The 71,606-nt window shown below is 39.3% G+C and overlaps 6 protein-coding genes and 1 long non-coding RNA gene across 10 annotated transcripts in view; 4 read left to right on the top strand and 3 right to left on the bottom strand.

Annotated features, from left to right (window-relative positions):
• Positions 1-1,222: 1,222 nt before the first annotated feature.
• Positions 1,223-9,047, bottom strand: LOC135473086 (transcription factor AP-4-like). 2 transcript variants are annotated; one of them, XM_064752897.1, is made up of 6 exons: positions 8,837-9,047; positions 6,777-6,936; positions 2,938-3,100; positions 2,469-2,704; positions 2,008-2,279; positions 1,223-1,976 (listed from the first exon to the last, which is right to left on the bottom strand). In XM_064752897.1, the coding sequence occupies exons 1-6, from the start codon at positions 8,923-8,925 to the stop codon at positions 1,784-1,786; spliced, it is 1,113 nt and encodes a 370-aa protein (XP_064608967.1). In that variant the 5' UTR covers positions 8,926-9,047; the 3' UTR covers positions 1,223-1,783. The 2 variants fall into 2 exon arrangements, with proteins under 2 accessions (XP_064608967.1, XP_064608966.1); XM_064752896.1 differs by having other exon boundaries at positions 1,223-2,279; positions 8,837-9,046.
• Positions 9,048-22,263: 13,216 nt separating this feature from the next.
• Positions 22,264-28,052, top strand: LOC135473414 (zinc finger protein 37-like). Its single transcript, XM_064753263.1, is given in 7 exon segments — positions 22,264-22,305; positions 22,689-22,829; positions 24,033-24,871; positions 25,625-25,875; positions 26,603-26,670; positions 26,673-26,720; positions 27,331-28,052. Coding segments are annotated over 6 exon segments (2,052 nt in total). The 5' UTR covers positions 22,264-22,305; positions 22,689-22,705.
• A 4,016-nt stretch (positions 28,053-32,068) lies between these two features.
• On the bottom strand, positions 32,069-35,647 carry LOC135473825 (mitochondrial import inner membrane translocase subunit tim16-B-like). 2 transcript variants are annotated; one of them, XM_064753733.1, is made up of 5 exons: positions 35,560-35,647; positions 33,829-34,002; positions 33,076-33,195; positions 32,554-32,671; positions 32,069-32,513 (listed from the first exon to the last, which is right to left on the bottom strand). In XM_064753733.1, exons 1-4 carry the CDS (start codon positions 35,560-35,562, stop codon positions 32,588-32,590), a joined length of 381 nt encoding a protein of 126 aa, XP_064609803.1. In that variant the 5' UTR covers positions 35,563-35,647; the 3' UTR covers positions 32,069-32,513; positions 32,554-32,587. The 2 variants fall into 2 exon arrangements, with proteins under 2 accessions (XP_064609803.1, XP_064609802.1); XM_064753732.1 differs by having other exon boundaries at positions 32,069-32,671.
• A 49-nt stretch (positions 35,648-35,696) lies between these two features.
• Positions 35,697-42,556, top strand: LOC135473121 (leucine-rich repeat-containing protein 59-like). Its single transcript, XM_064752951.1, has 7 exons — positions 35,697-35,845; positions 37,147-37,206; positions 37,742-38,005; positions 38,812-38,884; positions 39,973-40,119; positions 40,952-41,002; positions 41,373-42,556. Exons 1-7 carry the CDS (start codon positions 35,756-35,758, stop codon positions 41,576-41,578), a joined length of 891 nt encoding a protein of 296 aa, XP_064609021.1. The 5' UTR covers positions 35,697-35,755; the 3' UTR covers positions 41,579-42,556.
• A 3,222-nt stretch (positions 42,557-45,778) lies between these two features.
• On the bottom strand, positions 45,779-54,789 carry LOC135473010 (transmembrane protein 272-like). 2 transcript variants are annotated; one of them, XM_064752779.1, is made up of 7 exons: positions 54,649-54,789; positions 53,011-53,110; positions 51,242-51,323; positions 49,747-49,857; positions 48,988-49,047; positions 47,887-48,099; positions 45,779-46,576 (listed from the first exon to the last, which is right to left on the bottom strand). In XM_064752779.1, the coding sequence occupies exons 2-7, from the start codon at positions 53,059-53,061 to the stop codon at positions 46,389-46,391; spliced, it is 705 nt and encodes a 234-aa protein (XP_064608849.1). In that variant the 5' UTR covers positions 53,062-53,110; positions 54,649-54,789; the 3' UTR covers positions 45,779-46,388. The 2 variants fall into 2 exon arrangements, with proteins under 2 accessions (XP_064608849.1, XP_064608850.1); XM_064752780.1 differs by lacking the exon at positions 54,649-54,789 and adding an exon at positions 53,801-53,988.
• A 2,193-nt stretch (positions 54,790-56,982) lies between these two features.
• LOC135473413 (sodium/glucose cotransporter 4-like) lies at positions 56,983-69,559 on the top strand. Its single transcript, XM_064753262.1, has 6 exons — positions 56,983-57,066; positions 58,101-58,172; positions 60,361-60,465; positions 66,626-66,761; positions 67,074-67,181; positions 69,228-69,559. The coding sequence occupies exons 1-6, from the start codon at positions 56,983-56,985 to the stop codon at positions 69,557-69,559; spliced, it is 837 nt and encodes a 278-aa protein (XP_064609332.1).
• Positions 69,560-70,484: 925 nt separating this feature from the next.
• The window catches only part of LOC135472152 (uncharacterized), a 1,733-nt gene continuing 611 nt past the window's right edge, over positions 70,485-71,606 (top strand). The window contains exons 1-2 of the long non-coding RNA XR_010444506.1: positions 70,485-70,653; positions 71,148-71,259. This is a non-coding gene — a long non-coding RNA (uncharacterized LOC135472152). The remainder of the gene's footprint in view (positions 70,654-71,147; positions 71,260-71,606) is intronic.

Raw genomic sequence — 71,606 nt, 5'->3', positions numbered from 1 at the left:
TGTCCAGCTCAGGGCTTCGATTTGGTCAGCTTTAAAGCCAACTGCAAACCAGACAATTAAACCGGTATCAATATGTTTTTGGAACACCAAAATCTGATTAACCAAAATTCTACAATGATTCTGAACACCTTTCAGATGTGCTAATCAAATACATGGTACCACTTACATACTGTGCCCCGCCCCCTTCTCAGAAAGTGGCGTGGCAGGGTGATGGGATGACAGAGTGAGAGGAGCTTGTATCGAGTAAGTTAACTGAGCTGATAGACAAGAAACTCCTTTTCCTTGATATGACCTCTACTTTCTAAAGTTAAAGTACACATAAATATTTCCACTTGTACTTGCTCTGAGACTGGGGTTAAAATTGAAAAGAAAAAAAAAATACCACATTGAGAAAAGAAAAAAATTATTCATAAACATAGACTCCATTCAAAAATTAACAATTTTACGGAACAAACTTAACAGTTTTCTTAGAAAGATGATTTAACATACATATTACAAAAGAATGCTGTAGAACAGTGCTAAGCTTGCCATATGGCATGACAAAGATACAACACAGCACCCTAGTAATGAACAAGTCAACATGGTACATACTGGATAGATACTGAATGTAGACATCATAAGACCACTCCAAATAAGCTGTCGGACCTGCAGGACAAGTGTCTACAGGTAATATCTGGTTACGAACCAGAGTGGGGGAGGGGAGGGACAACACCCAATCCATCCGTACACATTGCATTGTGGTGTGCATCGTTTCTCTTTATGTACAGGACTTGACAAACTTAAATGTATATATATATATATATATATATATATATATATATATATATATATATACTTAAGCTCAAAATGATATACATTCAATGATTGCCAGCACATGGCTGTGACAGGACAGTTGGTGAAAACTGTGTGTAGGTCTATGTACACTAGAATAACCGTGTGAACCGTATATTAACAAACAGGAGCTGAAGCCCAGCAAGGATACCAGGGAAATCCTAAACATCCCCAAAACAAAGACCCACCCACTCAGTGCCTAGTCATCATTAACTGTATATATCTTACATTATATAAACCTCAGACTGAAATTGCAGAATTTTTATACACAACACAATAACATCTCAATCTTCAAAAACCCTGTTCGATAAATGAATTAACAGTTAAGTTTTTAAACTTAACACATTCGTAGACAATGTATAGAGAAGAATGGAATATGCTGTATGGCCAGGTTGCTTGAAATAGTTTGGACCTATGCTATGGACAGCACTACTTGAAATGTATGGTCAGATAGACACAGCAATGCTTGAAATGGTACGATTGTTTAGAGACACAGCACTGCTTATGAATTGGTATGACCAATTAGACACAGCACTGCTTGTGAAATGGTATGACCAATTAGACACAGCACTGCTTGTGAAATGTTATGACCATATAGACACAGCAATGCTTAAAATGGTAGGACCACAGACAACAATGCTTGAAATTGTATGGCCATACTGACACAACAATGTTTAAAATGGTATTACCACAGACACTGCAACGCTTGAAATGATATTAACATAGAGTCACAGCATTGCTTGAAATGGTATTACCATACAGACACAGCAATGGACTGGATTGAACCAGACTTGCTGGCATTTCCTGCACTTCAGCTGCGTGTGCTGTTGAATGTAATGATGGCAGCACTGACTGGCGGTGAACTATGTACAGATGATGTGTTTATGCACCACTCAGTGCTTGGTTAATGGGTATGTACAATGTGAGGTGGTAAAGCGCTAAAGGCTATTCACTAAGACTTATGTACTATCACCCCGGGTCGATGGTAGAATGGGGGCAGGGGACGGTGTAGTAAATGAACGGCCACTGGGTACTTCTCTACGTATGTGTGAGTCTGGGGCAGAGAGGCCTGGAGCTGATGCTGAGGGTGTGGGGCTGGGGGTGAAGGAGTGAGGGGACAGGAGGTGGGGATGTGGTGGTAGTGGGTCCCCTGGGGGGTGATGGGAGGGCTGGGATAAGTTCACTGGGGAGTCTCGACCCGAACTCTCTGATTTAGTGTCCTCGGGATCACTCAGGCTGCTTGTCTCTCGCTCACTCTCTTCACTATGGGCAATGTGTTTCACTTCAAGCTGCTGTTTTTCCTCGAACACAACGCGGTCGCCTTCCAAGTGACGAATCGCCTCCACAATTGTCTCCAAGTTTCGCCGTGACATTGAATGAGAAAATGTTGTTTGTGACATCTGCTTTTCCTGCTCTTCTAGCCGGATTTTTTCCTCGATCATAGCACGCTGAAAGCAAAAAAACAAAACAAAAAAAACAATTACCTTCAGAATCTATCACTATCAAAATGAACACTTATCTTAAAATACATCCCATCATATTTTGCATTTATAGTATTTTAAAACATATCCACAGACTGATTTTCATATGTAAATATTTACAAATTCTTCTTTCTCTGGATTAAAGAATAAACACACCTCCTTCTCTTGCTGAAGTTTCATCTGCATCTGTACTTGACTAGCGATCTGCCGTAAGCGATCTGGATACAACTGTGCCTCTAGAGCGCGATTCTGCTCCTCGAGAATCATCCGCATGCGCCTCTCGTGCTCCAGCTGACTTCGTAGCTCACTTATCTCCCTTCTCAGTTCATCAGCCACGGAGTCGTCGCCATACTCTGATGTGACACTCAGGCTGATACCCTCGTCAGACGATTCTACAAAACGAAATAGTCAAACCATGTAATATGATTCTCCAGCACAGAGAAAATCCGTTTCGTCCTTAGTGTAGACCTGTCCATTAACTCCATATGTCAGCAGAGGTCAATACCCTTACATTATCGCCACATTTTCGTAAAACCACAGCTGGGTGAAATAACTGATCATTAGGTATAACTGCACACATAAAGCTGTATTGATTTGACATTTACAGAGACCTGAGGCTGCTCACCAGTGTCACGTTTCTTTCGTTTAGGTGGGGGCGAGTCCTGTACATCTCGCTCCTGACTTAGATCTTCCAGCATGCATTTTAGCTTGTTATTCTGGCTCTGTAGCCTCATTTTTTCCTCTTCCAGGTTACTGATGTAATCGGTGGTATGGGTCAGAATGGCAGCCTGCAAAACACAACACAGACCACAATTTGTCAATGAACTCTATATGTGGAACATAAAAAATCATACATAAAAAATGAGGAGAACTGTGCCACATAGGCTAATACAATTATCAACTCTGGCATATTGTAGGAGTTACCTCCGGTGAAATGTGACAGCATAGTGTCCGCACCACTTTCAGACGGGCTGAAAGAACTTGTCACAGTACTAAATTTGCTTATAACAGACTACACAAAGTGAAACTCTTTCCATGACAGTGAGAGAGGACAACACTTGCATGAAGAATGCATATCTGTCAAAAATTACAGTAATATTATTTATATTCAACCACCAATTCGTCATTGACCAACTCAGATACTGAAACCATAGTCTGTCATGAACACTGGAATAATTCATTCAATTTTAATCATGCCTACAGAAAGAATTTTATATTTCTCAGATTTAGGACAGATGATTTACGATAAGTGAGGATTAAAGGCTTGTCCTGGCTAAGCTGGCAACTACAACCTGTTGAGTATTCAGCAACCCAAACAAATCGTAAAAAATTTATTCATTGGCTAACTGTTGCATGGCTCACTGAGCAAAAGAGGAGCGTCATTTCCAGCTTGACACAGTATAACACTGGCAAAACGAGCCCAGCTCAGGCTGCATACCACCAACTAGCCCCAGGCTTTTCAACAGCCACCTATGAATGGTCCTCATCGTAGCTATTTTCTATGAATGAATACTGGCAATGTATTGGCTGAGCCAGGCAAGTCCCTTGGCCTTTTCCCACACAAGTTCATGAAGAGAATGAGCAGGGGGGGAGAGGCAATGTTAGGAATGTTTGGCTAGTAGGCCCTCAAACAATGGCTGGCAGTGGCCAAGCCGGTTTGGCTTGCCACCTCTTAGCTCTAAGTGCTTCCTCTACACTACACAGGTATGGGATATTGAGCTGGCATTCTACTCGTGGATCAAAGCACCCAGCAAAATGGAAAGTATAAAAAAAAAAAAAAAAGAAGAAAATGTTCTCAGCTGGAATGACAAGAAGAATATTGATAGCCCTTCTTAATGAAGAAATAAATGTCTAAAACTGCAGTGAATTGTACAGCCATACAGGCCAATCTGACACAAAGCTGAATCCTTCATTCAACTGTACAAGATAGATGTTAGCCTGTTCAACTATTTTTTTCTCTTTCTTTCTATCATAGTTTCAAATTTAACACTGACGCATCAACTGCTACTTTTTTTATTGTTATATTTTCTGACTCCAGGTGACATGAATGCAGATCTTCAAGCAAGCTGTACACAAGTCAAATTGTTATTCACGGAAATTTAGCCCATTCACTCGGGGCAAAAGATGGTTTATCGGTGAATGTAAAAGCACTAGGCTGACCCACTGAAGTGGTAGAATAAAACCCCCAGACAGAGATACTTCAACCAGTGTCAGTACCTGTGACTGTGGCTGGCATAGTTCAGCCTGTGTACACAGGTAAAAACTGTTGACCTCACAAGCTTGGGCTCATATGACAAGCCCGCAGAGACAGATAACCTACACTGCACACCCCCTCCCCCTCTCCCCTCACCCGCCCGACGCCATGGTGACAGGGGATGGGCCAGGTAAACAGGTCACTTAGTTCAGCAAAACGCGTTCATTCATGCACACCCCCCAAAATCGTCTACCTGTGTACTTTTGTCCCCTCGGCCTTATCATCAGAATCATGAGCTACTGGTAGGTCATGTTACTCCAAAGTCACCACCCCTTCATTAACCCTTCTTCAGTCACTGTCTTACACTGAAAACACTTCTCTCAAGTTGTGTTGTAACCCAAAACTGTAATCTCACACAAGCACACAACTGGAGCATGCACTATCGAATTACGAGATTTGCCTCAAGCTCAATGTTGCAATTTAAAAAAAAAAGAAAGATTATGCATAGATAACTTTCCAAAAGTCTTTTAGACCATTAACCTCCATAAAAAGTGTGCCATTTCAAACACATACCAGTAAGTTGTCACCCTTCTATTTTATCGTATACATCAAATGCAGAATGTGATGGGAAAAAATCGTGAGGAAAAAGTAAAACTGTTGACCCTACACCTAATAAATTCTGGTTTTAACCACTGTGAAGTGAAGGGAGTATTTGTATTAAATGTAAACTAGCAATTTAAGGCACATAACTGCAGGGCAGTAGTGCAGGGATAAATCTGATGATGTTGAAGATATACCATAGTGGTCTGATTAATATATGTGCACAAAGGAGAACAAAAAATGCTAATTTTAAGCCCATACATCAAACTGAAGAGTATTTCAAAATTTGTAACTGGAGTTTTTTATTTTACAATTAAAGGATATCAAATGCCAATACTTGAACTATTTAATCAATAACTGATCTATGTGAAGTGGCGACAGGATGGCCCAGGTATTTTCATATTTTGTTGAATTTACATTCAAAAGATGAAAAACCAACATTTCAGTGTTGATGCTAGGGCCAGCTAAGAGTTTCTTTGCTTTTTTAACATCTACCACTATCTTCAGGAAATGAAAATCTATGTGTATCATTGCTCTTGATTGTAAGCCTAAGCCTACTGCGGATCATCTGATGCTGCCTGGAATGCCACGCCTCACAGACCCCCCCCCCCCCCCCACACACACACACACAAGCCCATCACCTGATGCTCTCTGATCAGCTGTTCAGAACCTGGTAGCCTCACAGGCAATCCCAGCTGTTCATATGACATGCTCACGCTTGTCACTGCTATGAATAGAGACTCAGTACTAAATACTAGTAACCCGTAGTACAGTAGGTCAATTCATTATCCCCATGAATTTTCACCTATTCAACTCCTCCATTAACCAGAGGTTAGGGTTTTTGTACTGGAATGTATGGTGCTGTAGTGACAGCAGCATTTACATAGACTCATGGCTAGCTCGAAAGGATTTACACATGTAACATCTGGATACAGAGGCTAGAACTGTTTTGAATATTCACATCAAAGGCAAAGAAAATTGCCTTAAGCCATGAAAGGGATAAAGAATAGATAAATGTTTGGCACAAGAGTATATATGTAAAAGCAAATCTATGTCCCATTTTACCCCTAGGGTATATATCAAAAGATTTTTGACTAAAACTGCACCGAGCTGATCTACCAATCCACCTTTAAAGTACAACAAATAATTTTACGTGTAAGGTTTACAGGTACATATAGCCTAATGTTGAGATCAGCAGCCATATTGCCCATTTAAGTAGTATGAAGTACAATGAAATATTTCAATAAAAATGTATGTTTTTTTCTTCTCTTTTTAAAACTTAAAGTCAGTCATGAAATACAAACAATAAGGCAGAAAAATATTTGAGCTATTTTCAACCTTGCAGAACAAAGATAACACGAGAAAATAAATGATGCAAATCTCTGGAATGTACTCGACATGCCGATAACAATAACTGTAATGAAAGTCTAAATGACTGCCTGTTTTGCACAATGTAACTCTCAGTCTTGGATGAATGAAGTTGTTAGTTTAATATTTCAACTACTCTGTTGCTGTATAACAAAGTTTCAATGTGGACAATTTATAATCCCTAAATGACAATATATAACACATGAAATTTAAACACAACATGAACTAGTGCTCCAAACTTTCGGGTTAACCCTCAATTTGACACAAAAAATACAAGTAGTAAATTCCAACAAGTTACACACCTTGCTGAGTTTTTCTCCTTCATGATGTGGAATAAGACTCTTTAATGACGTAAATCCAGCATTAATGCTTTGCATTCGACGTCGTTCATTACTGTTGGCAATTTCTCGTCGAACTTTTTTCTCTTGCTCCAGCTGTGCTTTGGGTGACATTGGTCTGGCCCTGCAAATTCAAAAACAAAACTAAGCTTTGCTACGACATTTTAAAATAAATATATGAACACTTTAAATTTCAGTTTTATATATTATATAATGACACTATTTCATTCCACTATTTCAACTGCATAACTGTGTACAGTTAATAACTGCAAGTGCGGATTGGATAATAAATATTAAATAAATTGGACAACCGGAGCAGCAAAAGAAAAACAAACCAAAACAAAACCATGTTAGGTTGACGATTTGAATGCTTGTTTTGATGCGGATGCGGAGGCTGAGCCGTGCATGCCTGCCCTGGATCAGCTGCTTGTCCCCCAGCCCTAGATGCCCGGCTGACGCGTGGGCGTCGGGCGGACGGTCGGTCAGGAATTTCTGCTCAGGCGTTTTCTGAGGGGCTCGGGTCGTACACTCACTGCCTAAGCTCTGCCAGCTACAACATGGTGACCGCCATCCTTGCTTACATATTCGCACAGCTGTGGGACTAGTACAGTATTTTATTTCAATATAGCACGACTTCCGTATGTTAGGCCTTGTTTCTGGCTAGACGGTCTATAAACTGAATGAAAATAATGGAAGTTGGGGAGGCGAGAAGAAAATCAATATTCAAATCGATCCTGGGCCGAGTGCAGCCGTCAATCTTGGCACAGTGCCAACTCTGCATGGTATCACAAATTGCGTCTCTTCAAAGTGTATTATGGTAACTCTTACAGTATTTTCCAATTTTTTATAACGTGTATAGAGTAAAAAGGTTTATAAAACATTCACATAAACAACAAAATGGTTGAATTAAACTGCCCTTTTCATAATACTAGCAATAAACGACGCAAAATATTCTCAGCTGACGCGCCACGATTTTTGGCTCAGTGCCAAACTCACGCACAGCGACTAGACTCATCTATCAGTATCATGTGAGTGTAGTATTTCACAACGCTTGATATTCTACCTTGAATTTTAAAGCACATGACCAACTGGAACAAGACTGTAGAACAAATGCCATTATTTTGTAAACAAACAGAAACCATACAGCCTGCAAAACTAATGAAATCTGCAGACATACTGCGAAAATGTGACTTTGTACTATTTACGATGAAGAAATCGAGATCGTTTGAATTCCGTTTCTTTTACCAGAATACTGAACATGTGTTCATTTAATTGCAAACATTTTTTTCCAAATCAAATACTGACGATAAGGTATTGTGTTGCAAAACAAGGCCCAGCTGGTTGATTTGCTGGAACGAATCACGCACCCAGCACTGTGCCACGGTCTATAAAAAGAGTGCACGCCTACGTGAACAGCTGACAATTTTACCGCATTCGGAGAAGAACATATGTTTCCGAAATAGGAATCAAACATTGCATTTCACAATAAAATTAACAGAAATAAATTCACATCAAGACAATATTAAAACCCGAGTTATGTCAAACCAATATTACGCGCAATTTATCTATTACGAAATACCAACGAAGAAATGCAACACTTAAAACACAATAACGTATGCCGTCTCTATTTGAAATCTGTCAGACCACTGATAAGTTGAAGCTCTGATTGTAATTCTACAGAAATAAAACAATCGGAGGGCGCTGTTTATAAAATTTCCGTGCCATCATGTCGAGCTGTGGCATATAGCGTCCTTTGTCTGATCAGACACTACGGGCATCGGCCATGTGGTCTGAGCCGAACCCAGACATCCGCCTGGCAGATTTTGTAAACGTCTAAAAACTACCTCAAATCAATCAAATACCTTAATCCAAATGCACAGTAGGAAACTAGGTGCTTAGATTTGTCAGAATACATTAAGAGAAAAGCGGAACTGCAAACAGACACCGAAAGATATGCAAAACAAGGTGCTCGTACTAGGCGTTTACGCTAATGTTTATGTTTACAACAAGTGCGTACTACTCACTTGCCAAGGACCACCGCAAATTCATCGTCTCTCATCCTTATTTCGTGAAGTAATCGTCGCTTTTCAGTCGTCCGCTGGTAAAGTGACATCCCACAAAATATAAGACACTTTGATAATCCGCTTTGGAGTGGTATTGTTTTGACTTTTTTTACGGTGGAAGCACCGCGTACACAGCAATCCAGGTCTGCTTCGGCAGAATGAGTAATATTTGGCGGGAAACAGCTGTGCTTCGCGTGAGAAGAAAATTACTGCGCCGCCTCACAACAGAAGCATTTTACATTCCAAGCGATATCTGGCAAAATACCTTTAAATCGTCAGACGCAAATATATCAGTTTAAACCTTGGACACATTGACTTTATTAAATTTGTGTCGGATATCAACTTTCATTCACGAAACATTGGGTGGTTATGTTTTATCGCGGAGGAATACAAACCCGCATTCACATGACGGTTACATGTTGGCAAGGCGCGGGAAAGGTGGAAAATAAACAAACCCTCAGCTGGTGGGCAGATTGCCACGTGGTAGCACTAGCCAGTTCGCATATTTAGATGGTATTTCAAGTAAAAGGGCACAGTTTGTGAAAACTTCAGGATGCTATCCGGATTGTAGGAAATACGGCATTTGTAACTGCTGTTTTATCGTGTATTTTTGTGGCTAGTAGAGGATATGAAGTAATTTTATCGCTGGTTATGTGCAGAACTGAATTCTCAATACCCGTTTAGAATGTCTGGAATGCAGACTTGTCTATGAGATGGCCATATACGTAGTAACTATTTATAGATTCATTAATCAGCTGATAGACTGCCATGTGCTGATTGGTCAGGAGGACCAGAACAGTTGTGGTGATAGTATTTGTGCGAGGCTGTAGATGAGTGCCCCTCGCCGTACTTGATGCACCCATGAATATTTCTTAACGATGTTTTATCTTTAGCACCACTGTTTCGCCGTTTGAACATAGGTTGCTTAGCATCACTTGTTGTTGTCTGTCGTGTTTTAAATGTAAGTAAAAGAGTGTTTGTACAGTATAAACATGCCATTTATAACACGTTTTGTTTTATCATGGGGGTATACCTCCATGGTTTTATGTGTACATTTTAGCGTAAACAAAACCATACTCGTTTGCCATAAAATAATTACACAATGACCGGTTAAATTGAAAAATAAAAAACCAAAAAAACCAAAAAAAAATACCCCAGCAATCTATTTCTCTAGTCAACGGAGATGTAAAGGAGCTTTTGTACATACTTACGTCTTGGTAGAGTTACGAGCACGCGGTTACAAAGTAAGGAGAATTCACTCTCGTATCAGAATATGCACATTTATAATCATCATGACCTGGTCGACCAGACATTGGGGTCATGTGACGCTTTACCGCCCATGTTGAATTCTATGACGTTTTATTTGGCAAGCAGGGGGTCTACGCATGCGCTCTACGGACAACTCCATGCTGGTTCTTTGGTCACAAAGATAGAGTTACTTCAAAATCATGAGGGAAAATCCGACGTCGACGACTGCAATGATTTTACGCTTGTACCACAGGTAAAGATCACAAAAGCAACGTATCTTAAGTTTGGTAATGTTGCACACAACTGCGTTGTTCGTTCAAACCAAGGCTTTAAACAGTTGCTGAACGTGCGTGAGTGAAAAGTAGGCATTGCCCAGTCAAGCTAAATCAAAGGATAAATATTTCCTGTACAGATCTAAGAATTTGGAAACTTTCAGTCTTATTTTTAATGCAGAAAAATTTGCAGTAGAGTACTTCGTTTATAGGAAGATATATTTGTTGTTCGTTGTTGGTTAGCTGCCTAGGTAACTGCGTGACTGTACTGTGGCTTGCATCCTGGTACCGTTTCTAAGGGGAGTAAGTCAGATGCGCTAGTGAACAAATATTATGCTGTGTCAGCACATACCCTGTACTTAGGGAGAATTAGACTTAGAACATCATGATATCCTAATCAACTAATAATATACAAAAGTAATACTGGTATATGCCCTATAGGTGATGGAGAACTACGGAAGTCTTACACTTCCTGACTGGTTAGAGCGTACGTGTCGGTGTTGGAAGTTGGGAGATGTGGGATCAAGTTGGGTTATATCAAAGACTTTGAAAATGACACTTGTTGCTGCATTGCACGGCACTTAGCACTGAGAGGTTAGAGCAAGGAAACAGGGCTGGTTGGCCCACTGTCAGTATTATGCGACCAGGTGGGGTCTCAAATGTCTGCTGTCTTTGGCATGATACTTTAAAGGCAGCAGAACTTTGGTGGCCCAACCTCAAGAAGAAATACTCCGTGTACATGCTCCTAATCGTCATATGACTGAAAAAGCATACGTACATGCATACATACATACAAATGTTATACAATACCAGTATATACTGCATAGGGGAGGGTAAACTATAAATGTTATGATACCCTACTATACAAACATTGTACAATTCCAGTATATACCGTACAGGGGAGGGTAAACTATAAATGTTATGATACCCTACTCTACAAACATTATACAATTCCAGTATGTACCGTATAGGGGAGAGTAAACTATAAATGTTATGATACCCTACTCTACAAACATTGTACAATTCCAGTATATACCGCATAGGGGAGGGTAAACTATAAATGTTATGATACCCTACTCTACAAACATTGTACAATTCCAGTATGTACCGTATAGGGGAGAGTAAACTATAAATGTTATGATACCCTACTCTACAAACATTGTACAATTCCAGTATGTACCGTATAGGGGAGAGTAAACTGGGAATGTTATGATACCCTACTCTACAAACATTGTACAATTCCAGTATGTACTGTATAGGGGAGAGTAAACTGGGAATGTTATGATACCCTACTCTACAAACATTGTACAATTCCAGTATATACTGTACAGGGGACAGTAAATAATAAACGTTATGATACCCTACTCTGCAAAGATTGTACAGTGCCAGTATATACCATACAGGAGACAGTAAATAATAAACGTTATGATACCCTACTCTGCAAAGATTGCACAATTCCAGTGTGCACCATAAAGAGAGGGTAAACTACGCAGTCTTACTCTACAAACATTATATCATTCCAGTATATACCGTACAGGGGAGGGTGAACTATAAACGTTACGATACCCTACTCTACAAACATTGTACAATTCCAGTATGTACCGTATAGGGGAGAGTAAACTATAAATGTTATGATACCCTACTCTACAAACATTGTACAATTCCAGTATATACCGCATAGGGGAGGGTAAACTATAAATGTTATGATACCCTACTCTACAAACATTGTACAATTCCAGTATGTACCGTATAGGGGAGAGTAAACTATAAATGTTATGATACCCTACTCTACAAACATTGTACAATTCCAGTATATACCGCATAGGGGAGGGTAAACTATAAATGTTATGATACCCTACTCTACAAACATTGTACAATTCCAGTATGTACTGTATAGGGGAGAGTAAACTGGGAATGTTATGATACCCTACTCTACAAACATTGTACAATTCCAGTATATACTGTACAGGGGACAGTAAATAATAAACGTTATGATACCCTACTCTGCAAAGATTGTACAGTGCCAGTATATACCATACAGGAGACAGTAAATAATAAACGTTATGATACCCTACTCTGCAAAGATTGCACAATTCCAGTGTGCACCATAAAGAGAGGGTAAACTACGCAGTCTTACTCTACAAACATTATATCATTCCAGTATATACCGTACAGGGGAGGGTGAACTATGAATGTTATGATACCCTACTCTACAAACATGATATCATTCCAGTATATGCCGCAAAGGGAAGGGTGAACTATGAACGTTATGATACCCTACTCTACAAACATTGTACAATTCCAGTATGCACCGTACAGGGGAGGATAAACAATAAACGTGACGATATTTTACTCTACAGACCTTATGCAAGGGAAGGGGAAAATACAAATGTTATGATACCCTACTCTATAAACATTGTACAAATCCAGTATATACTGTACAGGGAAGGGTAAACTGCGAACGTTTTGATACCCTACTTTACAAACATTGTACAATTCCAGTATATACCGTACAGGGGAGGGTGAACTATAAACGTTACGATACCCTACTCTACAAACATTGTCCAATTCCAGTATATACCGTACAGGGGAGGGTGAACTATGAAGGTTATAATACCCTACTTTGCAAAGATTGTACAATTCCAGTATGCACCATAAAGGGGAGGGTAAACTACGAAGTCTTACTCTACAAACCTTATATCATTCCAGTATATACCGTACAGGGGAGGTAAGCTGCGAACATTACGATACCCTACTCTACAAACGTTGTCCAATTCCAGTATATACCGCAAAGTGGAGGATGAACTATGAAGGTTATGATACCCTACTCTGCAAACATTGTACAATTCCAGTATATACCGTACAGGGGTCGGTGAACTATAAACATTACGATACCCTACTCTGCAAACATTATATCATTCCAGTATATACCACAAAGGGAAGGGTGAACTATGAACGTTATGATACCCTACTCTACAAACATTGTACAATTCCAGTAAGCACCATAAAGGGGAGGGTAAACTACGAACTCTTACTCTACAAACATGATATCATTCCAGTATATACCGCAAAGGGGAGGGTGAACTATGAACGTTGTGATACCCTACTCTGCAAAGATTGTACAATTCCAGTATGTACCATAAAGGGGAGGGTAAACTACGAACTCTTACTGTACAAACATGATATCATTCCAGTATATACCGCAAAGGGGAGGGTGAACTATAAACGTTATGATACCCTATTCTACAAACATTATACAATTCCAGTATATACCGTACAGGGGAGGGTAAACTGCGAACATTATGATACCCTACTGTACAAACATTGTACAATTCCAGTATGCACCATAAAGGGGAGGGTAAACTACGAACTCTTACTCTACAAACATTGTACAATTCCAGTATATACCGTACAGGGGAGGGTAAACTACGAACTCTTACTGTACAAACATGATATCATACCAGTATATACCGCAAAGGGGAGGGTGAACTATAAACGTTATGATACCCTATTCTACAAACATTATACAATTCCAGTATATACCGTACAGGGGAGGGTAAACTGCGAACATTATGATACCCTACTGTACAAACATTGTACAATTCTAGTATATACCGTATGGGGAGGGTAAACTACAAACGTTATGATACCCTACTCTACAAGCATTATACAATAGGGACCGCCAGCCCTGTACAAAGGGAAGCAAATCTAGTAACTGATAAAACAGCAGTGCCAGTATATACCGTACAGGGGAGGGTAAACTACAAACATTATGATACCCTACTCTCCAAACATTATACAGTTCTAGTATATATAGTACAGGGAAAGGGAAAATACAAATGTTATGTTTATAGATGTACATAGAATGTAATATTCTAACAATCAAATATGTAATACTACATTACTTCCTTTGCAATGTGGGGGGAGAGAGGGTTGGATAGGTATAGGGCATATAACTTATGTCAGTGTTGATGGAGTTGAGTGTCTGTGATGACTGGCAGTATTAAAAAATACAGAAATACATGTATATATCTATGCAGTATTTCTTTGCAATCGCTCATCTATTCAAAAGGACCAGCCAGTTGGTCGAGCATCTGCTTCAGGGGCGGTAGACCCAGGGTCAATCCTGGGTCAGATCACACCTATCGGTATATCGTATATTGGCTTGGGTAGGGTGGGTTACTTGCCTTTGTTTCAGTGAAGCAGCACTACATAAAAGATCGGTGGAAATCTGTCCTGCCACAAGAAGGCACATCACATGCACTCTAAGGACTCCTTCGTCGTCATATGACTGAAAAATTGTTAAGTACGATGTTAAACCCTAAGCACCCACTGACCCGATTCAGAAAGGGCTCTTGACACTGACCTTGACACAAGTAATTCATGTGGAGTGGACAAATCTCCCTGGTGCATCAGAACTGTGATTGGTACCGCAACATACCAAAGATAAATGTTTGCATCTATGGTGCGAAACATCCACTGTTATTTGTAATATACATCGTATATGTTGCCAGGACACATTGAGGTGCAGATCGCAACTATGCATTGGACAAAAAATTTGTGGGTTCTACCACTCTTATTGTTTGTGGGGCCTTGGTATCACTAAGCTGTCTGCAACACTTGTGGAGGTGCGTCAGAAGCAATTTGAAAGTGGTACAGCCATCGGTCGACTATCCCAGTACAAAAGGCCTTGGGATGTTAGGTGACTGGAAATACTCTGAAATCGTTTTACAGGGCTTTTATTCTTCACATAGATCCCTTTGTAGTTTTTATGTGCTTAACAGTGTGCTGCACACGTGTGTGTATATGGGCCTTCATTTTGTTAGTTGCCATTAAATTGGTTTTTTCATTTATTTTTGTACGTGTTTTTTTTTTTCGCTTTTCTTTTTTTGGATGGCCATACCAGTCGTATATACTGCTTCCTATGCCACTGATTGCGTGATTTGAACAGTCTGTCGTTCGTTGAAGGCGATTTATCCTTCAACCGGTGTGCATATCTCTACATCACGTGATAGAAAGTTCATTACAACCAGTTGTGACTAAATCTGGTTGTTAGACTGACCAATATAACACACTCTGGAGCTTGTTTAATTCTCGTTATGTGACATTAAGTGAATACTTCCTCTGATGTTGTTCATCTATTAGTGTGAATAACCACCAAGTACACAGTTGAATGAAACCCCACCCTCATGTATTAAATACAACCTGTGCTTTGTTAGCAAGATTCATAGTTTCATTTCTTAGGCCGGTTATAAAACATGAGAATTTAAATTGTTGTTTCTAGGTCTAGTGTAAAGTGTATGATATCCAAAGAACTTATCAGCTATTTTTAATTCAGTATTCTCAGTGTTGGGTGCCTCATCTGGTATCTTCGGCATTGGTGTTTGAGTGATATCACCAGAAGAATGGCTAACTCCAAACAAATAAACTAACAAGTTGCAAAAGAAAACTCCAGATATTTTAACTTTAGAATCTGGAAAGACTGAATTGTTTAAAGTGAAAATCCTGATCTCTTCAAGTTTGAATATCAGCTGTATTATAAACAAAATTCCGTGTCACAATTTGTGGCAGAGTATGTGCACAGTTTGACCATAATATTTAGCAATGAATGGGCAAAAAATATTTCTGAAATGAAGAGTTTCAGGGGATATGTTTCAATACTATCACAATCTAAATTCAAACGATATGACTATTACAAGTGTAAAACATGTCTTAGAATATTGAAAATCATATTATGTGCTGAATGCTGTTGGTTGCAAATCTGGCTTTGGTTGGTTGATGCTTACAGAGGTTGTCTATTATGCTTTTACTGTGGGTGGTAAAATTTCCCACTGTGTTGACAGCTACCCGGCTTCGAGGGGGTGACAGACATAAGCTTTAAACACTTGTTAATCAGGTCACTGATTATAAAGATATTACAAGTATTTAACACCCTACTGTGGTCACTCAACAGATGTTTCTGTAGTCCCTTTTCCACAGTGTCTGGACTTGAACATATCCTAAATAATTGATCTATAATTGTGCAAATTTGTCCTTCTTAACTTGTATACTGTAAATATTTTCAGCTTAAATTCACACACTTATTTTTAAATATTGAAACATAAAATATTAAAATGTGTTAAAATTGCTGATTTTACTATTTTTTTTTTTTTTTTTTAATTCAGTGTAATGTGTTGAATTGCCAGTGATATCATGAGTAGGTTTTGAATTTTCAAACTAGTGACAGGGAAAGAAAGATATTAGCACTTTAAACCAGCATGGTTTCAAGATTCATTTTTTTGTTCTAACTTTCATGATTTTTTCTCTATTTTACCAGGTCCCCCAAACCCCCAGTTCCATCGCCCATGGTAAAGCTGTGCTAATGTGATTACAACATGTATTCCAATGTAATACAGACACAAATGTGTCTCCCAGATTTACCTCTAAGTTGATGTTGCATACTTGATTTGATGTTGATGTTGTATAGTTACTTTAAGATTAAAGTTTACTGAAGGAAACACTCAGGAAGTCCAAATAAGAGAGGCATCTTAATTGGTATGGAATTTAAACCTATGATGCACAACTGTTTTTTATACAGCAGCAGTGCCCTACGAATGTACCAATTGGAGACTCCAGGACGAGCTACTCTGAAGGTCCAAATGACAAAAGAACACATCCGTTTGTTCTGTTATGTTGCAGTGCGTGTGTACTTCATATATGTTTTATTAGTGCACATACACTCACAGTGGGAGACTCAAAGATGAGGTACACAAGCGGTCCAAATGACAGTAGAAGGCATTGTTTTCTTCTGTGACGTTGCAGTGCGCATGTACTTCATATATGTTATACGTACACCGTAATAAAGGAAAGTACAAATGAGTTCACAGTTTTGGACTGTCTTGATGCAGGCACGAAGGAGTTTTACAAGTTCCCTATTTTGACGTAATAAAGGAAAGAACAAATGAGTTCATAGCTTTGGACTGTCTTGATACAGATGGAAAGGAGTTTTAGTAGTTCCCCATTGTGACATAATAAAGGAAAGTACAAATGAGTTCATAACTTTGGGCTGTCTTGATACAGATGGGAAGGAGTTTTACGAATTCCCCATTAGAGCAATGTTTTATTGCTACCTGGGAATCTTTTGCTTGTGTACAATGCCCACAGTAGGCTGTAATGGATTCTTTTGTTTGTCTACTAGTTTTTACTATCAAGATCAACGGTTCAAATAAAGTTCTGGCTACAGCTGTAAATCAGGAGGTGATTTGTTGTGGTCTGGGCTGTGCCTGGTTTCATAAACCATAGCGGACCACTGTTACATAAATGTACATGGTGTAAGTCAAATATTATATTATATAATATTCTTGAGCATTGTGTAAATGTTCCTACTAAAAACGGCTGCTCTCTAGGTGTGGGTAGTGCCCTCTGGTTGTGCAGCCCCTGGTTCTGTGGCCCTTGAAGATGGAGGTGGATGCCAATCCTAGACAGCTTTCATACCTGCGATGGGAACTCATCATTTAAATTCGCTTAGGCTGCTGGTAATAACTTCTGTAAATCTTCAACTTTTTCAACCACTATAGCACTTTTTTCAGTTGAATTTATGAAAATCAGGCTAAAATGATGTATTCGTGTCATTAAAGATGCAAGCTTCATAAAACGGCAAATTATTTCTCTACACCCCACAGTCCTCTCAGAATGTTTCAAAATATTGCTTCCAGAGTTGGTTGAAAAAGTTAGAGAATTAAAATACATCAGGTTAATATTTTAAATAGATCAGGCAATTTTGGTAGCAACCACCACATCCTGCCCCGCGCCTAACAAACTTTTGACTTAAAAATGCAGTCAAAAGAGCAACAGTTTCGATTTGAACCAAAAACCTTATTTGTCGTTAATAGACTGAATACAAAAGCCATGGCAATGCTTGGCATGTCATCCAATCAGTGTCGTGATGTTAATATTAAATGTGACCCACACATTAAATACATGTAATGGCACAAATTTGAGTTAGGCATTAAATGCATGTAATGGCACAAATTTGAGTTAGGCATTATATATATGTGATGGCACAAATGTGAGTTAAGCATTATATATATGTAATGGCACAAATTTGAGTTAGGCATTATATATATGTAATGGCACAAATTTGAGTTAGGCATTAAATACATGTAATGGCAAAATTTGAGTTAGGCATTAAATATATGTAATGGCACAAATTTGAGTTAGGCATTAAATATATGTAATGGCACAAATTTGAGTTAGGCATTAAATACATGTAATGGCAAAATTTGAGTTAGGCATTAAATATATGTAATGGCAAAATTTGAGTTAGGCATTAAATATATGTAATGGCACAAATTTGAGTTAGGCATTATATATATGTAATGGCACAAATTTGAGTTAGGCATTAAATACATGTAATGGCAAAATTTGAGTTAGGCATTAAATATATGTAATGGCACAAATTTGAGTTAGGCATTAAATATATGTAATGGCACAAATTTGAGTTAGGCATTAAATACATGTAATGGCACAAATTTGAGTTACTTGGCCTGGTGCCAGTGAATTGCAACATTATATATGCATGATAATTTACTTACTGTTGGCATTCATCAGCTGATAACATTATTCCAAACTTCACGCAGGAAATCTTAAGATGATCTGATGTTGTTCCGGTCTAAGGGAGATAACTGATCTAAATTTGTATTCCTGAGTTTATTTTACAGAAATATTTAAAAAAAACCCACACTGTTCCTAGCAATTTAACTGAACTGGCTTGAATTATCTTTCTTGACACACTGGAATTTGTGTGAATTAAGTTCAACTGTTTCACCACTGTAGAAAGGGTAAAGGAGAATAAGGCATTTCAGTGCAGATGTCCATGTTTGTAACAATGACATTTAACCAAATCAAAACTGATCTCACTTCGTGTTTAGGTCAAGCAGTGTTAAGTGTTGTTTAATTAAATACTTCAGTCAAATTCCGCTGGCTGTCAGCAGGTCTTTGAACCAGGGCAGTTGGTCATGTTGACATTGTTGCACCCAAGTACAATGTGTATGTTTGTGCTTATGTTAATATATTAAATATACAGTGTAGAACATTATGATAATAATACATTGTTGCAGGGATGTACTTAATTGACCCTATATAAATGATTTCTTTGACCGTCCTCCATCCTCTCCACCGAACACCCCTCGACAAAATTCATCAAACTGATCATGAAAGTGATGAAATTAAGTAGTTTTGTCTTGATTAACGCTACCTCACCCAGATGTAGTTCTTTGTGGTGAAGGTAAAGGCCTGTAAACTTTATGTAAGCACTGTCTACTGCTTTATATTGCCACCTTGGTCCAGAGAGCAGTGGAATCAGTGGCTTATGCCCTAGCAGTTGAATGACGAGCATCCAATCGAGCGCTTGACTGTTTAGAATTTTCAATGTGCTAAACTGACAGAACAGCTTATTTCTGGACAATTATAAAAAGCACAGGTACAAGTCTGATATTTTCTGAAAGACAATAATTTAAGCTATATTTGGCAAGCAGAGAAAATCTGATTGGATTAGCGAATATAGATCTTTGTGCCAAAATCTCCAGTAGCCTAGCTAGGCCTAGAGCCAGTTGAATTCTACAAATCAAGTTCCTGTGAATTGTGACAAGTATATAACCTACAAAAATGATTGCTGAAAAATTGGTCATAGTGTGTGCTGTTAAAGTACCCCAGCGCCTTAGCACTATTGCCGTCCTTTATGTAAGCACTTACACAAAATGATACAGCAGCTAAAGCAGCGATGCAAGGGTTAAAGTCGATATTTCTGGTATATACATGTAAATGTGCCAAATGTTGTACCTTTGGACATTACGCGAAAGCGTGCATGTCGTGTGTTGTTTAAGACAGGTTATTTATTTATTTATTTGTTTGGTGTTTTACGCCGTACTCAAGAATATTTCACTTATAAGATGGCGGCCAGCATTATGGTGGGAGGAAACCGGGCAGAGCCCAGGGTGTTTGAGACAGGTCAACGATTTTCAACATACATACAGTAAATCTATAGGCCTTTTTACACAGGCATTGTAGGTTTTACAGCTTCAGCAGTTTCTGACCTGCAAAATTGGTGAAATTGCGACTTTGATTTCAATTTACGACAAAATTATACATCACATGACCAAAATAAGACCGGGTTCGTAATCACGACGTCAAATTACGTCAGTTTAGATGTTAAGAATGTTCAAATTCAAATTTGTCGTTCTCACATGACGTCACATTGGATGTATTGGTTAAAACCTAATTTGCATTCACAATGCATCCTTTTTCTGTCCAAATAGCATCCAGGAAACGCTTGTTATATATGGTAAATTTCAAGTCAATCGGAGTTTTGAAGAAAATGGCGGTCAAATGTTTTCACTCTTTGTCTAAATGGACGCCAGATCACATGACTCAGGTCACTGAACATTTTACTCGTCAAAGTTCATCACAAAATCTTCTACATATTTTACGCATTTCTGTTCAGCATTTTTAGCTGTAGAAGATTGTTTTAAGGTTTTAGCTAAAAAAGAAGGTGTTTTAAGGCTTAGCACAAAATCCAATACAGCAGCCAAGTCATTAGACCAAATGTTTCCAGAAGGTAACAAGCACTGAAGTTTCAGGAATGTACCATTTGTTGTTTTCTCACAAAATTTGTACATCTGGAACAAGAATATACAATGCACTGCAACTTGCATTGCACATGAAGAAGATAGATGCCAGTAATGACTATCAAGTACATGTAAACCAGCAATCTAGTGAAGGATTCATGTCATCGATATGTAGATGAACATCTAACCAAAACCTTGGGGTGACCAGACCATGGTGTAGAGGTCAAGGTACTTGCCCTTCAATCTCTAGGACACAACAGATGCAGGTTCAAACCCATCCTGAGACAGGGAATTTGTATATTCCCCTGCTTTCACTATTTGTGGGCTCTGGTGACAATGAGGAGTTGAGGCCCTTATTTTAAACGTTTGCCAGTATAAGGTTTGCCGTAGACATTTTGTTCTTCACCCATGTCAGGCCCGAATCCCTATGTCAAGCATGCAAGAGAAAGTTTTGTCACTACATGTAATTTACCATTTTGGTGGTTTGGTGGTTTTGCCTTCACTCATATAACTGACTGCCATCATATAGGTGAAAAGTTTCTATGTTGTTAAGAAATAGTCAAAAAAGGAAATAAAAACACCTTGGTTATAATGACACTTTGGTAGGTTATTATGTAAGTGTATGTTTCATTTTTGCTATTCATTTGCTGAATAGTGAAGGCATGTGGATATGTTTAAAATGCACAAAAACTACACACTGGCCACCAAGGTATACATGTACCTGTGCCAGTGTAATAAATTTGCATTTGCGGATAGATTGACTTCATATAAGCTTTAGCACTTAATTACCAGGCTTGTGGGTGACAGAATTCTGCATATCGTGTATCCCTGTACAGTTATGGCTTATATTCTGGTAGTACCATGGGTAAATGTGGGATCGTGTTACCTTCATGTATATAATATAAAGGTGAGAAGGGCAAATTATTGGCAGGGGGTAAAGTATTAACACATCTGATCAGGGGTCAGGGCAGAACTGAAGGTGGAGTCCCAAGGCCTTACTTTGTAGTGTTTTAACTTAGCCAGAGGTCTGTAGGCCTGTACCAGAGTAAGCAGGGGAGAATCGGGTACATGGCAAAGTGTTAATGTAGAGGTGGTGACACCCATGTTGTATAACCTAGCCTTTTGCCTAGATGTCCCCAACAGAGATGATAATCCAAAAGTCTATATGAACATATCCAGTATTTGATGGTAGGCATTGAAAGTGAATATTGGCCGTAATACATTGTTACTGGTGGCTCTTGTGTGGTTCGGCAGTAATCGATGTAAAGACACTTTCCAGTACGTACAACATCTGGTTTTATTGAAGGTGAGGTATTTCCAGGTAATGGTACCTACCGGTAGGAACACCTGATAATGTTTACTGGTTGGGTCAGGTATCTTCCGCTACACATGTAAAAGACATAAGTCTTCATTGTTTGGTTAAGTGCAGTAACTGGGGTATGATTGGATAAGTAGGGTATAATACCACGTTATCCACATATTAGTCATATCACTGTGTACCTGGGCTAGGAAGGTAGGCATTCATTTGTAATTATTGTCTGAGAGTATGTTAGAATATGAATAGATCAGATAATGGATAGGCCTTTATGTAATTTTTATTTATTTACTTGATGAGTGTTTTACACCATACCTTTATGTGATAGTATTTATTACGAACAATAAATTTGCCATGTTCTACTTCATTTTCAGATTGATCAGCTGCAGACATGACAGATAAGGAAGATGAAGCCGAAGATGGCACCAGTGACCTGACCAATGGGGAAACAGTGTTTGATAATCACCATGGAAACCAGCAGTCAGATGAGCCCTCTTCTAATTTGAGGCCATCAAGTAAGATAGATGTAAATGATGTTTCATTATGTGCATTAATCAACTTGTGTTGAACGGTTTTCTTGCAATGTTTTTTTTTCTTCTTTTATCTCCATGTGAGAGTAATTTGTATGTGGAAAAATATGGTATTAAGCTCTGACCAACAATGATTGTTGTTTATAGGCTTTAAATTCTTTGCTTGCTCTGAATAACAGTAGATCTCATACAACCTGCTGATGAAACTGAACTAACTGCAGGGGTAGTAGAAAAAAACAACAACAAATAAATGTTATTAATACAAATCTTAAAAAGAAATATAGAAAAATTGAAAAAAAAACTTGCAAATTTAATATTTATATATTTATTTATTTATCAACACCATACTCACCAATAGGTGAATTTCTCACCTATTATGGTGGTCAGTTTCATGGGTGGAAACTGTAGTGCCGTAAATCACCAGTCACAAACTTTACGTGTTGTAAATGAAAATGTAATTTTTGAAAAAATACTAGCTATGACTTTTGGCTGGCTTAGTATCCAGCCGTAAGTGGGAAGGTCTGACAGCAACCTGCAGATGGTCGTGGGTTTCCCCCGGGCTTTGCCCGGTTTCCTCCCACCATAATGTTGACCGCCATCGTATAAGTGAAATATTCTTACGTACCTCGTAGAACACCAATCAAATAAATAAATAAATAATTAAGTAGCTATGACTTTTGTCAAGGTGTAAAAATTTATTTATTTGATGAGTGTTTTATGCTGTACTTGAGAATATTTCACTTGAGAATGATGGTGGATGTTCTTAGAGCACACGATCGCATGAGCTGGACTTGAACTCACAGCGTTCACATTGGTGGGACGCTCCCAAGTCATTCTACTCCACTAAGACATTAACCACTCAGCCATGGTGGCCCCTTCATAGTGTTTAAAGTTTGTGGAACACCACAAATCTCACCAAATGTAGACAAGGACATTATGTAAAGTTAAAGCTGCTCTGGATGTGTTTGCATTCAATACCATGGGCAGGAATTAACTTGGCAAGTGTGTATCTCTTTCTCTCTTATAGTATTGTAATTAAGGTATACTACCAAATTATACCACTGTTCAAATGGTGATTTTTGAGAGGAGGAAAGGGGGAAATACTGCTTTATTTATGGATAACTGATGTTTTCCCTTTTCTCTTTGTTACCTTCATTCGTGTACAGTCATTTCTTATCTTGTTAACAGGTGTACCAACTGTGATGAGTCACATAAACAGTCTCAAGTCTGTGATCCAAAATAACTTTCTCAGTGAGTTCCTGGTGAGCCAGTCATCTGCTAACCACACTCCTGAAAATGTTCGACTTTCACTGTACAGTCGAAACCAGGCCATTGCTCGTCCAATTCATGACAGGATCATGAATGGGAATCCAACACTTCCAGAAACTCAGTCAGAAAATCATGATTGTGCTGAGCAAGTGACAAGTGATTTCAGAAATACTGTTTTAGGCCATCACGAGGATATGAACTGTACAGAGACAGAATCTTCACCTTCAAGTTCTGTGCGCTCTGTAGTCACAGTACAGTGCTCAGGAACAGAGAACCAAGATTCACCAACTCAGATTCAGTCATTGGTTAACAACCATCATGATTCAGCCAGTCATAGTGAAGGATCTCTCACCAATCACGGTGATTCACTCAGTGGTCATGAAATTTCATTGGTTTGTAACAAAGACTTATTAACCAATCATGAGGATTCACTGAATCACCGGGAGAATTCATTGGCAGATAGCCAGGGCTCAGCATCAGCTGATCAAGTGGATTCAGTGGACCACCATGAAGATTCATTAAATGCTCCTGAGGAGCCATTAAATCATCCAGAAGAGTCACTAAGTGACCATGAGGATTCATTGCATCAAACAGAGGACTCTTTGTCTAATAATGAGCATTTAATGGACCAGGAAGACTCGACTAATCATTTATCAGACTCTCTCAGTTCCTCGGACCATTCTGTTGTTGGGCAAGGTTTAGACACGCCAACATTTCCTGAAACTACTCCGTCCCTTCCCTCTCCAGGTGTTGTTCAGGTAAATATGAAGATAGTTCATTAACGTCCACATTAAGATTATTAATTAAAGTGTTATATCAGTTCCAAGAGAAACCAGGTGGAAATATTAAAATTGTATGAAGCCAGTCCTGTACAACACAGCTTGCGCCATGGCTCAAAAGAATTTGCGATAAATTACACCATTTAAAGGAAGTCCTCGAAAATAAAATCTGCCTCATTTTCTGTAAAATTTTCGTGATTTGACGTTGACTAAGGCATTTAAGCCAGAATTTAGTTGAAATAAAGAAAAGTTCAGCATCGTCTGTGGTTATATGGGTGATATCATGGAAGGCATTAGTAGAAGCAACTGAACATTTTTGTTTTATTATGATTCTCTGAAATTTACGAGAGTGGTTTCAGTGCATTGCATCTTTTTTTTTTTTTTTTTTTTTAAATGTAGGAAAACAATCTTCATCCATATCAAAAGGAAAGATTTGTCTGGTTTTTAAAATGCAGAAGTTTGGAGACTGGTGTAACTCTTTAAACTAAATGACCCTGGAAAAACATATAATATAATTTCATGTACTGGAAAGTCTTTGAAGTGCATGCACATGTACACAGCACTTAGTAGATAAAAAAAAAAAAGGAAAAACTCTAATATTAGAGTGTCACTGAGGAAAAGTCTTTCAGATTCTGGAGGATTCTTACATCGAGGAATGAAATTTAAGTAAGAGGTTCTGCAGTCTATGGATAAAATTATGCTAACTGCAATTTTTGTTTTTATATACAATAGTTCACGAGTGATACCACAGAGACGCTATCTCCAGGGGAATCCTCTCCGGTGTACCCAAAGCTGTATTTTCCCAAGGACCCAGGAGAGTCTGTGTATACGTGCCAATGGCAGGACTGTACTAGTCACTTTTTGAGTCTGGAGGAATTGGTGTACCACATCAATGACCAGCATGTGAGGCTGGAGAAGACAGACATGGAGTACCAGTGTAAATGGTATGGCTGTCCTCGCAAAGGAAGAGGCTTTAATGCCAGGTATGCCCTTAATTCTCAAAGCTGCTTTAATTATTATTGTGATAAGCAGCTCTATAAGTGACTCTGTATGGCACTCTGTCTGTCTGTCCATTGGTCGACATATTTTGACAGCCAGTCTCTTAACAGGCATGTAGCACATTGATAGTCACTTATTGAGAGTGCAAGGTGAGTTTGACTTTTTGTGAGAAGAGTTATGATGACTTAGCAATTTTTTTTTTTTTTTAACCTGATACTAAGAATGAGAATTAAAAAAAAAAAGGAAGAAGCAGGAAAGAAAATGGAAGTTGTACATTCTGTTGCAGTGAAGCGGTACAATTTCAGGTTCAGCTTCTTTGGCTCAAACTTGATGACAAATTTCCTCCATCCATAAACCTGACTACTGTCCTATTAAGGAACAGTTTTTGAGGCAGTGTTATAACACATTAGTTAACAGCGTTTCCAAAAACATTAGTCACACGGGGAGATATTTGGTACAAATGAAGCACAGACATTCCTCCCTAAGTTTTGGCATAACATATGGATTCTATTTCAAGTTATGCAGCTTGTACCTCTATCACACTACTGTCTTTAAAGACTGCAATCCACTTCTTTTTTATTTTTTTGTAAATATTTCTTTGCAGTTTTTAATGTCTGTATACTGTGTGCTTTCACTGCTTTCATTGTGGGCTTGTTAGAACCTTGAAATGCCACAGTGACATTGAGTAACACTATGGGTGTTGTGTTTCAGGTACAAGATGCAAATCCATATACGCACACACACCAATGAGAAACCTCATGAATGTGTCGTCTGTGGAAGTGTTTCTCACGCTTAGAAAACCTGAAGATTCATCATCGCTCTCACACAGGTAAATAGATACATGCCTGAAAAATAAAGTCCTGACAAGCAAGCAGGAATATGAAAGCTATTTATGCCTGTTTTTGTAAGATCTACATGTACTTGTGCGTATATCGGAAGTTTTTAATGACTGGAAACAAGGTTTGACAAACTTCACTTGAGCAGGTAGAAGAGGGTTGATATTTGTACACAAGTCTAACATCATCTAAGCATCATCTCTTCTAGTAATATGATGGAGGGGCCTCCGTGGCTCAGGTTGGTTAGCGCACTAGCGCTGCGTGATGACCCAGGAGTCTCTCACCAGTGCGGTCACTGTGAGTTTAAGTCCAGCTCATGCTCAGCAACCTGCAGATGGTCATGGGTTTCCACCCACCATAATGCTGGCCGTCGTCGTATATGGCGGTAAAACACCTATCAAATATAAATAAATAAAGTAATGGTCATGGTCTATGTAAACACAGATTTCCTTAAAATGCATGCCCATGAATATTGCTTAGCTTCCTGTTTGACCATAATGAAAACCAGAGATTTTGTTGACTTTGTCGTACGGAATGCTTGTTTGATGTAGGATTCTAGAATACTCCTGACCTTGAAATGACCTTCAACATTTTATTTGACAGGCGAGAAGCCATACCTGTGCCCATTTAAAGGCTGTAACAAAGCCTACTCCAATTCCAGTGATCGCTTCAAGCATGTCCGAACCCATCAGGAGGAGAAGCCTTACATTTGTAAAACGCCGGGCTGTAATAAACGCTACACAGATCCCAGTTCTTTACGGAAACACATCAGAACCCATGGTCATTACTTCCGGGGTGGACCCTTTCGCTTCATTCCACAATGCACAATTCTACCCAGCCTGCAAACAATTCCCAGTCACAAGCCAGTGGTTTACACTGGGCTGACCACGCCAGTCTGTGTTGTGCCGTCCACAGTGGGCCAAACCATTCCTGGCACGCCCATTATCTCCTTCCACGGCAACATCATGCACATTTCTGGGCTGACCTCTAACCCACTTTTGTCCTCGACGATAGTCAATATGCCCGGAGTGCAACAACCACCTCAAGCTGCACTCAGACAGAGGGCATCCCTCTGGTTGCCACAACTGTCGTACCCCAGTCTCCTACCAAAGAGACATCTCATGACTTTAAGTGCTGATGCTTCTATGTTGGAGGAAGATCCCAAATGCCAGGAGGGTCCCCTGGATCTCTCTACCAGCCCAGAACTGCCAACCCACCCTGTGGAAGAAAACACAGAGGACTCTGTGCACAGCTCTTACTCTGTCTGCAGTAAATGGGAACTCACTGTGATCAATGCTGGACTAGTTGTGTTATATGTGTGCTGAACTGTTGGAGAAGAGCGATTGTGTATCTTAGAATGGCAGATATATCTGCTTGAATTCTCAAAACTCCAGCTTACGTGTGCCATATGACTGCTGAAATTCACATCAAAACTGTTATTGATACTACATAAATAAATTTGAGAAGCACATGAGAATCTGCTTCAACATCAACTGGATTTGAACTCTAGCATGATATTCTAGAGAACTTACCATTACAATATTTGGGGAGATGGTGGTTGTGGTCAGCCAGGGGACATTTTTCATCACAGTTGTTACCGGATTGTTCAGTCAGTTGGTTCAAAGCTGGTGACGCATGTTTTGTCATTTACCTGGTTAAAACTTACTTGTAAAGCTCTTTAATGAGTTTACTAATTACATTGCCTATATTCATGTCTTACCTACTGCAGGTTCCGTAACATTGAAAAGGGTTACAAATGCGTCCCTATCCCTCTCAGGTTCCCTCAGGATTATACCATTGGCAGATGTTCATTTATTTATTTGATTATTGTTGAACACTGATCTCGAGAAGTTTTTACGAATATAATGGCACCTCCGTGGCATACAGGTGGGTTGAATGGTAGAGGAAACCGTAGAGCATGCAGTAAACCAGTGGCCTATGTCTGGCTGCAAACTTGTAACTCTGATGCAAGTGGTGAAGCCACAAGAATTGCGAAGCCAAACAAGATCAAATGTGCTGTAGGATATTTTGCTACCCCTTTGCATAGAAGAGTCATATTTTAGTCTGGTGAGCTTCTTCTGTATAAGGTGTGGAGAAGCGTTTCTAAGATAAAAAAAATGCACAAGGAAATTTTCAGAAAAAGGAGATAAGCAAAAAAATGCGAGCTTAAGTGATTTCTCTTAGCAGTGATTGCTTGAATGCGGTGTGCTACAACTATCAGTAACAGTTGTAGATGCAGATGTTGCTTGTATTTGAAGAAATCGCCCCAAAACTATGCTTCTTCAGCACTAGGGCACATTAGGTATCATTTTCTGTTGTAATCTAGTGGCTGCACCATTCAACTCAGGGCCACATATTTGCAGCTACCCTTTGTCAAACCTCTTGATCAAACAAACCAGCAAGAGCTGGAATTGTTCCTGTGATTTTGTTGTTCACAGCCCACTTGGCTTCGAACAGTCTCCTAGAAACAGATCGTCCAGATTAGGGCGCTCAGCCAGGGTGTGCTGGTGTTTATTACAGGTACGTGTAGATTGCCCTCCTTTGAGACACTGGCATGTGTGCTGTTCTCTTTTTACATGCGTGGAAGGTGCCGCAGACATCAGGCTGTCAACTGCCTAATCGACAAGCCTCTGTATTTTACAGTCTATACCACACTTGCCATCTCAGAGTAAACATCTCAGTAGTCATTCTTCTCAGAAGTAATTAATTGTATATGCATTAAACACAGGGATTCATGTTCCCATACTGTGCATGTATGTTATCAAATAATAGCCAACTCATCCCTCCTGGAGAACAAGACTGTTTTAACACATTCATAACATTAGGTTCAAACTAAACTCTGTTTATTTATTTATTTATTTATTTATTTGACTGGTGTTTTATGCAGTACCAGTACTCAAGAATATTTCCCTTATACGACAGCAGCTAACATCATAGTGGGAGGAAACCGAGAAAACGCATGACTACTCGCAGGTTGCTGCAGACCTTCCCACTTAGAACTTGAGAGGAAGCCAGCATAAGCTGGACTTGAATTCACAACGACGGCATTGATGAGAAGCTCTGAAGTCATTTATGTGGGCTGGCATGCAAAGCACTTGTCCACGAAGGTCCCCTTCCTTGCCTTTTTGATAAATATTGAGGACAAGAGTGCATCTTTAAAAATGACAAGTGCACTAAATGGGAGTGATTTTCAAACTTTTACATAAGCAAGACTTCACTCTGTACAGCTGATTTTTATAGTAATTATTTACCTGAAAGATCTTATTTTTATATTCTCATGGTCACATACGTTGTACTTTTTGGACTTCAGATTTTCTAAAGAGACATAGACCTTCATGTATCGATCTTTTCAGGTAATACAGGTTGTTTGTATTTATTCTACACCTGCATATACAATAGTATTCCGAGAAATCCAAATCATGGTTAACATTTAATGTGACTCAATAGTTGTGAAATGCTCAATATATTTGTATACTGCACTCATTATATGTATTAAAGCTCACTCCAAAAAGCCCCTTGTTAAACTGATTTGAGTGTGATGTGTTTCATCTGGGACAGCAATCCAGAAAGAAAAAGTACCTGAGTGGTACATGTAAGAATATTGCTTCTGTCTTCCCTGGTATTCCTAATCTTGACTTTTTTTTTTTTTTTTTTTTGTCGTGCATTTACATATACACTTAGTCATGTAATGTGTTTCTGGGTTAATTTTGAGTCTTCATACATCTTCAAATAAGTCCAAGTATCTACTACAGTCCAAGATGATGAATAGAGTAATCATTTTTTTGTTTGTTTGTTGTTGTCTTTGGAATACCAGAGACATGGCCACAGCATTCAACGGAGTATGACACAGGTACATGTGTACTTGTGCTAAAGTTTGTTTTGGTCTTCAGAGATAAGATTGATGAAGATTTTCGTTTCCAGTTGTGATTCTAGCTACATGATATGCCTGTTCATTTAATCTCCATAATAACTATAATTTTGTTGTTGTTGTTATTTTGTATGCCAGTATGTCCAAGCTTTGTTGCTATTTTTTCCTAGCCACAAATGTGGTTGATCTTGGGGCATAATTTTGCCTCAATACAATAACTTATAATAAACTGAAACAAGTTGCAATTGTTCTTTAGTTTGACTTATTTCTTTGCTGTTTTCATCTTATTTTATTTATTCTTTGCTTTTTTGATCTTATTTCATTTATTTATTTGAGTGGTGTTTTACGCTGTACTCATATTTCGCTGTAGCATATTTCACTTACACAACGGTGGTCAGTATTATGGTGGGAGAAAACTGAGCAGAGCCCAGGGGAAACCCATGACCATATGCAGGTTGCTGGCAAACCTTCCCACCTACGGCCGGAGAGGAAGCCAGAGCGAGCTGGCCTTGAACTCACAGTGCCCTCATTGTTGAGAGACTCCTGGGTCATTGCGCTGTGCTGGCATGCTAACGCCCTCGGCCACAGTTGCCCCTTTCATGTGTTATTGTTCATGAGCTACATGTAGATTAAACTGCTGAATGGGTAAATAAGAGGTTAATAAACTTAAGGGAGGCACGAAAAACTTCTCTTTGTAAAGGTGCTTTTACTTGCATCTTGTTCCGAGTTCTGATAGCTCGATCCTTACCTGGCCAGAGCCATCGGGATGACACAGAATGGGTGAAACTGGACATGGGATTGCACTGAAATATTACAGACAATACTGAACAAAGGCCACACCAGGTTTTATTGTTTTACGGGCAGAATAAAATTTTTTTTTAATATCAGAGAATAAATAAAAAAAAAAAATTTGAAAATCATCTGGACTATCTCGGTAATTTCTCTGGTTGAAAGACATGTTTACATGATCAGAAGGCCTTGATAAACAGGAAAATCATAAAAATGGCAAAATTTTTATTCTTTTTTTTTTTTATTTTACAACATCGACTGGCCCGTAAAACACAAAATAAAACTGGTGCTGCCAAATATATGATACATAAGTGCAAGTAGCTCAACAGCCACATGGAATACAGAAGGTTGTAAACTGGCGAAAAGCATTGACACTGTTTAATGCGTGTGAGATTGCAATTAGTCTATTTGATCATTTGTTTTGGAGTTTGACCCTGTTCACACCCTATCTTCGATCTGAAAGACAGCAAGCTTGAAGTAGGAAAGAGAACTGCCCAAGCGTCTCACAACACAAGGGAGGCTACTATGTAGATGTAGTTACATGTACATATCGACGGGAGGTTAGTTTGTTCATACAGTTACGCATTCCAAGGAGGTAATTTGTGTCAACAGCCCAAGCATTTACAATTATTGGGAGTTTTACCTGCTTTTCTAAAAAAAAAACAACAACAACAACAACAAAAGTATTACTACGTGTAATTCTTTCACATTTTATTAAAATCTTTATGATGAAAAAAAAAATTCTAGGATATGGTTTTCTTTTTTCATGTTCCTGTGGAAGGCATATAGATTCCAAACAGTCCACACTCATTCACATGGGCGACTTCTGTCATAGGATTCAGTGATTCTGCTATTTACAAGGGTACACAATATGTAGAAATTTCCTTTCGGTCTTGACTTAACTGAGGTCATAGTCCATTCTGTACATCATAACATTGCTGGGCTGGTCGAAAATCTAGGAACAGATTATTAAAATATGTCCACGGCACTTCTCCAAAAATTGCACTGACTGTCTCAAATCAGTGTCACAGATTGTCTCAAAGAAAAAAAAAATTCAGAACCTTCAATATGGGCCATCCAGCAGTCACTGACGTAAGATATTATTACCTAGATTTTTGATCAGATTCAGCTGGTGGGCGTATGTAAATCCACTCTGCTATTAGTTATAGTCAATTCTCTAATCTCCTAATCTAACTCCCTATGTCATGATTCTTTAGGCTTCTCCTGTTTAGCAGATGTGGCTTGATCTTTCATTTCCATGTCTAGTCTCTCCTTCGCCCGCACAACCTGCAAAAACGACAATGATTACTATTACATGTAAACAGATCTGAAGAACCTGCAGAGAGAAATAATGATAACCGATTTTCTCAACCCATATTCTGGCAATATGTGATTATTTTGTCTACACTTTCAATGGTATAAAGGTAACATTTTATTACAAACTTAAAACAAAAGCTGAGCATGATACAGGTCAAAAATACCTTCAATGTGTAAAATAAAAGCTTAGCATAATACAAGTAAAAAATACCTTTATCGTATAAAACGAAAACTAAGCATGATCTAATATCGTTAATAATTCTTCATCTGTGTTGACAAAGTCTGACAACGCCTAACACAATGGTTCAATAAATGGTTTCAATGTGTTTTGACATAACGCAGTAGGCCTACAATATTGACGATACTTTACATACCTTTGATTGTAAATAAAATGAACCGCCTTTTGATTTCTCATTTACATTAAATAGGTGCTCATAATTCTTCTGAATACTCTCTGGGGAGAATTCATCCACATTCAATATCTGTTTTGCTTCCTGTAAGAAGGGAAAGTCAATGTACATTTATCAGCCTTTTAAGAATTTACAACAAAAACATCAAATTATTTATCCTGTTATATTGGAGGAGGAGTGGAAACTAATATTGTTTGTCTACATGACTATAAACATTTTCTTGTGATGTGCTTGGTAACTCTTGAAGTTCACTCTTAATCTTTAATTCTGACAAGGTCATTACATACGCCATGTTCAGATAAACAGGAACCATGACTGCATGTCACTCGTGTCCCATGCTCATACGGTTAAAAGACAAAACAGGGTTCAGCTAACACGACCAATGATATGAAGAAAATTATTTATTTATTTATTTATTTGACTGGTGTTTTACGCCACATTCAAGAATATTTCACTTATACGACGGCGGTCAGCATTATGGTGGGAGGAAACCGAGAAGAGCCCAGGGGAAACCCACGACTGAAGAAAATTACCAGCAGGTCATATCAAGCTGTGACACTTCTATAATTATATTGGTCTCAACTGATAACTGACTTAATCTGTTTGTTTGATGTACATGTTCTTGAATTTCATACCTACAGTCTGCACTAAGAGATTGCGATATGAAATGTAAAAGCATCCCCTGGAATGGCTGACATACAAGTTGCTTCCCTTTACCTGTATTGTCATTCCACTAAGTGTGTCTGAGGCCGCTCGCTTTGTCCCTTCCCGACCGCCACCAGCTCTCTGCGCTGCTTGCTGACTAGCTTGAAATTCTTGTTTAAGCGCTCTTCCAAATGCCCTTCCAAAAACCTGTATGCCAGCCACGACTATTTGAGCTATGTACTTTGCCTATAAAAATAAAAGGTAAACAGGTCATGTAAGACTAAGTATGAATGCTCATGCTGCTGCAGAGACATGTACACCACTGGTTCATTTTAATTATCCATTTGAAGGATGTTTTTATGCCATACTCAAGAATATTTCACTTATATGACGATGGCCAGAATTATGGTGAGAAGAAACCTGGCAGAGCCCCGGGAAATCCACTACCATCCGCAGGTTTCTGACAGGCCTTCCCACATACAACTGGAGAGGAAGCCAGCATTAGTTAAAATAGCAACCACATTGGTAAGAGGCTCCTGAGTCATTATGCTAGGCTAGCATGCTAACCACTAGGCTACAGAGACCCCACCAGTGATTCAGCAACTCCGATAAAATAACAAGTCTCACAAGGTCATAAAGTCAACTTTTTGTTGAGGTTTGGCTGCTTGAAGTACACTTTAAAATAATTTTTGGTGGCAACAAAATAGTCATAGAAGCAAGCAATTGATCACAATTACATTTGATTTAATTACTTTTTTGATCACTGTTAACATCATGCATACTCATACTTCACTTGTATGGAGGAAACGGCATATGCCCTGGGTAAACCAGTGAAGTTTTCTCATGTATGGTGAACAGATATCCGCACCAAATTGGTGGAAGACATTAGGTGGTTTTCCTTTATTTATTTATTTGATTGGTGTTTTATGCCACATTCAAGAATATTTCACTTATTCGACAGCGACCAGCATTATGGTTGGAGGAAACTGGACAGAGTTCAGGGAAACCCACAACCTTCTGCAGGTTGCTTGGAAACCTTCCCACGTATGACTGGAGAGGAACCTAGCATGAGCTGGACTTGAACTCAGAGTGAAGGTGGTATTTAATGAACATTAGGTGGTTTATAATGAGCATTAGTGGTCCTCTTCATTGACAGCTGAGAGACATAAAAGCCCCAACAACACTGACTGACAAAAAGATAAGGCACACAAGTGTTTGCAAACTTAAGGCGGTCGAGAGGTATTTGTCAAAAGGGCAATTTTGCCACAAACTGCCATGGCAACTGCATCAGGGCTTTATATGGTGCTATGTGACATTGGTTTGGAGCCATCCTTGGCAGAACCAACCTAACGTCAGAGCAATATCGAAATACCGTTGTTGTAACTAAAAGCACCTGTTAATGTCAGTCATTTAGACAATCACATGCTCCAACAAGAGTTGTAAAGTTGTTGCTGACAACTGTTTGTCGTTGACTTTAAATCTCTATATTGTGAAAGTCAGACTCTGGCGTCATATCCTTTACAACGTGGTACAGATGCCAACATGAACCTGCTGAATGCAACATGAACAGCCAGTCAGTGGCATGGTCAACTACTAACTACTCAACAAGTTGAGTACAACAACTCCTGGAAGTAGAACTTACAAGTTCATGTCTACCTCGTCTTATGCAATATTCACCGATCGTGCCACACGTGTGGATCCTCTTGGTCTTCTCCATTAAAACTACACGCCTGAGCCTTTTATGTATTTTAAAACAATATCTCAATGGGAATGGAACACAGAAATACAAACAAATTTCCTTACCATAGCTCCGAAACTCCGAAACCGTCAACAACAACACCAACATGTGCATGTCAAGTTTACCGGAAGTTGCGTCACACATACTTCCCCCTGCGACAACAACTTCCTGTCCATGTGACACACTCGCAGCTGAACGTTGTGTTGGGTTGTGCAACTTTCACGTTGTACATGTATTTGCGGTCTCTGTGCGGTGCAAAAGATGCCGAAAGAGTCACTAAGAGACAAATTGGACGGAAATGAACTGGATCTGAGCTTGGGGAATTTGGAGTCCGTTCCTGTGAAGGAACTGGTGAGATTAAATTTACTGGGATTGTTCTGACACTGTGACAGTTATGGGGCGTTTTTAGCTCTGTAGGGCCGTGATTACTTATACTTTCATAGCTTTGCCTTGAACACCTCTGTACTTCCCTTGCTGGCTTCAGTGTACTACTGCTGGGCAACCAATAAGTTTCCACTATAGTTTCATGCTTGTGTGGATTTACTGGTGATGACACATGGGAACGCCTACCTGGAATTGATAGCTGAGACGACTGACCACGGACAGACAAATTATTTGTTGCCCAGCAGTAGTATACTGATGCCAGCAAGGGAAATGCAGAGGTGTTCTTATGGCAGAGCGAGATGCTGAAGATACCAGACATGACACCCCACCCAGTCACATTATATTGACACTGGGCTAACCAGTCCAGTTTCCTTGCTCTAACCTCTCAGTCCTGAGTGCCAAGTGAAATGGAAACAAGTACCAAGACTTTATGACCCCACTCAGGTTTGATCGTGGGTCTCCTGATTTTGAGGCAGATGCTCTAACTATTTGGCCACTAAGTAATGTGGTAGGGGGGCCTGTTTCGTGTTTTAGCAGACCATCCAACACTATACAGTAATACATAGATATGTACAAATTGTGGGTATTTCCCATATACACGTAATGAGGCTGATGTCTGCAGGTACACTAGATATGGACATTAATTCAACTAGCTAAGCTTCAGTACAATCTTTGCTGTAAATTCTAAAGCTATCTCCCTCCAAAGGCCTTATTCATCATCTGACAGGTAGGGCCTACCTTGTCAACCTAACCACTGATGAATGTAAGAATATCAAATGAGGTGGAAAACTTTACTTAATCTAGCCTCAAGTGGATATTTCAGCTCTGCTGTTAAATTATACCTGATTGGCAGGAGCATTACAGCCACAGAGGGTTGGGAACCTATGGTAAAGCTTAGACCGTTTCAGAATCGATAAGTCCTTTCCAAATGATGGCTGCAGTCCAGTGCTGGTTTCAACTGTGGGTCTTACCTCTCAGGTCGCCCGGATATGCCACACCTCACATGTATTCCGCACAGTAATGACCTGGAGAACAAAGACCTAGAGAACATATATACTTTGAAATCTGGACATTTTAAAAGCGTTTAATGCAGAAAATCCAAGGAAACTTATTTTTTTTCCCCTTTAGACCAATGTTTAATGTTTAATGTCTCATTCTGCAAAGGGTTATTAAGGGTTTGGGATGCATTTGTTTCTGACAAAAAAACCCCAGTAGTTAGAGTATGTATATGATAGAGATTCATGCAATGTGATATTTTCTCATTTCAGGCTAGCCTACCTAAAGCAACCCATTTAGACCTGTCGTGTAATCTGATAACAACTATTCCTGTAAGTACTTTCAGTCTGTCCATGTCCATGACTATGTGATCATACAAGCTGCTCTGTTGTCATTAAAAAAAAAAGAATGCAGACACCCACCTCACCTGAAGTAGATAACATACAACAGTTCATAAATGACTTTATGGTAATGATGTAAAGTTGTGCAATTCTTCTAATGTAAAGGACAGATAATTGTAGTGCCAAAAATTACATTTCTCTCGTTTTTTTTTTTTTAGAGTGCACTACATGTGAGCAAAAGTATACTGTGTACCCCTGTAATATTTGCATGTATGTTGGCTAAAATGAGCAGACTAGATGTCCAAGAAGTAGAATAACTACGTTAAATGGACATGTATTTTGGTGTATTGAATAGGCTTCACATTTTCATGTGACTGAGAAAAAAAGTTTTTTTGTTGTTATAAAATGCAAATTAGAAAAAAAAAACCCTTTTACTAGACGTTTAGGTCTTTCAGTTCTTTGCAGTGTTTGCTTGCTTAAATGCAATTATTTATTGATTCAGTGTTCTCTTCTCTTCAAATCCTAGGAAAGTTTCTGCAGTTTGCGACACATAGTGAGGGTTGACTTCAGTAAGAACTCCATATCAGAGCTCCCGCCAAATTTCGGGGACCTGGTGAACTTGCAGCATCTGGATTTGTTGGGGAACAAACTCGAGATTCTCCCTGTCAGCTTCTGGCAATTGCGCAAGCTGAAATGGTTGGATCTGAAAGATAATCCGCTAGACGAGGGCTTAAAGAAGGCCGCTGGAGACTGTCTGGACGATGTCCAGTGTCGGCGGTGTGCTCAACAGGTCTGTATATCAGCTAGTCTCTCAGCTAAGACAGACACTCCTGATTACATACAGTGCCAGTAATTGCCATTTGTCATCTTATCTGGGTAACATGTCTTAAGGGAGATAACTGTGATCTTTTGATTAAAGGTGCTTGCCTTTCAATCACTGGGACACACAATTGTGGGTTTGTATCCCCGCCTGGACAGGAACTCACCTTGGACACCTTAAAAGTCCCTGAAGTATAGTATATTTTTCATATCCTTCAGCGGACAGATAAATAAGCTACCAAAATACTATCCATTAATCTCTACATGAAAGTTTGTACTTAAACTGTATATTCCATGAGGGGCCTCCGTGGCTTAGTCAGTTAGCGTGCTAGCGCAGCCTAATGACCCAGGAGCCTCTCACCAATGTGGTCGCTGTGAGTTCAAGTCCAGGTCATGCTGGCTTCCTCTCCGGCTGTAAGTGGGAAGGTCTGACAGCAACCTGCGGATGGTCGTGGGTTTCCCCCGGGCTCTGCCTGGTTTCCACCCACCATAATGCTGGCTGCCGTAGTATAAGTGAAATATTGTTGAGTACAGCATAAAACAACAATCAAATATATTCCATGAACATCCTTGAAAACATAGGATATTAGGACTTTTAATGTCCAGTCCTTGAAAAACATTTTCTTTCCTGAGTGGGAACTCTGGCCTAAACACCAGGACGTTATTCAGGTACAGGTCGCTGGTTTATCCTGGTTTCCTCCACTCTTATATATGTGACCTTGTATTACCATTGAAAAGTCAGTCAAATAATACCATGCATCTGTATTTGTCATCTAGGTTCTGGCGTTTATGAAGGCAATTAACTCTGACCTTGAAAGAAGGAAACAGAAGAAATTACAAGAGGAAAGAGGTAAGCTGGAATTGTTATATTAATAAGTTTGTATGTTTGAAGCTTACTGTCTCTGCGTTCTCAACCCATAAAACTGATCGCCATTGTATACATGAAATATTATTGAGTATGGTATTACACAACCAATTATTCAAATACAGGGGTCAAAATGTTTGGTCATTTACTCATTTTTAAGATCAAGAAAAAATGATGATATCAAATTGAACCCAGATCATCACAAAACTTAAATGCAAAATATTCATATTTTCAGAAACTGACATGTTTTTCTCTTCGTACAATTATAACCACTTCTGTTTTGTTTAAGAATGATGTACATGTGCATATGGAATCTAAAACAATTTACGACATATTGGATGATTTCGTAACTTTTTTGTTTTTGTATAGATTATCAATCTGAAGAACTCAGAATAACAGGCATTTTGATCCAAGAAATAAATAAATAAATAAGTCAATAAATAAACAGGTATTTTTTCCATTAACATTACATACAGTGTTATGCATTTATATATTCATATGTGATAAATTGGCCATGTGAAGAGCCTTTCGTTTACAGAATCCATAAATATGTACATGTATGTATATTAACAAAGAGTATTGTGCAGATAGGGGCTTTGTTGTAATTTTGTGGAAGTAGCCCAGCTAATGTCTGTGGAGTGACTGCAATACAGTGCTGTGTAGGCTAGCAGGTGTTTCCATTTAACAGATAGGAAGTACAAGAACCCAGCTGTTATACTTCTGTTCAATAAAGTGTGCTTGCTACACAGCACATTGAATGCAGTTTTTGAATGTGAATGAAATCATGTGGAGAAGGGCTCATTTCTATTCATTAGCTGCCGCTGTATTATTAACATCGGTGGCTGTGAGTTCAAGTAAAGCTCATGCATAGTCTGCCAGCAGCCTGCAGATGGTCATGAGTTTCCCCCAGGCTCTGCCTGATTTCCTCCCACCATAATGCAGGCTGCCATCGTATAAGTGAAATAGCCTTGAGTAGGGCGTAAAACAGCAATCAAATAAATTAATAAAAAAATGTTAATGTAGTATGTTGTCAACAGGCAATGACCCCGAGTCACACTTATGTATACTTTCAGACCAAGAATCGCAGAGAAAAGTTGAGGAAGAAATGCAACGACAGAGAAAGAAAGCTGAAAAATTGAAGGAAAAAGAGAAGAGAAGAAAAGAATATGAGGCTAAGAAGAAACAGACTGAATCTGGGAAGGAGGAAGTGGAGGATGAAGGTATAGGATTGATTGCATGGAAACCACAAAACATTTCATTTAATAATGGGTATATTTGATTGATTTGGTAGATTTGTGGTTGGCTAATCAGATAAATACCTATTATTCCCAGGGCTTTGATTGAAATAAGCAGTCATTGATGTTGTCTTACATAAAGTTCAGTGGAGACCATTTTCGTGCCACCAAGAATATTCAGCTGTGTGTGGAGGAGTTGCATTAGCTCAGAGATTCTCACCTCTCTCTCACAGCGGATGCTTTGGGTTTCAAGTCCGGTTTAAGCTCAGCCTGGCATATGTGAGAAGGTCTAGCAACAATGTGTGTTGCAGGTTTAATGTGTATATTGCTTTGGTGGCATGAAAATAGTCTCTGTTGAACTTTATGTAAGACAACATTAATGAGTGCTTATTTCAATCAAAGCTCTGAGAATAACAGGTATTTATCTGATAAATCTTTACACTGTACTCAAGCGTGTTAAGAGTTTTGCACTTAAATGGCAGCTGCCAACACCATGGTGGGATAAAACTGGGCAGGTTCTATGGGAAGCCCACGAAGTTCTGCAGGATCTGAGAATAGTAATAGCAGGAAAAATATTATTGCACCCAAAGTAAGAGTTGTCAATTGTTGAGGTATTATAGTCTTCGGCTTGAATCATTTCATCTTACTGCAAATCTGAAATTCAAGTTCATGTGCACCAAAGACTTCTTAGAGCTAGTCTTTAATTCAAGAAATAGCAAGAGCCTTAATTTGTTGAAATATTTGATTTTAATTTTATTTAAAAAAAACTTTTTTTCGCTGATTTTGTGTCTTAAAATTACGTCCTGTGGTCTTTCAGATGAATCTGTTACAGAAACGGTCTCAGTACCAGAGGTCCACAAGAAGAAAGGTAAATTATTTTTCGTATGATTTCCAGTCCCTGTGATTTTCTTAAACGTCCATGTACTGTTAACATGTAATTAATGTATTTTGATTTTTGTTAGATGAATAATTCAGTAATTAATTGATTTCTCGACAATCGACGGATTATCATTCAAATAGACAGAAGTCACTGCGGTTCTAAAAATGACAAGAGTTGCTTCCCTTTATTCAGGCTTGTGAGCAGGCTTGTGAACTTATTGACAGAAAAGAGGAAAACTTTTTTCTCCAATTTTGGCCTTTTGTCGAAAAGGGTGTAGTCAGTATACATCTTAGCATGTGAAGTTGTCATAAAATTTTCAGTATAAACTGACATATTTTTATCTCTTTTGCTATTTCAGGTGGACGTGGTTGGTCGTGTTGTTTCGCCTTCATCAACATCGTGCTGTTCGTGGTTGCTGCTTCTGTGGGGTTGTACATCTACTGTGATATGAAGAAAATAATTCCACAGTGTCAGGAGGTGGTCACTATGGGAGACAACCTCATGAGGCATACCAGAGCTGCCGTTCATCATTACCTGAACTTGATCACTGGCAAGAAAAAGTGACTCGCAATTTAAGAGATAGAAAGACTTTACCTGGAATATAATGTATAGGGCGTTGTTGTTGCAATTATTGAATGAAACAACTCCAGAAATAAAATTTCTGTCTAAAAATTTTAGCTACTTCTGTACCTCAGATTTGTATAGCAAGGGCGAGTACATTCAGTCTCGTTTGACTGGGCCATTCGTGAAGAGAAATTAAACAGGTTAAAAGAAACGAAAAGAAAAAATACCGAGGGACAAAGCGACTTTATACAGCATTGCTTGCCACATCTAAAATAACAATAAAGGTGTGGTCGATTCCAGAAAACTACACTCATAATAAAAGTGGTCTATCTCATCATTCTTCGCTGGATCACCCACTGACAAGTATAGATCCATTCTCTGTTATATGTCAATTTGAGGAAGTCCCCGTGATATGAATCTTTAAAAGTTGCGTGAATGAATGACGCACGGCTACACATCAGCAGTTGTACGAGACTGCGGCAGTTATGTCCCTGACTAATTTATTTGGAAATCCGCGGAAACCACTAGCAGTAAGTTTAACCTCTTGCTGACTGGTAGGAATGTTATAACAGCAGTACCGTATGTTGGAAGGTCTGCCAGCAACCTGCGGATGGTCGTGGATTTCCACCAGGCTATGCCCGGTTTCCTCCCACCATAATGCTGAATGCCATCGTATAAATAAAATATTCTTGAGTACGGCGTAAAACACCAATCAAATAAATAAATAAATAAATATAACAGCAGTATAATAGTCTTCTAACATTTTGGACGAACTGGTTGATCGGCTGTTGTTATTGGCCTGACTTCAAGTCGATAGAGCGGTGGAAATCCGTCCTGCATCAAGGAGGCACATTACATGCACTTTAAGGATTCCTTCGTCGTCATGTCTGAAAAATGGTTAAGTACGACGTTAAACCCCAAGCACTCACTCACTCACTCAAGTCGATAGACTACACAGAAGCACACTGACTTTCCACTGTCAGTCGCTAAACATACATGCCGACCTTTATTTTTTCAGATGGTCGTCGTGAAAAACTTTCGTTTCAGTTCAGTATTTCAGTGTTGACATTTCTTTGTAAAGATCCTTGATTATTGATAATTCATTTAGTTGTCCCGCAGTCACGTGGAGTCACATTTATCAGTGAGTGATCGAATAGGTCTAAAGAATGACGAGATAGGCCACTGGTATTATGAGTGTACCAGAAGGCCTGTTAAATGGGTTTTCCTAGATCTTAGAAATTGAAAATACGAACATCCAGTAAGGTGTTCATTATTAGGTTGTAAGTGAAGGTTTGACGTTATCGGCAAGTCAAAACTTACTATCGAGTTACAGAAAGATGACAACTTCAAGTAAGGCTATTATACCTACGATAAATTGATGCCTTATGGCTTGGCGTCAAGTTCATGCTTTTACAACGGCGTGTTATGTGCGAAGTGGAAAACGCATACTCATTCACTGCAAGAGAATGGCCGTCAATGGTAAAATCAGCCTGCTTGGACCCGCAAGTCGGATAGTCTTATACCGGAGTATATGTGTTGATTTCTAACCGTATGTGCCTGAGGCACTAGTGACCCATCATGTTTCCGGTTGTTTTAACATGGCGCATGCCATGGCCTCGTAAGAATTCCTGATTAAAACTTTATATAGAGAGTTAGCAAGCATATCAGCAAAAATGTCTATAGCCATTTTTGTCTGTTTTCACTCCTCTTCCGGAATAAATCGAGATATAATTATTTGTTGTCTTTTCATATAAATTAATAAACTAAATAGGCTAAAACAATTCAGCGCCAGATTCGATGATATGGTCGACCAACCTAATTTAAAGCCCGCGAGAGGTGCATGAGTGATTTTTCTTAATTTAAGGATTAAAATTACTGGAATATTCCGATACAAGACTTAAAACATTTAACGTTGTCCAGCCTTAAGGTGCCAGACTCCCCTCCACTTGCACGGGACTAAATACGTATCAGCCACGGACAGGGCGTGGACCTGTACGTCGAACATGCGTGGTAAAGTTTGTCATTAACTTGCTTAAGGTGGGTGGTTTATTTCAGACCCTCTGATGTCACCCTGTTTTTGAAACTGCCGAAAAGTGGTGGTTTTCAGTTGGCATTTTTATCGGCTTCCTTTATACCTGTATAAACTCAATCCACCGTTAAATCCCGATGAAGGGACTTCGTGGCCTTGTGGTTAGCGCGCTAGCGCAGCAGAATGACCAAATGTGACCACTGCATGTGAGTTCAACTTCAGCTCACGCTGGCTTCCCCTCTGGTCGCAAATGGGATTAAAGGTCTGCTAGCAGATGGTCGTGGGAGAACCTCCAGGCACTGCTCGCTTTACTTCACCATAATGGCCATCGTCGGGTAAGTGAAATGTTCTTGAGTAAAATAAATAAATACATAAGTAAATCCCGACGAAGTAAATTAACAAACGAAGATGAAGGCAGGTTAACTGAAAGTAGTTTTTAGATACTAACTTCAGCTACATTTATTTTGAAAAAAATATTTGTAAAAGGCTTCACCTAATAATCCCATCATGGCTTCCGTGTACGTATCTGTGTTATGGGTGATGTCGCTATGATACTATGATAGCGTTTAAGATGGTCCAGTGACATTATTATCATAAGTGGAATTTTAACCCTCTACGCTGAAACAGAACACTTGCTCATCATGCATGGCGTTGGTCAGCGTAGATGTGTTGTCACGAGTGGCCTTGTAGCAACTATTGTAAACATTTATATTGTGATGAGATAACACTGAACAGATTTTACATTAGCCTAGAATGTGTCGTGCGAGACAGTGCAAAGGCACACTGGTTTTAAACGCCCAAAGTTTAAGCTCAAAAATAAACTCAAGATTTAAGTTATCAGCTATCACTGATACACTAAGCACTAGGCTACCACACTTCCTGGACGGACCGGCTGCTTTACTCGCAAAGTCAGCGTGACAATCTAGTATTTACAAGAACTGAGGAGAGTAATGTACCAGGTGAACTTATGAAATACGTATTATAGTTATTCCATGAAAATTAAACACCTCAAACTACATGTAAGTCAGAATATTTCGTAGCTATAGTGTCTTGGATGATAATACATTCATTTCCCCTCTATAGGTTCTAGCATACCGGTAATAGTCATTATTTGATGTCCAGGAAGGACAACTTCCTAGCATTAAGTTAACCTTGTAGCCAATTTCTTAAAAGAGTTATCTGCATCTTTGCCGTTTTAATCTACCTCTTTTGATAAAATAATTGTTTAAAACAATTGAAAATAAGTGTTTAAGCATTTCAGCACCCTGTCGACATTTTCATATGCGAGAAAGGGTTGACAGCATACAGATAGGCAGATTCCCGACGGTGTTGACAGACCATTCCAATCTCACTGAACCCAAGGAAACGGGTGGCTGTCCAATGGGGAATGGTGCTTGGCTTTAAAACGCGATCAGACACAGGAAATGCGGGTTAAAAAAATAAATTGTTGACAATTTCTAACAATGATTTAACAATTATATTGCCGCTTGTAATGTTTGAGGTTATTCAACTTAAACTAGCTTGGTTGCCTTCGAGGTGTCAAGCCATTCCATTCTCACTGCACCCAAAGAAACGTTTGGTTGTCCAACGGTGAAAGGTGTTTGCCGTTAAATCGCTATCAGACACAGGAAGTGCGGGTTAAAACCGTCCTTTGACACGGAACAGCCATATTCAGCCACTTTTAATTTTTGTGGCGGCCTCACAGATAATAATTGCATGGTAGATGACGCTAGGTCTTTCACTAATATAGTATCCATATCTGTACGTCACATGTGGGAAAGTTCGACAGTAAATTACCATATGTCGGCGGTTTAACCCGGCCACACTGGTTTCCTCCACACATGAAACTGACCGCCCTTAAGTAAAAGGAAAATTCCCGCGCATGCATGGCATTTAAAAACCATAAGATAAAATAAAATCTTGGACCTGGTATGTGGCCTTAAAATAGGTCAGATACGGGTCACACCGTCAATGCCACCCACAAAGCAGATAAATAACTTTTGATTTTTTTTAGTTTTACAAGAAAAAAAACGAAAAATTCTACATCAGGAGAAATGCCAACCGGAAAGTCTTCCACGTAATCCACCAGCCTTCTCCTATACGTTACAGTCTTTCGCCGATTTAACAGTCCTGTGCTAATGACGTATTAAAATTAACACCTCATGATTCTTTACAGTCGTACTGATTAAACATTTTTATTCACAATCACATGATCTTTCAGGCTTTCATAAACTTTCACATTTAGAGTATTTTACAGCGTCTAAGTGAATTAAACAGGATGTTAATGTAAATAAATGACAAAATATAATAGATATGTTTCTGAAGTGACTAACCCGGTCTCCAATTCATTGCAGACAAGGGATAAATAGTGTACCTCAAGATATAATCATAAAAAAACAGACGAGGCAAAATAAACAAAGCAAAGTTAACAAGTTTAATATCTTTTACAAATCTCCATTCAGACATTCAGAGAGAAGACCTGGAAATGCAGAAAACAACGCATTCTTCGCAGCACTTTAAAAGTCTTCACTGGCAATAAAAACAGTCCATTTTTCGATATATCTTAAGAGTAAAACTCTCTATGTCAAAGGCGACGGAACAAACACCTTGAAGAGAATTGTTGCACTTTTAATACAGCTGCACTTGCACAGCGCTTCAGGAAGCATACGAAGTTCCTCGTCGATATGACACTTATCAATGTTTTCAAAGTTCGCTAAAGCAGTTAGCATCGCTCCGTTCGCTGAAACCCTTTAGCATCGCTCCGTTCTCGGAAACCCTCCTTCAATCACCAAGACAACAGTACGTTATGACTGAGGCAATGATGCCACAACAACAGAGACAGGCAAACATGATGTAGATGGCGCTGGTGATCCAGAAAGAGAAGAGATAGAGCTCCCGATTGCAGTAGTTGGCAGCGGCCTTGTCTGTCCACTGGTACATGCCGTATGTACGGTAGATCCACACGTTGCCTTCAAAATCACACAAACACAAATCACAGTTGCATAATTTGCATAGCAAAGATGTTCCAATCATACCATTTTAAATTAGAAAGAGCACTGTTAGATTCCTTTGAAATCAATATCCATACTGACGTCACAAGCCTTCCCCCTTCAATCTCAATACAATATTTCTGTGACCATACATTGATATTAATAAATTTCAAATGCATTCCATTCATCAGTAAATACTGAAATGGAAAAGAGACAATTAACGCTGTATATGCGTCCATAATGGCAAATATGAGTGTTCGACTGATTTTAATCTGCTAAATCGGGAACCTGACATTTTGGAGGAAAATTTGTCTTTCAGTCCATTAAGAATCGAAAACAATAGATTTGCGAGGTTTTGACATTTACATTGCGCTTTTTATGTGGTAGATACACTAGTGGCCCAAAATGCCCGGGTTGATGCCATACCAGCATGAGGTAAAATAAAAACTGAGATTATCTGAGAATGATAATATATTGGGTTTAATAACAAGGCTGTCTTACAACCAGCATAAAAAGCGTGGTAATTATTTCAAAGAGCAAAATGTAATAATGTCAATACATAGCTGTCAGAGGCATGTGCCTTCTGTTTTGTATAGGCGGTGTCATGCATGACAGTACAACGTCAGCCCTATATATATGCTAAACAGTGACATTTGGCTGTCACGAGAACACAACAACAAAGGCCACGTGACACCCCTACGATCTATTTGTGAATCCGGCTCCAAGATCCGGCTCAGCCGATAATTAGGTTCTTTAAATAAACTAAGAAGTAAACGTCTCTTTCACTTTCGACTTCTATTTTCGTCTTTTAACTTCAAGATGGGCACTACTACAAAAACACACTATGCTATAGTAATTGAGGGCTTTTCGTTGGTTCAGATGGTTAACGTAGTTTTGCTTTGACTGACAGGGCCTTGTTCAGAAGATCGTGGGTTCGAATCCAGCTCCCGCTGGTTCGTCAACGGCATTAAATCAGGAGGTTTATGAGGTGTATGACTATCCACCCCAAAACCTGACGCCGTCATACAAGTCAAAAATTCTTGAGTACATGGAACAAAGAAATAAAAAAATATGATAACTTAAGCTTCAGACTTTGGGTTTAGCTTCTGCTATGTCTGTAGCTAGACTGTATTTGAGACGATTGTGTGAAATCATGGTGTAACCATGTATATTTGAAAGATTGCGAAGACTGTCGGGAATCGAGAATCATCACAATCCATGTAACTATTTAAGAGGACTCACCCTCTATACCCTCATTAGATTCCCTACAACAAAGTCTACTAGCTCACCCGCTATAAACCATCCGAGGATGAAGCACGTGATGAGGACTTCAAACGGCCTCATCCTGTCTTGTGCCTCGTCGTCGTACTCGCCGCTACTCGGCTGTTTCCTGTACCTCAGGACAATGTTGACGATGATTTGAAAGAGCGAGAAGGACCCCATGACAATGAGATAGATGGGGATGTAAGGCTCAACGCTACACTGATGGAAGTACAATGCTCCTGAAAGGGAAGATGAATAAAGCTGGTCTAAAGCTAGTTTGGGATACATGTACCTGCTGTGCTGTCTCTCCATATTTCTAAATTACGATTAAAGATTACGGTCATCAGATCATGGCGAGTTCATCATTCATGAACAAAACAATGAATGGGCTGAATTTTTTTTTGTGACATAAATAATCCTAGAAAAAAGAATGGGAGCCTAAACGTGGCTTTGGAATCCAATTTTGGTTAGTATCACGGCATCAATGCTGCCGGTATTTTTGTAAACGGCTACTGCTGATCAGTGTGCATTGGAAAAGTACAAGTTTTTGGACATGCGTGGTTGGTCTTATCTTAACGGAATTCGACCCAGCATAATTATTAACCCGGTGAAAAAAAATATACCCTCAGAAAGCAAATGTGGAATTCCAGTATACTAAGTTTGCAAGATTCGACACCACAGAACCATCCATATTTTAGGTAGTACTAATCCCACCAAGCACAGAGTGCCTCGCCATCCAACTACAGCATCTGTGTAGCATGAGTATTTCCTTTACTTCACTTTATCCGGATCAAAGTATCCCCCAGTGATGAGAAATCTTGGGAATTCGTTCGGGGAGGAAAAAAATGCATGTAACACATGCTATATTTCAAAATCACCGAAAATATTTAATAGCAATGATATAGTCGTAAAGGGAACAAATGGACACGTTTCCAATGTTTTACAACATATTATAATCAACTATTCCCTCAACCAGTCTCACTGGCACAACTATTCCTCCCCATGTATTGTATTCGTCACTTATCAATCTTCATATTTTTATAGCTGAACGCTATTTTAGTATTAATCTATCAGTACTATAGGCTGTATATATACTTGCCTACTATAATATTGTTTATTTCACTTACCCATAGTAATCATTGCAATCGGCAAGAGGAACATCAGAGTTACAATGAGTATGTAACCAACTGCAAGGGGTAGAAAATGAGGAGATATTCATTCATGTATTTGACTGTCGTTAATTTAACACCATAATAGAGTTATGACTTGTATACTATGGCGGTCACTTTTATTGGTGGAGGAAACGGGATTATTGGAGATAAACCCTCTACCTGTGGTAAATTACTGAAAAACTTCCCCACATTTGAAGTACAGATATATACGCCAAATTGTTGAGAAACAAGTGGCCGTTACACCGCCACACGAGCGTCGTTAACTGCTTGTTGTCACCAAGGCTAACATATACAGACAGCAAGGAGGAATCTACAAATTCCCTGTACAGAGCTGGATTTGAACCCATTTCACATGTGCTGTAAGCACTGGAACACCGCCCACTTCCAGTGAGCAAATACGAGTGAGCAACATGGAGTATAGTACACTATATTCATCACCGGGGAGCCGCTGACTAAGGATACATTCCGATCATGTATAGTAGCCCTGGTAAGATCATACCGGTGTATTTTAACGATCAAGTCTTTAGCATACTGTTCCATTGCTTTCAGGCGTAACAGCAGGTTCGTCTGCGGCCAAATCTTCCATCTGTTGTACTCCATTAGCCATCAGCGAGGTTCATTTTAAGGTACATCAGAACATTATATGTATCACAGATGTGCAATTTAAATTTGACTTTGCATTTTGTGTCTCTTAATGGCCTCTTCATAACCTACCTGTTCCACACAGGACAAGGACGATGAGTTTCCACAGAAACTGGAATGTGGACTGTGATTCAATTCGACTCTCTCGAAGCTTGTTCCGCAGAGACGCGTATGACGGCGGGGCTATAAGGGATGATTAAAAGAAGTATAGTTAGGTATGTGAAGCAACGATAACTTACGCGGTGGCGAAACGGACCGACATGTTTTAACACATAAAAGTTACTTCACGTGAACATTATTAACGCCTTTAATGCAGCTTGAAGTGGCTTGAATCCCTATAAAGTTTAGAATGTTTTGCTTTTAGTTTCCTGAAATATTAACACATACAGTATGTGATGGATGATGTTATGTTTATGGAAAAAATTCTTTCGAATACAACTAAAGACGTGCAGCATAGAGAATAAAAAGATAGCAGCTAGGACAGTGTGATATCAGGCAAATGGTCGCACGTCACAGGTGAAATACGGGCTCTTGTCAATTAACCTCAGTTAGGGTTTATCCTGTTCATGTAAATCCTTATACAGTAGCAAAGCACTATTTTCACTTTCAAGGAAAGTGAAAGTGGATAATTTTATGAAATCCTGCTTTGTAGCAGTTGCTTGGGGGTAAACAATACCTGGTGTTACACTTAGCCCGTTAGCCTTTCATACCACTAGAAGGCCCTAATACCTTATATAGTTACTACCAGTAGGTCGCTGGCTGAAACAAGATATTAATCTTTCTTGTGAATTTCAGAGAGTGACGTAATTAGCTCGGTATAATGCAGTGAATGTTACAGCCTCAGCACCCCTACCTCCGGGAACATTTTGTCGCATTGTACGAATTATCATCATTGCAATGTCAGACACCAATGATTGGAACATATGATGAACATTCTGTGAAAATGGTTTATACGTGAGCTGTCATGACCCACCAATGCCAAGCACGCACAGAGATGGTTATATATATGATGAATCATGAAAACTGCAGTCAGATAATTGGAAATCCAGGTGGCAGTCTCTTGTGACCTGTCATTCTGTTGAATCATATCACTAACCTGGAGAGCGTTTCGGATCGTTCTGTTGACAATTAGCCGACCGTTATCTTGGGATATTGATCATACGTGTGTGAAGATTTTTCTTGGAGACTGGTTATATCCCAGTGAAAGTTATAAATCCAGCAAAACTGGTTATACGTGTGTGACCTTTATCTTGAGGTATTGTTTATATCATGCAATATATATATATACTAGTGTGATTGTTACTGATATTGGTTATATCAATGTGACGGTTGTTTTGGGACACTCGTTATACCAGCGTGACCGTTATATTGGTTATGCCAGGGTGCCCGTTGTATTGGTTATGTCAGTCTGACCGTTATCCTGGGATACTGGTTATACCATTGTGACCCTTATATGTTTTACAACATGACCGTTATATTGGTTATACCAGCGTGACCAGTATACTGGTTATACCAGCGTGGCCAGTATATTGGTTATGCCAATGTGACATCAGAGTGGACCTCTCACCTTTGTCCTCGGCGGCGTAGGCTGGGGGGACATTGTCCGCGGTTCCATACACACTCCCTGGTTTCTCTGACACCACGGACGACTGCATGCCATGGAAACATTTAATATTAAACATTAAACGACATGTGAGATTATTACAAAAATCAGCTTTCATATATTGAGAAAAATCCAATCGATACAAAGTTTTCCCTATGCGCAATTAGCGTAATAGCTTTTCAAGGTTGAACGAAACATAGTTATTACAGCCAGAATTCTGAAACATTAACAAACGCTGGCAAATAATACTTAGACTTTGACATTTATTGTGAATTAGTACAACGTTTCACACATAATGTATATTCGCTATCATATGAAATGATGATCTGAATAGATATCGCTTTTAGAGACACTATCAAAGCAGACTCAGCCAGATAATGGATTTGCAATAAATGGGATCTCTACCAACACTGCCAACTCTTAGTTCACAAAACTAGCTAATACACTGCCTCTAACCTCTGTAGTTTCGTTTTCTTTTCACCAGTACTAAAGAACAACACTGCGATACAAAAGGCAACGACATCCGGAGTAAAACTAGGGCAGCGACAACAGTGTATTTCTTGGTAAATGGGCATACGTAACCGGTGTCGTTAATTTACGTCAGTTGGGGTTTTCTAACTGTTCATGTAAAGGCTTAAAAAGCAGCGACTTGTACGGCCCCTAACACTGTGGCTTAAGCAGCATTAGGTAAAAATATTCAGTGACAATACACAACAGTTAAAAGGAATGGGATATAATATTTCTGCGTTAGTCGTAATAAATGTTCAGCAATATACATAGTCCGTGGGCCAGACATGATATTGGTAACACTTGAGGAGGCCATAACCTAGTTTAACATGTTTTCTGCAATGGTAGCTTCATTACACATTTAATAAAGTGAAAAATCACCTTATACGGCATTGCGCAAAATTACAAAAAGCAGGAGAAACGTAAATATACCGTGGACTCTCAGTTATTAATATCATACTACCAATTTAAAAGGGTGGTTTGTATTGTTTATGAAGCAAAGAAAATTTAGCAGTTCACATTTTGTCTATATTTCATGTACGTTATTGACTGAATATTCAGCTGACCTGTACACTTAAGTGTGTTGTCATTTTCTGGCTGCTGATGCAGTTCTTCTCGCCCCCTGTAGGCTCACCCTCTCCTACCCCAGAGAGGGTAAAAATGTTAACAAATGTCTTTGGTCAACAAATCTGCCATTATGTTTGAAAATATTACCTTGAAATAATTAAGGCAGTATTCCTCAAGGTAAACACTCAGTTCCTGAATTGATTGGGAGTTCAAATAGCGCTGTTATTGTGTGACTGTTGGCAATATATGAGCTAGTTAGCACACTGAACAGTAAGCATGTTTATTAAAGGGGGCATAACCCATATAAAGTTACCCATCTGCTAGGGCTATTGTATGAAAACATGAACTAAAGACATGTAGCAACTCTAAAAAAATCAACGAGATTTGACCACGCTAGGTGTTATCAAGATGTGACATTTTGTACCCTGGCCCATGGATTAAAATGTATAACTCCCAAAAGTCGAGTCTCCAGTAGCTCAGGACTTTGCGTTAATAGCAGCACCGGACATTAACCTACAAACAATATACAATCTCAAAGGACAGAGATAAGGGTATATGCAGTAAGTCCGGATGGAACTATATAGCTAAGTATATACATAAGTAACTGTACATGAATGAAGTTACGCGGGTTTCTTCAGTGTAGAATAATATATACTCACAGGAGAATACTCCTCCTCTACCAGCGGTTTGCAGTGTCCGTGGTTAGACATTTGCACAGTCCTCAGTTACTCTATACGGATCTACTGTCTCTTATACGACCTACAAGTCACATGAAAATTTGGAATCAGCTACAAAAGCGGACAATCCCACAGTGCCTGCTGCCAGCACGTGATGATGAACAACCCCCACATAAAGCAGTGGGGCTTTCCAGATGACTAGTGGTGCTAGAATGACGCCACTGAATCCATTAAATATACGTGTTTGTATTTGTACCACTTGTCTAACCGTAAGCACGATGCCTGGAGGAGATATAATACGATGGTCTATTTTATTTGTGTATACGCGCACTCTATACACACTGTGTACGCCTAGCTAGTGAAGACTAATAAGGATGTTACAACTGAAAGAGAAAATATTCATTGATTCTGTACCAGTGTTGTTTCATTTTCGTTCGATTGAATATGGCCAAAAAAAGCTAGCTGTTAAACCCGTTCTACTATATGTAACATAAAAATAGGGCTATATACATGCATTCAAGCTATACCAGCGTGGCCTAATAGTTAGCGTTCCAGCGCTGTGCAATAACCCAACAGCCTCCCACCAAAGCGGTACTGTGATTTCTAGAACAGCTTACTTCCTCTCCGGTCGTATGTGGGAAGGTCTTCCAGCATCCTGCGGATGGTCGTGAGTTTCCCCAGGACACTGTCCCGCTTCGTCCCACCATAATGCTGAGTGAGGCGTAAAACATCAATCAAATAAATAAATATAAATATTGTAATTTTCCCTTACCCGATCATATGTAATATGATGCTGCGACATCCAAGTGCTTCTACCGGCTGTATGCGTGTGAATTGATATACCCAGCAGGCTCGTATATGCACAACATACAGATGTAGCGACGGCAAAGAAAAATCCCCCACTGACCTGACAAAACCCTCTAATGGCTTCTTCTGTTCCTTACACTAACACAAAATTAGCTATGTTGTCGATAAGCCTACATTTTGGATAGATTCCTGGCCTGAATAGAGAGAACAGCTGTGATACCCGCCAGCTGAGCTAGTTAGTGCAGGTCATAAAGGTATGACCTAATTTACCGATCCGAATCTGCCGGCCCACTTGTAAACTCTATTTGCATCACCCCGCCAATATGTCACTCAAACATATGGTTGATATACATATACGCATGACCTTGTTTACCTTTACTAAATTTCCTTATCTATAAAATAATTCACACCATATACACTTTATTGCGTAGCCGATGTGTAGAGAGAGATAAATGCATGTACACGGAACTTTTTTACGCTGTTACAGGCCAGCATGCCAGCAGCATTAGTTATACAGCTTGACTGTAAAGGCTCGATCAAGTGGTAATGTATGCCTGCAGTCCTTATATCCAAGTAGCAGAAAACTACAAGGTCGTATAATGTGCTCACTCGTGTTTACCACCGCAGTCTCTTACCCCATGCAGAATAATCCAACCTCCGATCTCCACACCAGGTCAGCTGTAAATGAAGGCCTGTTGCATACATATAAGAAATGCCTGACAGGGGCCTATGTACGGATAGTTGCTAACACTGATATAGCTCATTTACAGGACACTTAATGGCTACAGAGTATACATAAAGAAATATACATACCTTATATTATCCATGTCTGACACGAGTCATCCATCAATACGCGTGAAATTCTTAACGGAGATTGAGAGAGAAATGTAATACACGGGCGAACCCCAGCCCACCTGTCCAGGCCAGGCGTGGGAGTGCTCGGTGTAGAGCCTCACCAAATCTAAAATCAATGTTGCATCATAGCTGGGTCCCCATACTTGAGTTGTTTGCCTGCATGTATCAGGTGTTGAATTGAAGGGGGGATAACTTCTGACATGGAAGAATGTAAGACATATAACTGTTATACGCGAATCGACAATGTAGACCTTCTACCGTGTTAAGTATGTGGAGAAAAATGCTGATGTGACAAGTCAAAAAAGCATATGGTAAATCTTTCATGTTTTTATTCAAACTGTTACTGAAAATTCTTAAATCGCATTCCCTAGCGTCACTAAACCCGTAGAATGTAATATATTTATTTGTTTATTATTTATTTGTATGACTGTTGTTTAACGCCATACTCAAGAATCTTTCCATTCTACGATGGCTCTGAGTTTATAGGTGTAGGAAACTGGAATAAACCAAATGAATCTTAACATCAAGTCTAACATTCATATACATGTGCGATAGTCAATAATCGCAAAACCCATTTCCAAGAAGCATTACCTAAGGCATTGTTAAGGTATGTGTAACGAAAAAAATACACTAATAGTAAAAACACCGGTAACATGTATAACAGATAAGCAGTACCAGTCTTCAATGATGCATGAGAAATCTCCGTGGCCGAGGTTGTTAGCACACCAGCTCGGCGCAATGGCCCAGGAGCCTCTCAACAATGCGGAAGCTGTGAATTTTAAGTCCTGCTCATGCTGGGTCCCCCCACCCAACATGCTGTTGTTGTAAACATTAGCATCCTAGCCCCGGGTTAAGCAGGATTAGATACAGTTATGATGTAGGTTCGAAAAGCAGTCATTTTTATTATCTCTAGCGTATACACACACACACACACACACACACACACACACACACACACACATACACACACACAGTGGATGTTCCTTTTGTATTACTGTTGTTAACATGTAAACGATTAACAAAAGATATTCCACAAAAAACACAAACTGTAATTTAATGACCGCGTTTCAATCTGGCCACTACTGTCATCCTCTGACAAATGATACAATACCAAAAAGTCCAAAATTTGCGATATTTTGGCCAAACGTCATCATTTCATGCAACCCTTCCTGTACCAAAATAACAAATCGTTGTTATATTGTTCCTGGGATATGTGTCATGCAGGGCAAGGAAAAAGTATGCTTGGTACCGGTATCTTTGGGAACTTTTAGAAACCTTTAAGGTAGGCCATGGTCGTAACGTCTCTGCAAATGATTTTTTTTTTTTTTTTTTTTTTGCTCTTACAAACACCCGCGGTATTTAGATGACTCAAAGTTTAGGGTCACATCTATTTTGATCACAGCTAGAGGAAGGCTTGGCTTTTCCCTTAACCTGAAAGCAACTGGACATCTCTTACCCAAACCTGCTTTTTTCTGGCAAGATCACACCGCGCATAAAGCACTGTCAATTGCTTATTGCCATCAAGGTCCTGTGGAGAATGAAAGCCGGGCATTTCGAAACTTCCATGTCCGAGTCTAAAAATAACCTTAGAGAATGATTTGTGTTGCAGAGTAGCTACAGCCTGTTTCGAAGGCACAAAGTAAATAAATATATTCAATGTCTCATACCACAGACAGTCTACCGATTTCCGTGAACAAAATTCTGTCGTACCATTATATTCAGAACGGAAGCATAGTAGAAGATTACTCAGAGAAAGAATGTATACGCTTCCTGAAATTCTTGGTTTTTCTGTGGAGTTCTATAATGCCTGTCTCTATACCGAACGCATCCTCGATCCAAACAGCAACCCATTCCATCGACGTCAGGATGGCTTTTGCCAGGCGGAATGGTTGCCTTAGAAATTTGCATTGAAGGGCCACTAACTGTGACAAGGGTCATTTTAAATACAGTGAAGCGATGTCTGTATTAACCACACCGTATTGATCTTGTCCTGTTGACGAGAAAGAAGACAAGGCGCGCGTGTTCTGCAGTTGAACACGCCACCCCTGTGGAACTCTTATCCCCGCAACCATCAGGGCAAACATGCCCCTTTATTGCCTCCTGTAAATCGTTCTTGACCAAACACTACCTCGTCAGATAACGTGTGTATCCGCGAAACGCGAAGACGCTGATGTTTCTCCGGAGGGCCCTTGTCACGTAATGCGTGTCGATTAAATTTAATCGACTTTGAGAAGCGTAGTCCACATTTCTGTATGTGTATGAATCTGCTGTATGTGTGCAACACACCCAAAGATGTCCGATCACGCGGAACTGGAATGGACGGATTACCTGACCCTTGCCATTTATCTAGTGATTGTTCTGATTGTGGGACTATGGGTAAGTTCATTCGACATGTCGGACACAACCAGAGTGGACAATAAGGGTGTGATAGCTACTTAATGTATGACTGGTCATAAGTGGAATGTATAGCTCAGTGACGCATCTTATAACCACAGCACACATGAGATGAGAATTTAATACCGGTGCTGAAAAGGGAACCTGTAGACTTTTAGTTCGTGGGGTACAGATCAATAATTTGTTTATTTGATTGTTTATTAAATCCACACATGAGATTTATTTATTTGTTTAATTGTTATACATCATGCTCAATATATTTCTATTTTTACGATGGCGGTCAGTTTTATTGGTGGAGAAAACCGGATATAAATAAAATTACAGCAAACATTGATATCAAAAAATGGATCACTTCACAGTAGCCTAAGTTATAAATTGTGTATACTGAAACTTTCTTTCGTGTACAACTTTAATTCTTCGGCGTCAGTTCTTTTCACTGAGGGTAGGAGTATGGATATATATGGTTGTTTGTAAAGGTAATTTAAGTTCAAAGGCAATATTTAAAGGAAAAGATATACATCGCAACCGGTTAACGCTCTAGTTATTAGGACAAATGTTGAATGAAGTGCGCTGTTCACAAAATCAGAACACAGCTGTTGTGAAACAAAGTTCAACGACGGTTAAATCTTTAACCTGAAAATGTAGTACCACTGCTAAAAAATAATGATGTACTTGACACTAATTAAATTGTAAGAAACTACTGTCGTTGTATATGTCATTTGTTAATACTAATGTAAGAACTTATGCAAGAAATGTTAATATATGCCTGATTGAAAAGTTATAAACTGTAACAGTTGGTCAGTAGCTTGCAAAGGGTCACTTTTGTCCCCTCATGTCTGAATAACAAGTATGTAAATAAAGAATGCAATATGGAGTAGATACAAAAACAGAATTTTTTATCAAAGATTCTGTATAATGTGCCTTTTACATCAATTAATCTGATACCTAAATTCTAAAGTCTGTAGGCTAGTTGAAAGTGGGTGTGATTTTTCTCATCGTTATCCACCTTTTTGCAGGCTACCCTCCGACCAGACCGTGGTACAACAACGGACTACTTTCTGGCAAGTCGTCACATGACATGGTTTCCGGTAGGTGAAAGTTTTATTATTTTCTTCGAATCATATATAACCTCTTTTTTTAAATCTTACGAATAAAAAAACGAATTAATGAAACACAGGAAATATTAAAGCGTGGCGAACTTAGTTACATTAAATACATATATCTCAAAGCCGTTGTCTGTGCGTCTGAAACATGTTTGTTTCAAAGCGTCTTTCAACCAGACTCTTGGAGAAAATCACTAAACTTTGAGTCCATTTGGTGTAATTAGGTTTCTGGTGAGCCCCCGGTTGTTTCTTTTGATAAGAATGGGCACAGAAGAAATGGTACGAGGTAAAGAGTGTCGAATCTATGCATGTGTCAACAGAACAATATCTGCACAGTGCACACTTCTGTTCTACAAATACAGCACCCTGTCCTTAACTAGCTGGTGATTGTTTGCACAGATCGACCCGTGACAAGTGCTATTTTATGTTGGTACAAGAAAAGCTACATTGTTTACACCTGCGATCGATTCTGAATCAGCTTTGATCTAGCATCGACCAGAACTTACTACTTTTTGTTTAAATGAATTAAGCTCTAGCAACGGCCAGAATTTGGCACTTTTCATCTGACCGAATCTCTGGCATCTGCCACTTTTCATCTTGCTGAAGCTGCAGTACACGCCATGGTTTGACACGTTTCATCTGACAAAATCTTTCGCATCCGCCACTTTTCATCTGTAGTACCCGCCAAAATTTGGCACGTTTCATCTGACAGAAGCTCTAGTACCCGTCACAATTTGGCACTTTTCATCTGACAGAAGCTCCAATATCCGTCACAATTTGGCACTTTTCATCTGACAGAAGCTCTAGTACCCGCCACAATTTGGCACTTTTCATCTGACAGAAGCTCCAATATCCGTCACAATTTGGCACTTTTCATCTGACAGAAGCTCCAATATCCGTCACAATTTGGCACTTTTCATCTGACAGAAGCTCCAATATCCGTCACAATTTGGCACTTTTCATCTGACAGAAACTCCAATATCCGTCACAATTTGGCACTTTTCATCTGACAGAAGCTCCAATATCCGTCACAATTTGGCACTTTTCATCTGACAGAAACTCCAATATCCGCCACAATTTGGCACTTTTCCTCTGACAGAAGCTCCAATATCCGTCACAATTTGGCACTTTTCATCTAACAGACACTGCAGTATTCGCCACAATTTGCCACCTTTTAGACAGACAGACAGATATCATATTATTGGCGTTTCATTCACTGGAATGATTCACGGCAAATCAGTGCAATAGGAACAGCTCATAACAACAACACACAAACACAAATAGACACGCAGAAACATGCAGAGTGGAAATATGATTGCCACCATTTATGTTTATGTGACCGAAACGCTTGAATCTATCAGGGTTTTTTTTAGATTGAAGCTGTGGTAATAGCACACCTTGATGCATTTGTCAACTTTCTGACTAAAGCTCTACTATCTGCCGCCTCCCGTCTCTTCGAAAAGCTAGAATCTGTCAGCCTTTCTTATCTTTCATCCAAGTGATTAGGATTTGTCGCATTTCATCTGAATTAAGCTCTGTTATCCTCTATGATTTGTTACCTTTCATCTCAAATCATCTTCTTTGATTATTTTTTCATCAGGGTTTATCACCTTTCATCTAATTCAAACTCTATCGTCTATAAGGGTCTGTCATGTTTCATCTGCTTGACTCTTGCCCTATCCACCGTAATTTTCCACATTTTATCTCACGAGAGCGCCAGCACAAATCAGGGTTTGTAACCTTTCTCATCCAGATTCTAACTGCCATAAGGGTCTGTGTCAAATGTCATCTGAATGATGCTCTATCGATCACTCACTGTAATGTTCCACCATAGATCTCAATAAAGCTCTAGCGTCTATAAGCTTTTGTGGCGTGCAATTTGCTACCATGTAAACATTTACATGAACAGTTAGAATGAAAGCCTAAATGAGGTCAATGGACAAAAGGCGATATTTCGCCGGGTTAGTTCGTGACCATGTACCAGTTTTCACACTGTCCTCGATGCTCTAGTTTTTGCTCTGTGTGCTGTAGTCATTTATAGTGTAACATTTCGTCTCATTGAAGTTGTATCATTCTCTGTGATTTGCCGCCGTTTTAATGAACCTTCGTGTTCATTCATTCTTATTCCGTTGTGGCGTTAAGCCATAATCATTTACTCTTATTCTGCTGACAGATCGGAGCATCGCTGTACGCCAGTAACATCGGGGCGCACATGTTTGTAGGAATCCCGGCGTCTGGTGCAGAGTCTGGAATGGCCATCCTCATATACGAATGGCACGTGAGTTCTGACAAAAGCCGGTCGCTTGGTATCTTCATAGTTTAGTAACTGATAAATGAAAAGTCTTAGAATAGCTTTAATAGACACCATTGACAGATTTCAGCCAGCAACAAAATAGGAACAACTTGTAGGGATTGGTTAGAGCAAAGCATCTAAATTAGAACACTACCGCGAGTATATGTGTATGTATGTATGTATGTATGTATGTATGTATGTGTGTGTGTGTGTGTGTGTGTGCGTGTGTGTGTGCGTGTGCGTGTGTGTGTGTATGTATGTATGTATGTATGTATGTATGTATGTATGTATGTATGTATGTATGTATGTATGTATGTATGTATGTATGTATGTATGTATGTATGCTTGGGGTTTTATGTTGTACTTCAAAAATTTTCAATCATATGACGAAAGGAGTCATTAGGTGTATGTACATATATTGAGTCTTCCTGGGGCAGGGCGAGTTCATGCCGCTAAAGTGCTGCCGCCACTGAGGTATCATGCTGAAGACACCAGACGTGACACCTCACCCAGTCACAGTATACTGACACCGCCCCAACCACTTAAGTTTCCTTGCTTTAACCTCTCAGTGCTGAGCATCAAGCCGTTTACTTGTGAGTAAGTAAAACGATCCTCCGTCAGTGTGTCACGCGTACAATATAAAACCTTGCTATCAGTGTATATTTATTGGCAGCTACACTGTGTTTTGTATTTCATTTATGCTGTGCTGTTAAAAACACTTTAATTAAAAGATACATGGATAGGTATTATAAAATGAAGGTTATATGGTTTTTTAAGGAAAATGAAGAAAGATATGCCACAAAAAATTGACTTGAGGCATATATTGTATTAATAACAGTTATTTTATGCGTATACATATTTTCCGTCAGTAGTTGGAAATATTGGAAAATGACGTCATCGATGAATGTACTTGAAATGTGGGAGTAGCTTAGCGTCAGAGTTGTTTGACAGCTATCACCGTTGACGTCACCTCATTAAACTTAATTTCCTCACTGATCTCTATGGCTTTAGGAAAACTGTTAGTAGCTTAAAGCATTTTTACGCATTAGGAAGTTAGCTGAGAAACTTTTGTTACTTTTATATGAAAGGCTACATCATATACTCCGTATTAAGAAGAAACCTCAAGCATTTTATGTATCCTTTAATACTGGCATCGTTAACTGGCATCGTTAATCATGCTGTTGTAATTTGTGTTTTCAGGCTGTATACTTTCTCATACTGTTAGCGTGGGTCTGCGTTCCGGTTTACATCACAAGCGGTGTAAGTTTACTACCATTTTATGATTCTGTAGTTCGAAACCACTTCTGTTTATGACATTAACAAACCAAGAAACGGTTCCGAGCATTATTATGCACATAAAAATATATTGCAAGTAAATGCATTTTGGCCGGAGAAGTACGGTAAATGACGATAAAATGAAATATCATGATGAAATAAAATAGTTGTAGCGAGGTAAAACGAAAGATAATACGTCAAGCTGAGTGGATTTATTATGTTTTTTTTATTTATTTAAGTAACATGATTTAATTTTAAGGAAGAATTTATTTCAAGGTAAATCCAGCACTAACAAAGCCTACCAGTACAATTATGGTTGCCCTTTACCCCTTTCCTGGTGCTGAGTTGTGTATCACCGACGTATTCCGCATTTTGGTTTTTTTGGTAAGCTCTGTCTCGCTTCGTGGTTGCCATGTTCTTGTTTTCCCATAGTACTGCACATTTATTTATGTATTGCCACACACTGACTCATTCTATTCTTCTTTGACAGTCTTACACAGTGGCACAATACATCAGACGACGTTACGACAGTAAACGGTTACAAGTAACAATAGCTTGTCTATCTTTTGTCATCTATATAGCCAACAAGGTGTCGGTAAGGATAGACTATGTATTTGTCATTCCACTGAACTGCAAACTGTATCGTGTATTAATGAGAATCGATCATGTTTCAAGCATTCTTACATTCGCATCGCGGGCCCTGTGATATCGTACACAAGTACATGTGAAAAATGGCAAGAACTCCATAAAAAAATCGCTAATCAAATTTTCTGTATTTACAAACAAGGGTCAAACTTATTGCTTTTCAGTAAATATCAGACTCCCACTTGTATCTAAACTTGAGAAGTTTTGTGATCCACTTTATACATTTTAGGAATGTTATTACCGATTTTGAACGATAACACGCACATATACGAGGCTGATGTAAAATGTGATTATTTGGGCCATTCTGAAACGATAGCAAAAAAGACAGCACCTGGCTAAAACATATTGCATTCGAAAATAGGATCCTCAAGCCTTCTAAAAAGTATCGTACTTTATTATTTAAATGAGATTTCACCGAATAACATGTAGAACAAAATGACAATACTTCACACATGGCTGGTGTGAGTCGAGGCAGCTATGTTTAAAATTTTATCCAATCAAAAACGTTGCTATCAGATTATGTGGCCTTAGCTGTGACGTCAGGGTAGACTTTACCATTGACTCCATGAAGTGACATGATAACACAGAACTACTACATTAGGCGACATTTTGAGATCGTTTACAAGGATTTAGTTACGTGAAGGCGAGTGGCCATTTCAAGCTGTGTTGTGGGACAGATCTCTATCATTACGGACCACTAAAGACGTAAAATCAGTTGATCTACATGCCGTTTAATATTCAACAACGGTATCACAAATAATGTCAGAGAGTAGCATACCCGTCTCGGCCCATACCGCATTCATCTCGCCAATTACATTTTTTGTCGTTCGTTTTAGCGTTTAGTCAGCAGTTTCTAAATAACAAATATCAGAGTCAGTGCAAAATTCATGAGGGATGTCCAACGTTTATGGGAATGAGAAGACGACAACGCTTAAAATAAATTAAATTTTACGATATATTTTTTTTCCTCTGAATTTAAATTTTACTCCTTCGTCTTTCTGTCATACAAGGGATGCTTTTTTCTGTTTTCTTTTGTGAAATACAGTAGAAATATTAAAACACCCTGTTCAAGCCGAGGTGCTTTATTTGACGTCCGCGATATCTAGATCAGCACTGCTTTCATCTTAAAAGCCACCGCTACAGAACTGAAGCATGAAATCCAGCGACAGTCGAATGCCTAGATCAACCTAAATGTTACTTACATTTATTTCCATTTGTTTCAAAATTGAGCATGAATCTAGTTGTACAACAATCCTATTGTAGTTTTGTAAACATTTAACAGGAGTCAAAATCACCAGCACAACCCTTCCGGAGGCTACGACCTGAACAAGGAATTCTCCGGCTGTGCATCTGCAGCTAGGCTATTTAAACAGAGTCACTGGAGTTCCTTGTAAATGATATAGTAGGACTACTGTATCAGCAATTAAAGCAGTGGAAAAAATATTCTCTCGGTGTGTCAAATTTCCAAGAAAACTATATGTATCACTTTAACCTTCATCGCCGAAGTCCAGAACTTTATCTTCCATATATTACTTCTTTGAATAAAATACGGAAAATAACTTCGATGTTAGAGAGCTAGAGTAAACGTGACATCACCTTGCTCTTGATAATGGGGGCGTGCTGAAGTTGTGTCAAGACGAAGATTCACTAAACTTTTACTGGGTTGAAAAAAATCTTTAAAAATACTTAATGCCGGCTTAAGATACTTTGAATTGTAGTCATTCAGTGGACATAAACATTTAGTCAGGTGTTGTCTTTCACTTTAACTCAACCATTTAAAACTATAAATACATTTTTGCGATATAAGCGTGCTGAATTACTGTATTTCAACAGTGCTTCGTGCTACATCATATCTTACAGACGCAGGTTTATGCTGGCACAGTATTTTTGCGGTATACCCTGGGATGGAATATTTACATATCTACGGTAGCTATACTGGCCGTGACTACCATTAACACAATTACAGGTATGATTTTGATTCCATGAACTTCCAGCATGTTCCATAAAAATTTTCGTCGCTTTATGAACGTGTTTCTTGGAAAAGACGCGGTGAAATTATATCTTTAATGTAAATTTATTTATTGTGAGTCACAGTTTTGACAAAATTTTTCCTCACACACAGTTGGTCTCCCTGCCGTGATGTACACAGATACCTTACAGACAGGTGTTTTCTTGGCAGGAGCAACCACTTTATTGGTTAAAGGTGAGTCTTACATATTATCTGTGTGACTGCTCTGTGTAAGATTTTGATGAGTTTGACAGATCATCAATCAACCATCAATAATTCTATCTATTTATTTGAAGACTGGTCAGAGGACTGTTTTGGTGGTTTAATCCATTGAAACAAACATTCGTATCCCCTTCTGTAGCGTTCTTGGTAGCCACAAGGGGTCACCGGTACCCTCTCCTGTGGTGTTCTTGGTAGTCACGAGTGGTCAGCGGTACCCTCTCCTGTGGTGTTTTTGGTAGCCACGAGTGGTCACGGGTACCCTCTTCTGTAGTATTCTTGGTAGCCACGAGTGGCCAGCGGTACCCTCTCCTGTGGTGTTCTTGGTAGCCACGAGTGGTCAGCGGTACCCTCTCCTGTGGTGTTCTTGGTAGCCACGAGTGGTCAGCGGTACCCTCTCCTGTGGTGTTCTTGGTAGCCACGAGTGGTCAGCGGTACCCTCTCCCGTGGTGTTCTTGGTAGCCACGAGTGGTCACGGGTACCCTCTTCTGTGGTGTTCTTGGTAGCCACGAGTGGTCAGCGGTACCCTCTTCTGTGGTTTGAATAAAGTTTGCCGGAATCCATTTTACTTTCTACCAATATGATATATCTCACATGCGGAAGTGTTTTCCAGAAACTCGCCAATGGTCGGAGGTTTAAGCGGGGCTCTCGGCTTCCCACCATCCTTGATGCAGGCCACACAGAAATCATATAAGTGAAGAAAAGCAAAGTCAAGTTTAATGCTTCAAACAAATGTGTGTTAATGATCTGAAACAAGAATGCTTGGGGGCCTCCGTGGCTCAGTTGGTTAGCGCGCTAACGCAGCGTAATGATCCAGACCAAATGTATAGATACAGCGATAAGGTATTGCTAAAGTATTGCACATGAAGTTAAAAAACCGTACCTTTTTATTTTATTGATGACTGAGATATCGCTGCTCAGAGTAAGCTTGTAACCATATGAGTGTTGGGAATGAGTGACGCGACATCGTGTTTCCGCTTTCTTTAACTTGGCGTATCCCATGACTACCTGAGAATTTCAGATCAATTTATAGAGTTACGAAGCACGTCAGAACAGAATGGAAGGGGCCATTTAGGTAGTTCATTTTTTTAATAATTTTTTCATCGATTCGAATTGATTGGTTTTATTTCCGGTGAATTCAGCATCTAAATCTCTTGCTTTTTCCGGATATAAAAAGTTCATGAACATCTCTTGCATATCTTCATAAGCTGTGTTTATGTATTGATGGCATGCGCTCCTTCTTCGTGTTGCTGTGTGGTATGCATTATAAGATTATAGACTGTCATCAGCAATTTTCAAATTCTCATTTATCACTGTTTCATGACATCTGTCCTGAGTACGGACTACGTCCTTGTGCTGATTCGTACTTGTTCCACAAATGTCACTCAAATATTAAATACGTCTAAGGGCGGGATTAGCGATATTACATTTACCGCAACCTGTTCCTTTCGCACCAGCTATCCCCGGTTTAATGTTTCAGGTTTAAACAAAGTTGGTGGTTGGGAGAATATGCAGCGCAGATATTCACAGGCGGCTGCCAATTACACTCTCTCCGACCCGATGAGATTTGCGTGTGGCATGCCAAGAAAAGACGCCTTCCATTTGCTGCAGGAGCCCGGAAGTGACGACACGCCCTGGACTGGCGCATTTAGTGGCCTGACGTTTATGGGAATGTATTACTGGTGTTTTGATCAGGTATAGATGTTGAGAGGTTTGTGTGAAATTGGGCTATTCTGAAAAAAAAATAACCCCAGGAATAAACGCAACCCCACTTGATTCTCTTGTTCCGTGATTGCAAGTCACCCCTCTCATTACACTCACCACCCCACGTTATGCAGGTTTTGAACCATTCCCCATTGAAGTCATCTGGAGACTTTATACAAATATATAGTGTGCATACATAGAAGGAGACACGAATGCCATTTAATCAGATTTTCTGCTACCTGTATGAATTTGCCTAGTCTAGACGTATAGTTGCGATTTTGGGCGTTCCTACAGGTTGAGGTCCAGAGATGTTTGGCCGCTAAGACCATTACTCACGCTAAGGCAGGGGCTGTGTTTGCTGGATTCCTAAAGCTGGTCGGGGCATTTCTTTTCGTTATCCCCGGTATGATTGCCAGAGCCTTATTCCCTGGTAAGAGAAGGTTAATGTTTAACCTGTGTAACCACCAAAATTTATTTATTTATTTATCTGATTGGAATTTCACAAGGTAGTAAAGTATATTGTAGTTACACGACGCCCGCCGTCGTGTAACAATCAAGATAAAATTCGCTTTCAGTTACGTTCAGTATAACTCAAGTAAACATTATATATGGCATACAGTTGCTCATTCTTTGCCAAAGTCGATAATAGATCAGTTCATATCTCTTTAATATCGTTAGATTGCCCCTGATTGAACTAAAGTAGTCTCTGTTTAATTTAAATGATTAATGTTAATTATTTCAGAGAATGTGGCGTGCGCCGAACCGTCTAAGTGCGAAGAATTCTGTGACAACCCGACAGGTTGCTGGAACATGGCTTACCCTCTGCTTATGTCTCAGGTCTTGCCCGCAGGTATTGTACCTCTTCACTTTTCAACCCTCACGTCCCTCCACAACAATCGCTTCGTATCCGCCAGTCATATGAAATAAATAATTCGGACAACGCACCGAACGTGAGCTTTCATCTGTCGTGGAGGTCTGATCAAGAACCGATGGTTTTGTAGTTTCTATCTTGGACATCTAATCAAGAACCGATGGTTTTGTATTGTCTGTATTGGATATCTAATCAAGAACCGATGGGTTTGTATTGTCTGTCTTGGACATCTGCTCAGAAAGTTAAAGTTTGTATGGAATGTCCCTGAGGTCTATTTCTGAACCCATAGATTTGAATGACATGTCTTGGACCTTGTCTCTGCCTTGAACATCTGCTCATGAATGGAGCGGTTCAGGCCTTACACCAGTTCCACTTGGATTCTTTGGAAAGATGAAACTGATGTAGGAAATATAAGATTAAGATTAATTTGTATTGTCCACAATCCATGTCTTCCCTCAGGGTGAAAGGTCCTAGTTGTTAAAGTCCATGTTATCCAATTCTTTTCTGAAATCATATTTATTCTTGACTTTTGATGCACCTTTGAATAACCATGATCAGATCTACAATCTGTGATTTGCAAGTGTGTGCTGTGAGGCTAATGTAATCAAGATCCAGAGAACTTTTTTGTGTATTGCGTATATGTATATTTAAAATCTCAGATCTACAGTCTGTGACATGTAAGTGTTTGTTGTGAGGCGTGTGCTCTCAAGATGCAGACAACTTAATAGCTGTCAATATTTCCCTGTTCACCCAAAGGTAAAAGGCAACACTGTGAAATCCAGACCAGACAGAAATAAAGAAAGATATAGATACATTGTAGTCTGTTTTCATATTTTCGGTCATACAGCGCAAATGTAAACATGTAACACGACGAACAGGGATGTGGGTTGTACAGCCATCGATTGACACCTTCATCCGTGCGGTTTTGTTTACAGTTACAGTCATCAAACATCTAGGAGATATCGGAAACGTCTGTTGTATCGAAGAGCAACCCATTTATGGATCTTTGTTCTCATAATACACTCAAAGCCTTATGCATTATACGCTAACATATAACGCACGATGTTGCAGTCCCTATAACCCTTTGCGGTATGATATCTTTCTCAGTGGCGACTCAGGGCCAAATGGAACTGACTGTTGTTCTAAGGCATGACTGCTTTACAGCAAATTTGGTCACAAATAGTCAACGTAAAGGCAAAAATGAAAAATAGACAGAATTACCGTAGGCGAGAAAGCTTATTCCTAGATAGGCAATTTTCCTCGTCGTTGGTGAACCGTTGAATACCGTTATGTGAGAAAAGTAATCATTAAAATAAAGTCACTACACTTTCACCCTGGAATATTTTATCTCTTACTGTAAGAATGTATTCAAAGAATAAACCATCGCTTTTAATGAAATGTTACTGCGCATTTTTCTTTATCGTTGTCGTCAATCACAGTTTCAAACTGATAGATCTGTGTTACTGATTGCCTTTATACGGACTTGCTAGATCAAAGACACATCCTGTGTCACAATTTTGGAGACGAACTCCTAGATCTGTTGACATGATTCTCAACGAGCCTGCTAAATCCATCAGATAAAATAAAATCATTTAAGTAAATATGTGAGCCGAAATAAAAATAACGAAACAATCACAGGTACATTACAAATGACAACTCAACGGGGATATCTGAGTAAACACAATCGCTAGGACACGCAAAGTACGGGTTCAGTCCAGGTCTTATGAATTGTAAGTATTCTACTCTCAGTCTTGAGGGGTCTTGTGGGGTCTTGTGAGGCCTTGTAGATCTTGTGAGGCCTCGTGAGGTCTTGTTGTCAATAAGTGGTCGACCACGTTCAAGTTACACAGTCTAACATTGACTGAACGCCAATTGTCTCCGGTTTTCACAACCCGTAAAGTTGACGGCCATCGCATAAGTAAATTATTCTTGAATATAGCGTTAAACATCATTGAATTAAGTAAACTCTTCTCCAAACAGGAAAACAATAAGACAGCATATCTATACCTCTCTTTTTTTACAAAGGATTACAAGGTCTGATGCTGGCGGCCATTTTATCTGCCTTGATGAGCACGTTGACGTCTGTATTCAACAGCACCAGCGCGCTCTTCTCCGTCGACGTGTGGCTGGTGTTCCGTCCAAACGCTCACGAGCGTGAGGTGATGGTCGTCAGCCGAGCCTGTATCTTCGTCCTCATGCTGCTCAGCATCTCCTTGTTACCCGTGCACCAGCAGTCTCCAGGGGGGCAGCTCTGGGATATCGTCCAATCAGTGAGCGCGTACTGTTGCACGCCTGTCAGTGTCATCATGATTATGTCTATCCTGTCGAAGCAGACCACAGAGGCGGTATGGCAATAACGTACTGATATTTCGCCTTACTGTAGCACTTTAACTATCATACAAAACCGTTTTTGTCGGTGATAATCGCCATAAAAGCACAACGCCGATTTATCGGACAGGTGTATGTGTTATTTTTTCTTTCTTGTTAATATCTTCTTTAGTGATTTTTTAACATCTGTTTAGTTCTTTTCGTGTGTGTTCCATTTTTGGATTATCTACTTTGGGACTTATCCAACTACGAATTTTCCAGAAAAAAAAAAAACGTTTCAGATCAACTCAATGTAAAATTTGGAACAACGGCGTAACAACAGTGACACGTTGTACAAATCATAAAAATTATGTAGTGTACAGTTATGATAGTTTATTGCCGAATGACTTCTCTATATTTTAAACGAAATTAAAACATATTGAAACTGAACGGTTTACTTGTTTGAAATTTAACGGTATGGTCAAGGATATGTCACTGATATGAGGCCTTCAGATTAAAAATGGGTAAAGGGGAAACCAGACAGAAGTAAGTGGAAAGCACCGCCGGTATACCTGCTTATTTATATTTTCCAACTAACAAGAGTTACCATGTTTCCTATCCTTGACATATGACGTCTAATAAATTATAAATAATATCATTTCATTATTTTTACCTACTTCTACATGAGAAAAGGCCCTAGGGGACCCTGTAACTTGCATCTATTTTACGTAATTACATGAACAGTCAGAATAAAACCCCAACTGAGGTAAATTGACAAGCGGTTACGTGCGACCATTTTCCAACTATCACACCCTAATTGAGGTAAATTGAGAAGTGGCTGTATTTCCCCGGTTACGTGCGAACTTTGCCAAGTATCACATCTGAAAACCTGTTTATGAACACTCTATCTATTATTTTACAGGGAGCTTTTTGGGGTTTGTTATCCGGGATACTGATTGGGTTTTCCCGATTTGTACTAGACCGTATGTACCCAGTCCCTCCCTGTGGAAGTTCGGGTCCGGATCCTAGACCGGCGCTTATATCGAAGGTCCACTTTCTCCATTTTGCAGCCATTATTGCCTTGGTTACCTTCCTCATAACGGTGGTCATCAGTATCTTTACAACGGCACAGCCTGAAGAAAAGGTAGCTTTTGTTTAGTTAAATCTTTTGAATTTGCCACTGAATTTTGTTAACGTGAAGGTTCAGTTGAAATGCCTTTCAGCTGAAAGTATATATTTATTTGTCCATTCATTGGCTGGTGTTTAACGCCGTTCTCACGAATTTCTCACGTATATAAGCCTGGTTTATGGATGGAGTAAACAATGCACCGACCTTCGCCATGTAAGTCACAATCCTCCTGACTTTAAGCCACAGCTGAAGCATTCGAGCAGGGTTCGAGCACCTTCGCTGGTCAACAGCCTCACACTGACAGTAAACCAGTGTTTAATCGTATGAGCCCCAAAAAAAGTAACAATTAATAATGAACTCGCTGTGTTATGTCATGCTGTATTATGCGAACACGGTCAATACTAGCCCCGAAATTGTCTTGTGTTGAGTAACCCAATGTAGCAGTTATATTTTTAATTTAATACATTAACATATATACCAAGCATAATTTAACATAAATTGTATTTCAGTTGGGCCGCGTTACTTGGTGGACAAGGAAGGTAAAGGCACTTCCTTACTGGATAACACAAAACAAAGCAGATGAACCGTCGTCTGAGAGGCAAAACGATACCAAGCCAAAGAGTGAGTTCAAATCGAACTATTGTCACTTTTGATTTAATCATAGCCACAGAATAAGTGCAACAGTCTTGCAACCTATAATTTAACTGTATACCATTTATGCTCTTTTTCATAAAGCGGTCATATCTCTATACTTGAAGTAACAGTAATGCCAACACATGCCATCAGTGTATTAGATATGCTCGCCCTTACAGGTTATATGCATGCGTTTATGAATCAAAAATTCGATATCAACACTATACAGTCCGCTGTGTACAGGTTGCTCCTTGAGGCATTTATCCATGAACATGTTCAACAACATCCGATCTAAATATTTATTTTGTAGAAAATTTATGTCATTTATTTGATTG

Source organism: Liolophura sinensis, chromosome 8 (assembly GCF_032854445.1).
Source record: "Liolophura sinensis isolate JHLJ2023 chromosome 8, CUHK_Ljap_v2, whole genome shotgun sequence".
Classification (NCBI taxonomy): domain Eukaryota; kingdom Metazoa; phylum Mollusca; class Polyplacophora; order Chitonida; family Chitonidae; genus Liolophura; species Liolophura sinensis.
Note: the sequence above shows the minus strand (reverse complement) of the source record. Positions and strands in the feature narration are given on the sequence as shown.

Bases quoted from the DNA above. Each gene is read 5' to 3' on its own strand.
- LOC135473413 (XM_064753262.1), top strand. From the start codon at position 56,983: ATGTCCGATCACGCGGAACTGGAATGGACGGATTACCTGACCCTTGCC. The intron at 66,762-67,073 runs GTAAGAGAAGGT...TAATTATTTCAG, and splicing joins TGCCAGAGCCTTATTCCCTG to AGAATGTGGCGTGCGCCGAA. The intron at 67,182-69,227 runs GTATTGTACCTC...TTTTTTACAAAG, and splicing joins GTCTCAGGTCTTGCCCGCAG to GATTACAAGGTCTGATGCTG.
- LOC135473086 (XM_064752896.1), bottom strand. From the start codon at position 8,925: ATGTCACTTTACCAGCGGACGACTGAAAAGCGACGATTACTTCACGAA. The intron at 3,101-6,776 runs GTGTGTAACTTG...TGTGTTTTGCAG, and splicing joins AAGGAGAAAAACTCAGCAAG to GCTGCCATTCTGACCCATAC. The intron at 2,280-2,468 runs GTGTGTTTATTC...TTTTGCTTTCAG, and splicing joins AACTTCAGCAAGAGAAGGAG to CGTGCTATGATCGAGGAAAA.
- LOC135473825 (XM_064753732.1), bottom strand. The intron at 33,196-33,828 runs GTAAAGGGAAGC...CCCTTCTTACAG, and splicing joins TTAGTGGAATGACAATACAG to GAAGCAAAACAGATATTGAA. The intron at 32,672-33,075 runs GTATGTAAAGTA...TCGTTTTTGCAG, and splicing joins CATTTTATTTACAATCAAAG to GTTGTGCGGGCGAAGGAGAG.
- LOC135473121 (XM_064752951.1), top strand. From the start codon at position 35,756: ATGCCGAAAGAGTCACTAAGAGACAAATTGGACGGAAATGAACTGGAT. The intron at 35,846-37,146 runs GTGAGATTAAAT...TTCTCATTTCAG, and splicing joins CCGTTCCTGTGAAGGAACTG to GCTAGCCTACCTAAAGCAAC. The intron at 38,006-38,811 runs GTCTGTATATCA...TTTGTCATCTAG, and splicing joins GTCGGCGGTGTGCTCAACAG to GTTCTGGCGTTTATGAAGGC.
- LOC135473010 (XM_064752779.1), bottom strand. From the start codon at position 53,061: ATGTCTAACCACGGACACTGCAAACCGCTGGTAGAGGAGGAGTATTCT. The intron at 49,858-51,241 runs GTGAGAGGTCCA...CATCCCTTATAG, and splicing joins CTACGCCGCCGAGGACAAAG to CCCCGCCGTCATACGCGTCT. The intron at 49,048-49,746 runs GTAGGTTATGAA...TACCCCTTGCAG, and splicing joins CCTTGTCCTGTGTGGAACAG to TTGGTTACATACTCATTGTA.